Source organism: Lolium rigidum, chromosome 7 (assembly GCF_022539505.1).
Source record: "Lolium rigidum isolate FL_2022 chromosome 7, APGP_CSIRO_Lrig_0.1, whole genome shotgun sequence".
NCBI classification, from domain to species: Eukaryota; Viridiplantae; Streptophyta; class Magnoliopsida; order Poales; family Poaceae; genus Lolium; species Lolium rigidum.
Genome location: NC_061514.1, coordinates 154,234,573 through 154,296,632, shown reverse-complemented (window position 1 = coordinate 154,296,632; position 62,060 = coordinate 154,234,573). Strand labels below are relative to the sequence as shown.

At 44.5% G+C, this 62,060-nt stretch overlaps 5 protein-coding genes across 6 annotated transcripts; 4 read left to right on the top strand and 1 right to left on the bottom strand.

Annotated features, from left to right (window-relative positions):
• The first annotated feature begins 7,102 nt into the window (after positions 1 to 7,102).
• On the top strand, positions 7,103 to 12,230 carry LOC124675216 (probable metal-nicotianamine transporter YSL5). 2 transcript variants are annotated; one of them, XM_047211285.1, is made up of 8 exons: positions 7,103 to 7,170; positions 7,249 to 7,605; positions 7,747 to 7,919; positions 8,087 to 8,184; positions 8,506 to 8,643; positions 9,218 to 9,407; positions 9,696 to 9,825; positions 10,788 to 12,230. In XM_047211285.1, the coding sequence occupies exons 1-8, from the start codon at positions 7,128 to 7,130 to the stop codon at positions 11,726 to 11,728; spliced, it is 2,070 nt and encodes a 689-aa protein (XP_047067241.1). In that variant the 5' UTR covers positions 7,103 to 7,127; the 3' UTR covers positions 11,729 to 12,230. The 2 variants fall into 2 exon arrangements, with proteins under 2 accessions (XP_047067241.1, XP_047067242.1); XM_047211286.1 differs by lacking the exon at positions 7,103 to 7,170 and having other exon boundaries at positions 7,340 to 7,406.
• A 714-nt stretch (positions 12,231 to 12,944) lies between these two features.
• On the top strand, positions 12,945 to 15,218 carry LOC124675217 (11-beta-hydroxysteroid dehydrogenase 1A-like). Its single transcript, XM_047211287.1, has 6 exons — positions 12,945 to 13,293; positions 13,391 to 13,583; positions 14,166 to 14,251; positions 14,336 to 14,467; positions 14,578 to 14,721; positions 14,837 to 15,218. The coding sequence occupies exons 1-6, from the start codon at positions 13,054 to 13,056 to the stop codon at positions 15,119 to 15,121; spliced, it is 1,080 nt and encodes a 359-aa protein (XP_047067243.1). The 5' UTR covers positions 12,945 to 13,053; the 3' UTR covers positions 15,122 to 15,218.
• Positions 15,219 to 21,977: 6,759 nt separating this feature from the next.
• LOC124672166 (cyclin-B1-5-like) lies at positions 21,978 to 25,302 on the top strand. Its single transcript, XM_047208441.1, has 8 exons — positions 21,978 to 22,170; positions 23,277 to 23,379; positions 23,477 to 23,573; positions 23,665 to 23,886; positions 24,000 to 24,125; positions 24,210 to 24,458; positions 24,597 to 24,940; positions 25,040 to 25,302. The coding sequence occupies exons 1-8, from the start codon at positions 21,978 to 21,980 to the stop codon at positions 25,173 to 25,175; spliced, it is 1,470 nt and encodes a 489-aa protein (XP_047064397.1). The 3' UTR covers positions 25,176 to 25,302.
• Positions 25,303 to 43,751: 18,449 nt separating this feature from the next.
• On the top strand, positions 43,752 to 45,722 carry LOC124672165 (11-beta-hydroxysteroid dehydrogenase 1A-like). The gene is made up of 7 exons (XM_047208440.1): positions 43,752 to 43,793; positions 43,906 to 44,160; positions 44,331 to 44,523; positions 44,783 to 44,868; positions 44,949 to 45,080; positions 45,185 to 45,349; positions 45,432 to 45,722. The coding sequence occupies exons 1-7, from the start codon at positions 43,752 to 43,754 to the stop codon at positions 45,720 to 45,722; spliced, it is 1,164 nt and encodes a 387-aa protein (XP_047064396.1).
• A 3,079-nt stretch (positions 45,723 to 48,801) lies between these two features.
• LOC124672164 (recQ-mediated genome instability protein 1) lies at positions 48,802 to 59,248 on the bottom strand. Its single transcript, XM_047208439.1, is given in 11 exon segments — positions 48,802 to 49,263; positions 50,478 to 50,606; positions 50,690 to 50,800; positions 51,000 to 51,688; positions 52,267 to 52,400; positions 52,946 to 53,091; positions 54,303 to 54,473; positions 55,462 to 55,515; positions 55,517 to 55,745; positions 55,932 to 56,734; positions 59,123 to 59,248. Coding segments are annotated over 11 exon segments (2,757 nt in total). The 3' UTR covers positions 48,802 to 49,098.
• Positions 59,249 to 62,060: the final 2,812 nt, after the last annotated feature.

Below are 62,060 nucleotides of genomic sequence, written 5' to 3'. Positions count from 1 at the left end.
CCGGCCACCCCCTCCCAAACCCTAGCTTTGCTCCTCCACTTCATATTGCCCGTTTTGCTTAGCGAAGCTCCGCCGAACTTCTACACCGCCACCGACACCACGCCGTCGTGCCGTCCGGATTCAAGAGGAGCTACTACTTCCGCTGCCCGCCGGAACGGGGAGGTGGACGTCGTCTTCATCAACAACCGAACGTGTGACCGAGCACGGAGGTGCCGCCCGTTCGTGGCGCCGAACCGATCGTGATCAAGATCTTCTACGCGCTTTTGCAAGCGGCAAGTGAACGTCTACCGCAGCAACAAGAGCCTCATCTTGTAGGCTTTGGAATCTCTTCAAGGGTGAGACTCGATACCCCCTCGTTGCTACCGTCTTCTAGATTGCATCTTGGCTTGGATTGCGTGTTCGCGGTAGGAAAATTTTTGTTTTCTATGCAACGTTATCCTACAATTGCATCAAAGAAACCAAAATCAAATCAAAGCAAAACTCAAAATCAACATACATGTGATAATGGTCATTTGGCCATTTTATAAAATGTTCCTCACTTTACCCCTCTGGCTTTGACTTTTCTTCAACCAAACTTGCTCAACTATTGCCATGTCATCCAATACCATGTCAAGGTGAACAACTTTCATGTTGACCACCATACCTAATGTTGACCAGGTTGACCAGAATGAAGTTGACAACTGGAGACTTTGAAACTATGTGAAGATGACCCACTTTTTGAATTGTTGCAAATCTTCACCAAATGGACCACCACCATTCTTTCTCTTTAATTATATGTTTGAGCTCCACCAAAAATATTTCCAAAATTCCAACTTTTTCTTCATGCGGCCATTCTGTCGAGCACCTTGCAGGCATGATTCTGAAATTGTAATACCCCTCTTTGTCCAGCAGATTTTAGCCTAAACTACTTTTATTTCTGGATGATCATTGCCTCTCTACCTCTCCTACACCAAGCCAGGTACTTGCAAGGGTCGATTAAAGTGGAGAGATGCCAGAACTTGGCCATGTCGTACCCATGCCGGCCACCTTTGCACTCGAGCGACCTGAGCCCCTCCTCTCCCCTACACCATGTCTACAAGCATCCCTGTAGCACGAGGACGAAGCCCATGCCCTGCCAAAACTCGCCAAGCCACGGCATTGGCCAGCCCAAACACGCACAGCACCCTGCCAGGACGTGCCAGGCACGCGGTGAGCGTGCTCTGGAGCGCGCCAGAGCATCTCGCGACCCGTCGCCCTCGTCCTCCTCCTGCATCCCTACGCCTGTGTCGAGCCCCACCTCCCTCGCCTCTACCCCGTAGACAAGCTCCCTAGCCCGCAGAGGAACCCTCTCCCTCGTCATGATCAAAACCTTCCGCCACGGTACTGCGAGGACGCCACCATCGCTAGCACGCCACAGACCATCTTTTGACGTGCCATCACGCGCGCTAGCTCCGCCTAGCCGTCGCCTACACGACGCGCATCATAGCTTGCCCCTTCACGCCTCCGACCGCCAGCGCCATGGCCGCCCCTTCGCAGCACCCACGGCACCCTCGCCCTCCTATAAAAGGAGCACCCCCTCGACCCCATCTCTCACACCATCTTGCTCCCCTCTCACCACTGAGTCTCCCTGCACCACTAGCTCCTCCAATTAACGTCGGAGCCGCCGCAATTTGACGCTCAGAGCCGCCGCAATTTGACGCTCAGAGCCGCCGGAGTCCGCAGATCATCGCCATCGATCCGCGCCACCCCACGCCTCGCCGACGGTACCAGGAGCTTCCTCGTCCTCGACAACGACGCCCAGCACCCAGCAGAACACCGCGGGAACCTTGGTACACCCTCCGACCCCCTAGGCACGCCGCGAGCTCGTCGGAATCCCGCCGGAGACGACGACCTCTGTGAGCCGTTGATCTCCCCTCTAATCTAACGGATCACAGCGCCCATACCGTTTCGCCCCTTTAAGGGTCACTGACGGGTGGAGCCCGCAACGTCAGGCGGCCCGCGTGTGCTAGTCACACTGCTGGGCCGGCCCAGTCCGTTTAGTCTGTTTAGCCCGTTTCGTTTTCCCGCGCGGCCCAAGGAATTCAAATTCGATTTAATTATTTCAGCTCAATTCAAATACTGGTGCCCCCCTTCAAATTTGAATAACTTTCAAACTACTCCATCAAATTTAGCAAATTTTATATATTCGGAAAGCCCATGAAATTATCTATCAAATGCCACTGGTCCCATATCCAATTTTAAAGTAGAATTAATCTGATAAAAATAACAAGACAGGGGCTTTTGCAAATTGAAACTTTATTTAAAATTTAACCATAATTGTTTTTGAATTGATTCCAACTCTAATAAATCACAATTGTTGTCCTCTAATTGATTATGCAATAATATAGACAGGTTGTTTTTATGATCATGGACTAGATCAAAATATTGGCTATGTAGTCAATACTAGTCCATTTAAACTATAGCAAATTTTAGGAATTTAAATCTATGAGGTGTAGCACCTCATTTAAATCATTTTCTCAAGTAAGATGAAGTAATATGATGACCTCTACTGCATAGGTCATACTTGCTCACTTGTAGAATTTAAATCAAAATAGTATTGAATGGTTGTTTAAATCACATGAGATGATGAATCTCAATTAAATCACTTTTCTCAAATAATAAATGTGAAGTGTTGACCTTGGTCAACATGTGATCATCCCTGGTTATTTGAGAAGATTAAGTCTTAAGGAGAATTCAATGAGAGGAAATTATTTCTCCCAAACCAAAGAGAAATCCTAATTCCAATTTTTAATGAGAGGAAGTTATTTTTCCTAATATTAAATAAGGAAACCCTAGAGTAATTTTTGGATAAATGTTAAGTAGTGATGCTAGATCAATTGTGTGAGCCATTAAGGCTAATTTAAGAATACCAGACAATGGGATGAGGAGTTGATTAGAGACATCTTTTGGCAAATTGACGCTGAGAGGATTCTTCAGATTCCTTTGGCTGTAGGTATGATGGAGGATTTTGTGGCCTGGCATTATAACAGGAATGGCTTGTTCTCCGTCAAATCCGCTTACCACTTGGAATGGAAGTATCAACATGGCAGGAAACTGGCCAGAACAAATTTGATGGGCACGTCTGAAGCTCCTATCTGGAAGATTGTCTGGGGACTCAAAGTTCCTTCGAAAATTAAAATTCATATTTGGAGATCTCTTCATGGAGCTATCCCATGCAATGGTGTCCTGGCCAACAGACATGTCCCTCTCTCGGCTCAATGTCCCTTGTGCTCCACTGACTGTGAGAGCATCAGACATGCTTTCTTTCAATGCCCGCGAGTTCAGCAAATTTGGCATGCTCTGGGGCTCTCTGATGTTGTCAACGAGGCATGTTTCGTTGATCGACAGGGTTCTTGTGTCCTTGGCTCACTTCTCCTTGATAAAACCTCCCGCGCCCCTCTCTTTCAAGACATTTTTAGAAAGGATTTGATTGCAACTGCATGCTGGTACATCTGGTGGGAGCGACGCAAGGCAACGCATGGGGAAGCTGTCCAAAACCCATCTCGCTCGGCGCAGAGTTTTCTGGCTCTTGCATCCAACTATGCACGAGCAAAAAATCATGGGCGTGGTGGTATTGCCCGTGGAGGCTGGACGAAACCTCCAGAAAGTAAGGTGAAATTAAACGTTGATGCTAGTTTTGATCCTATTTCAGGTTTGGGAGGTACTGGTGCTATCATCCGCGACAGTCATGGTTCTTTTATCGCGGGTTGCAATCGATCTCTACCGCACATTGCTGATGCTCCTACAGCGGAGGCCATGGCCTTGCGTGATGGTCTCCTGCTTGCTGGACAGATTGGGTGTAACAAATTGATCGTCGAGTCTGACTGCATGGAGGTGGTGCAAACCATGCAAGAAGGAGGCTTCTCTAGTGGAGCAGCTGCGGCCATTTTTGAGGAGTGCGGATTTCTTTGTCGTAGCTTTGCTTCTGTTATTTTCTGTCACTGTGCTAGGGAGGCCAATGAGGCAGCGGAGCGGAGGGGTTAGATAGTCTGGTCTGGCATGAGGACCCCCCTGATTTTCTCCTTTCTGTAATCACCATGGATGTAACTATTGTGTGACTGCGGCAGCAGGTTTCTGACGCACTCTTTTCCTTCCAGGGTACCTAAGGGGGCTGGAAGGTTTTTAATGAGGCGGCCTGCTGTTTTCTTAATAAAGTGGAGATTACAGTTCAAAAAAAAAGTGTTGTTTGGTGATTGTATCCTCGTATTCGTTTATAGACGCTAGTACCGGAGACTATCAAGAGGAGGAGGTATTCTACCAAGAGGAAGAGCAAGAGAACTTTGATCATATCACCAATCAAGGCAAGCTAGACTAATGCAAGCTATTTTGTTTGCAAGCTAACACTCTTGCAAGGTTCCCATGTGCAAAGCTCTACAAGAGCAAGGCACCATTACTTTTACTTTATGCTTAATGCTCCTATCCCAAATTTTTACTTTACAAGCTTTACTAAATTTTGTTTATCAAAGTACTTTCTGATTCATGATTCACTTAGTTTAGTTATGGAGTAGTGCAAGAGTAGCAAACTTAGCCTAGAACAATCCAAGTTGCTTAGCACCCCTCATGACTAGTTGCTAGTGCGCAATAATCAAAGTGACTATTCTAGATGGGAACTTGTGAAAACCAATAACTTTGAAAACCTTGGAATGATGAGTCATTCTATTGAAAGATTTTGAAGGTGAATGTGACTTGTGAATGACTTGGTGAATTTTACAAAACTGATGGTTGGGTTCGGATGCGATACCATTCCAATTTTACAAGTACCCCCACAATACCTGAATATGGGTAAGGCTTAGCTGGAAATTTATGTGTCTTAGTATGGGTTCCCTCTAAAACAAGCGTCATCGGGGTTATGCCGGAGGCTGCCTCTACAACAAAAGGAATGATGTGAAATGACGTGAAATGAGGTGAATGTCCGGCCCAAGCCCTGTGCAGTTCCCGAGGCTGACTGTCTGTCTTCACCTGGGAGGCCAAGCTCATGGGGAGAGGTGCCTATACTAGGGTATGTAAATGAAAGGTTAGGATTGATAGTTCGCGTACTTGCGTACGATAAATCGGGGCCGATTACCCCTGACGAACTATTGCAATTGTTATGGCACAAGTGTACAACCTCTGCAGAGTGTAAACCTATTCGAATAGCCGCGTCCGCGGTCATGGACAGTTGGAAAGGCTATACTGTTCCGTCATCAGAACTTTTCTAAAAATATGAAGGGTGACTTGTGATTTGAGTTGAAAGGTGACTTTGACTTTTAATCACAACTGAGTTGTGGGAATGACACTAATGTTCCCACTTGAGTTAAGTTAGGCAAATAAGGAGTTTTTTTGATTATTACAGTGTTTATGAAATAAAACTGGCTTTCTGCAAATGAAACTAGGGCTTAGAACCCCTTTACTATAGTTGATGGTATTTACATTAGTATTAGTTTGCGAGTACTTTAAAGTACTCATGGCTGTGTCCCTGGCTATTCAAATGGCCAGACTATGAAGACGAGTACCAGAACCCGGAAGAAGGACAGCAGGACGTCTACGACAACTAGGATCACTCCTGACGTCAAACAGTTGCCTGTGGAATAGATGGACTACTACTACGCTATTTCGCTTCCGCTATGTGTTATGTAATGGATCAATAGAACTTCTATTGTTGTAATAAAGACTTGGTCATGTGATCATTTATTTTATTTGTAAGACGATTACGTGTTGTAATGAATGATGTGTTGTGATATCAATCTATTATGTCTCGCAAAAACAATATTCCTGGGATTGCGAGGAATGGCATAATAGGCATCTGGACTTAAAAATCCGGGTGTTGACAGCTACACCCTGAGAGTTGAGCCAGTTTCATCCAAAATAACATTTAACATGGTATCAGAGCGTTGTTACATACATGTACATGTTATAGTTTACAGGATATATAGAGTCTAACAAGGATATATATATATAAAACAACAATTACTCATCTCAACCTCTGTTTTGCTTGGTTGGATTGTCTAGTCGTTTGTGTTGACAAAAATCATCCAACAAGGATTTCTTTGCGTTGACTTTGAAGGAAAATTTTACATCTACTGAAGCTTCTATTTATAATTCCTCTTCTTGTGGTGTGCTAAACATGTTTTATGCTAATTGTATTGTTTTAATCTCAAAAAATCTATGGTTTTAATTGTACAGGTTCAAAAGTATAACATTCGGATACTACATTTTCATATTCCTATAAAAATCTTGTGTTGATGATGTCCAGCTCCGTAGGCTACTTGTTTAGTTCATCTATCTTTGGAAAACCAAAACTGATCCCGGGTGCATATGCACCCGGTATGTATAAAACATGTTTTAAAAAGTTAAAAAATTAGGAATTCTTTTTTGCCATGTAGAGGGACATGTTCTACGTGCGTACATAAAGTTTCACATAAAACCGATATTTTTTATACCCTGTGTAAAAAGGATAAAAAAAATGTCTCGTGAAATAGACTATTTTAGCACCAAAATTTGAATTTTTTACAGAGGGCACCAAACATGTCGGTTTTTTCTCGAACAACTTTGTGAGCATATAACATGTCAAGATATACAACCGATTTATTTTTGTATTTGTTTGACATTCTTAAATATATTTAAAATGCATTTCATATAAAGGGTGCATATGCACCCGGGTGCAAAAGCACCCTATCCATATATCTTTATGTTCTTTTGTTTTTACATGTTGGTTCATCTATCTTTGCCTGCTTGGCAGCTTGCCACCATGAAACAGTTGGCTCTTCAGGTTCATTGAACCTTGTCTGCTTGGAGAAACAAGTGTACCTTTATATTCTACTACCAAAAACCTATGCTGGGCTAAGCAGGAGTATGTACAACTAATCTCTCTCAGAATCCAAACACACCAAGATGAACAATGCTGCAATCATTTTAGGATAATATATTCTGTACGAGATACCGATGCTTTCAAATGATTTTGATGGTTTTTAACAGTGTGGATCCTTGTTCCGTTGCAAACTTGCAATAGTCTCCACGTTTTCTTGTAATGAGATGCTTCTGCAGTTGATTGCTTCGTGGTGGTAAGCATACAAATCACGAGCCTACTTTGTTGATCCTCATTTCTCTCCTAACAGCAAAAATAAATAAACATGCGAACAGTAGACGACACTGAAATCGAAACACCAGAGACGACGGCGTCGGATTGTGCTTCAGTGACTTTGTCAGCCCACAAAGTCACTGACTTTGTGTCACTTACAAGTGGGGCCATGTCGGCGTCATCCCCCTTCCTCCGCACCGGAGACCTCGCCGCCGGCGCCGCAACTTCCCAGCTCCTTCTGCCCGGGCCTGCACGCGTTCCCCCATGGAGGGAGCAGCTCACCCTCCGGGGCGTCGCCGTGGCCGCGGCGCTGGGGACGCTGCTGTGCGTGGTGATCCACCGCCTCAACCTCACCGTCGGGGTCATCCCGGCCCTCAACGTCGCCTCCGGCCTCCTCTCCTACTTCCTCACCACGGCGTGGCGGGCCGCCGCCGGGAGGCTGGGGTTCGGCCGCGGGAGCCCGTTCACCAGGCAGGAGAACACCGTCATCCAGACCTGCGCCATCGCCTGCGCCGGCCTCGCGTTTAGCGGTACGTACGCGGCTCACTCGCCATGCTCCGAGTCAGGAGACAGCATCTCTCACTCCAGCAGCTTATATTCCAGTGTTAATTTGCAACATTTCGCAGTCAATTTCTCAAATGTTCAGTTTAGTGAATATTCATTGTTCGTAGGGTGCTCGGCATCGTATATCTTCGCGATGGACAGAAAGACCTATGAGCTCGTCGGACCTGACTATCCGGGTAACCGAGTGGAAGATGTTAAAGATCCTTCGCTTGGTTGGATGATTGGGTTCCTGTTTCTCATTGCTCTCCTCGGGCCATTTGCTATTGTCATCCTGCGAAAGGTTTATTTTCTTCTCATGAGGTGTCGCGCAATGGCTGCTGCAAATTTTGTCAAGCTGTAGACAAGTTTGTATTTTGTTGTATGAAAATGCCAAGTAGGCTGATAGTTTTCTACCCTTAGCTATAAAGTACACGGTTATGGTGTTGTTTCTCAACTGAAGTACTGCAGGTATTGGTGATTGATTACAAGCTTGCATTTCCTGGTGGGACAGCTACCGCTCTGATGATTAATAGCTTGCATGGAGAAAAAGAAGCTGATCTTACAGGGTATGGCAATTGCCAATTACTCCGACTTAGCTAACTTTGTAAAATAGGATACTATCTTTTTCTGATGCATGCTTTAGACATGGATGAGCGATGTAAATAATTCATCTTTATAATTTGGAGTAGACAACATATGCATGATAAAACATCTGAGTTTTGGGACATAATTCTTAGCATAGGTGCCACTACAAAACTACAAACGGCTTGCTAACTTGTTAAAATTCGTGCATGTTTGTTGTATTTGTATGTCAAGTAACTTATGCAGTTATTTGTCCTATTTCACATGTTTTTGGGTTCTTGTTAAGTTGTTATATTGTTTTACAGAAAGAAAGTCCATTGCCTTGTAAAGTACATGGGCCTTAGTTTTGGCTGGAGCTTCTTTAAGTGGTTCTTCAGTGGAGTTGGTGATTCTTGTGGCTTTGACAATTTTCCAACATTTGGACCTGAAGCTTTTAAGAACACGTAAGCTCTCAATGTATTTCTCCCCCTGCACCCTCTTTTTCTCTACACGCGCTTAGCATTGTGATTGCAATGGAAGTGGACCGATATGTATAATGATTGTGGACTTCATTTGTTACTGCCAGCTCTTATACTCACCATTTTATTTGTATTGATATTTCTTTCTTTCGTTATAGCTACGGATTATTTTGTGCTAAATTTCATGATCAATTGGGGTTATCTGAGATCTAAGAGAACTAAACATACAGTATAATCAACGAGTTTATTTTCGTTCTTCCCAGTATCACAACTGAAGGTTCCTATCTTCAGTGGCATACCTTACAACTTACTGTGCTAGTGACATTAATTTTCAAATGCAGAAGAAAAGAAGTTATGCTGCTAATGACTAGTTTGCCACATGTATGCTTTTGTGTCTCAAATGTCAAATTCATGTTATAGGAAGTATATATGATTATTTGGGTAGCAACATGTACTAGTTTACCTATTCAAGCTTGAAAACAAGTTGCATGATACGTATAATGTGTTAAGAATGACCATTTATCTGAACTCTGAAGTTATGTTTATCTCATTCCTGCAGGTTCTATTTTGACTTCAATCCTAGTTATGTTGGGTATGGTCTTATTTCTCCCCACATTGTTAACTGCTCAGTGTTTCTTGGGTCAGTCATATCCTGGGGCTTTCTTTGGCCATTTATCACTACGCAAGCTGGTGATTGGTACCCAGATAACCTTAGTAGCAGTGACTTCAGAGGCCTTTATGGTTATAAGGTATATATATGCAATTCTGTATTCCTTATAGTCATTTGGTTGATGACAGTTTCAATTTGGATGCAATTGCACTAAGTCTGCAATTATCTGTGAAATTCATCCCAAGCATTTCTTTTCAAGAGATTTATTCTGCGAACACCTTTCATGTTATCTGTAGTCAATGCCATGCGAGTAAAATGGGCTAAATGTGGATTTGTTTCTTCAGTTTTTGGTAGCTATTTCGTAGTAGGTAACATAATGTAACATGGCCATGCTTGATTTTCTTCATAATGATGCTTATTCCTGTAGGTTTTTGTAGCAATTTCGATCATACTTGGAGATGGCCTCTACAACTTGGTAAAAATCTTTGTTATCATTGCAAGAGAAATCTGCATTGCGCAATCAAAACAATGTGATCAGCTTGTTCAAGCTCTTCAAGGTAACATCAATAAGTCGATTGCGGATTTTTGGAGCACAGGCTACATGGAGCTTGTTTTTTCAACGATTCAAAAATGGTGTTTCAGAGTTTTAAAAAAATCTGAGCAAAAATTTAGGAAATAATGTAATCTACCAGCACGAAAAAATCTCACCTTGCAATACCCAAATTTGGTCATTTTTGTTAATCCCGGACTATAAGGTATTTGGGGTTGAGATTTCGTATGTTGGTAGAGTTCATCATTATCTATGTCTACATTTTTTTTAAAACAAACTTCGAAATCATGTTAATTTCGAAAAACAAAGAGCTCCATGACACCTGAGCTCCAAAGCGAATTTCCGCAATAAGTCACGGTATATAATTTTGTGCCTTTGTAGTCATTCAACATGTCTGCCATTTTATGACTTGAATTTGTGGCCAGAGGGCATTAATTGTACAGTATATAGGACGTTGTGTTTTGGCTCATATGTCTAGATGCACCCATTATGAAAAATATATTTTAAATGCATTTCAAAATGTCAGTAAATTCTGGAAAAGTTTTGTTCACACACAAAGTATTGCGGAAAAAATACATTTTTATGGCCTGTGTAAAAATACAAAAACATGTCTCGTGAAAAGCTATTTTGGAGCACCAAATTTTCTTTTTTACACAGGCCACAAAAAAACCATTTTATACGAAACTTTGTGTGTGAACATAGAATGTCTGGATGTACAGCTGGATATTTTTTTCGAAATTTTTACACATTTTGATATATGTTTTTTTAGATAATGAGTGCATATACACCTATGAGGCAAAGTGGACTTCCGCAATATATAATCCATTTCTTCTTCTTCACTGATTCATAAAATCTTACCTTTTTGTTTCTTGTAGTACAGTTGTGTCAAATATTTGCTTGCAGGATATCATCTTCCTGAATGATTTGTTCAACTTTTTTGCATTCAGCTTATTTCTTTGTATTTTTCAGACCATGAGAGCTCTAAACCATTAATGGATGATAAGCTTCAAACCGAGATGTTCTTCAAAGATAGCATACCCACAAGCTTTGCTGTTTCTGGTTACATTTTACTCGCTGCAATATCCACAGCAGCTGTGCCCTCCATATTTCCCCAGCTGAAGTGGTATCTTGTGCTTGCCTGCTACTTCCTTGCTCCTGCCGTTGCCTTCTGCAACTCTTACGGGATGGGCCTGACGAACCTGAACCTTGCGCCCACCTATGGCAAGATTGCCCTCTTTTTATTTGCCTCCCTCGTCGGCAGCAGCGATGGTGGCGTCATCGCCGGCCTTGCAGCATGTGGCATCATCATGTCAATTGCCTGCTCTGCGGCAGATCTCATGCAGGACTTCAAGTGTGGCTACCTCACCCTCTCCTCGCCGCGGTCAATGTTCGTCTCCCAGCTAACTGGGGTTGCGCTCGGATGCATCATTGCTCCGCTCACGCTGTGGCTCTTCTGGACAGCCTTCGATATCGGCGACCCTGATGGGGAGTACAAGGCCCCGTTTGCCATCATCTTCAGGGAGATGGCCATTCTTGGGGTCGAAGGTTTTGGCTCACTGCCCAAGCACTGTCTCCAGATCTGCTGCACATTCTTTTTGGCGTCATTGGCCGTCAATCTCCTGAGGGATCTGTCGCCCGCCAGTGCATCGAGGTTTATCCCCATACCGATGGCGATGGCTGTGCCGTTCTACATCGGTGCGTTCTTCGGGGTGGACATGTTCGTTGGGACGGTGATCTTGTTCGTGTGGCAGAAGGTGAACCGGAGGGACGCCGATGATTACGCGGTAGCAGCGGCGTCCGGGCTGATCTGTGGGGATGGAATATGGAGCATTCCTTCTGCTGTTTTGTCCATCCTTAAAATTGATCCACCAGTCTGCATGTCCTTCAGGCCGTCTTCTGCTTCCAGGTGAGAAGATGGCTCCGAAAGTCTCTGTCTATCACATGAATTTGTGCTCTTCAGTAATGAATCTTTGTAATTACATATACGTACATACTAAGATGTGTTTTGTCTGTGTAACATCGATCTATTCTTCTGTGTAGAGTTTTAGAAAATAGAAAGAGAACAAAAAGAATGATACCAGGCACTAAATGATACCATGGTACCAGTTGTGAACTTGTGATACATCTGCTTAACACTCACAATTATTTTCATATATTTTAGAAACTTGAAAGTTTGACTTTGAGAACTGGTGATATCTAGTGATATCAGGCTTATCAGCCACTAAATGATAGTGCTAGCATGGTACCAGTTGTGAAAATTAAAATTTGAAGTTTCTAAAAAATCCAAAATTAATTGTGAGTGTTCACAAGATGTGCGTTTACAACGTCTAGAATTTTTAGAACCAAGTTTGAAACACCAAGGGAGAAACAAAAATGGAAAATTGACATGTGAATAGTGTCATTTGTGGTTTTGTCTTTTTTTTAAACACTATTCATGTTGGATTTGTCATTTTTGTGCGTGTGTTTCGAATATTATGGAGTATGAAAATTTCAGGGGTTGTAAACACACACCTGGTTAACACTCACAATTATTTTCATATTTTTTAGAAACTTGAAAGTTTGATTTTGAGAACTGGTAATATGGTATCATTTTGGTATGTAAACACACACCTGGTTAACACTCACAATTATTTTCATATTTTTTAGAAACTTGAAAGTTTGATTTTGAGAATTGGTAATATGGTATCATTTAGTGCCTGGTATGTTCCTTCTATCTGCCATTCGGACCTTCTGTGTTTTCCTTGCACAAATCTCAATATACTGAGAGCAGACGACTCCAGTTGATGACTTGGAAAATTGTTATTTGTCGGTTAGTCGGAGGATAACAGAACCATACACCGTGTCAGTGCCCAAAACTCTTCCATTTCTCAAGATTTCACTTGCTTTGGCACTACCATCGAGCGTCGCTTCCACACTTTCCTTCAGTGTGTCCAGAATCGATCAGATCGGACTTGACATGCTTTTGGCCACCTGGTATGCCTAGAAACGCACACGTACCTCCGCCTCTCCTACATGACAGCGCGCCACGTACCCCGCCATACGCCACGTGTCACGGCGGCCTGCGAATCCGGCTGCATGCAGTGAAGCTTCTCGGTCGCCTCTCTCCTGGTCTCATCTCGTGCAAGCAGACGCTCGGCAGCAATCGCCATTCGCAACACAGAAGTGGAGCAGAGGAGCCCTGAGAGGAATCAAGGAAGGAAGGAAGGAAGGAAGGAGGAGGTGGGTGCCATCGATCATGGAGATGCTGAGCATGCTGAAGGTGGGGTACACGGTGCTGCGCAGCGAGACGCCGGCGACGGACCTCGTCAACACCTTCATGGACTGGGCGGCGCGGCGGTCGCTCCTCCTGCTGGCGGTCTTCATGCCCCCCTACTACGTCTACAAGCTCACCTCCTCGGCGCTCGCCACCGTCGCGCCGGAGGACGTCGCCGGCAAGGTCGTGCTCATCACCGGCGCATCCTCCGGCATCGGCGAGGTACTAGTTGACGATTACACTTGCTCTTACTTGATGGTCTCGTTATGCTCTGAGCTGCTTTCTCTGGTTCCATTCCATTTGAATTGCGTTCGTGCAGCAAATAGCGTACCAGTACGCGAAGAAGGGGGCGAGGCTGGCCCTGGTGGCGAGGAGGGAGGGAAGCCTGCACGAGGTCGCCGCCAAGGCCATGGATCTCGGCTCGCCGGACGTGCTCGTCGTTCCGGGTGACGTCGCGAGGCCCGAGGATTGCAAGGCGTTCGTCCAGGCCACGGTCGAGCGCTTTGGCCGACGTAAGTTGTGATGAACTCCCCTACTCATCATGGTGTTCTGTATACTTTTATCTGAATCCACACTCTGAAGCCATAACTGACCTCGTGTTTGGAACGTCTGTTTTCTCTGGTTGCATTTGAATCGCCTTCGTGCAGCAAATAGCATACCAGTACGCGAAGAAGGGGGCGAGGCTGGCCCTGGTGGCGAGGAGGGAGGGGAGCCTGAACGAGGTCGCCGCGAAGGCCGTGGATCTCGGCTCGCCGGACGTGCTCGTCGTTCCGGGTGACGTCGCGAGGCCCGAGGATTGCAAGGCGTTCGTCCAGGCCACGGTCGAGCGCTTTGGCCGACGTAAGTTGTGATGAATTCCCCTAGTCATCATGTGCGTCTACATGGTGTTCTGTATGCTCTATCTGAATCCACATGCTGAAGCCATAACTGACATCGTGTTTAGTTTTTTTTTCCAAGCGACCCAACTTGGGGCCGATTTTCATTACCACGAAGATAACGAAAAACATCACAGCATACTTCTCCCGGCTTGTAGTGGACATCGTGTTTAGTACTGTACTACTTTTGATCTTCCCTAATAATCCTCTGGTTTCTAGTGGATCATCTTGTCAACAATGCCGGTTTGGCCAACGTATGCTGGTTCGAGGAAGTGCCCAATGTCGCCGATCTCAAGCAAGTCTTGGTACTGTACATTCACCAATCTCTGCTCTTAATGCTCATCTGTTCCTCCTATTCCTCTGTTTTGCCTGATATGTTTGTGCTGCAGGATGTGAACTTCTGGGGCACCGTGCATCCAACGCACGCTGCTCTCCCGCACCTGAAGAATAGCGGCGGGAAGATCTTCGTCAATTCTTCGGCAGCGGCGTTGCTGGCAATGCCAAGAATGAGCTTCTACAATGTACATTTCCCTCGACAGTTCACTTCCTTTCCCCTTCTTAGCAGTGTGCAGACATGCCTGTATTTTAAGGTACGTCCACTGATGCATGTTGGTTCATGGCATCGCTGCAGGCTAGCAAGGCTGCTGTGCTGAACTTCGCCGAGACACTGCGGATGGAGCTCGGAGGCGAGGTCGGCGTCACGGTGGCGACTCCCGGGTGGATCGAGTCGGAGATGACCATGGGGAAGCACCTCTCCAGGGAAGGGAGGATGGAGGTCGATCAAGACACTAGAGATGTAAGTTGCACGGTCGACACAACACGTAGTTAGCTTCTGAGATGTTGTAACGTCAACCTCATCTGTGAATTCGCATCGTGCAATGCAGGCTCAGGTTGGGCTGCTCCCGGTGGTCCGCGCCGAGCGGTGCGCCGAGGCCATCGTCGACGCCGTCTGCCGCGGCCGGCGCAGCGTCACGGTGCCGGTGTGGTACCGGGCGCTGTTCCTCTGGCGGGCGTTCGCGCCGGAGGTTGGGGACATGTTCCAGCGCGTGTTCTACCGCCGCCCCGCCGGCGACGGGGGCAGCCAGATGAGGGCCAGGAGGGTCATGGAGCTCACCGGCGCCAAGCGCGTGCTGCAGCCGCCGTCGCTGTACACATCGGAGATCAAACGGGAGTAGATGCTAGGTGATGCTACAGTGTTTGGTGCTGCTGTAACGGAAACAGAATAAAATGGCGAAAATGTAACTCTAGTGTAAGAAATGAAGTAAAATGATAAAATGGCGAAAATGTAACTCTAGTGTAAGAAATGAAGTAAAATGCATGGGTGGTACCGGAACTTGGAGATCCAAATCAATACGGTCACCTACCTACGGGTAACTACATATGGTGAAGTGTTCATCTAGATCACTAGGCTAAGAGCATCTCCAGTCGCGTTTCCCAAACGATGTTCGGGCAAAGCGCCGGATTAGTCGTTTGGGGGACGTCCGGACAAAATTTTCGTTTGGAGAAGGTCCCTTTTCTAGCCACGTCCCCCAAACGTGACCTCCAAACAAAAAGTAAGTGTAAAAGTCGTGTCCGGCGTCCCCGGTAGAGGGGATGGGCTAGGGACGCCGGACAACATTTGGAGCACGTCCGGACCGAAGCGGCCTTTGGGGCACGCGACTAGGACGTTTTCTTGGCCGGCGTTCCCAAATCTCTTTGGGGGACGCTTTGGGGGACGCGACTGGAGATGCTCTAAGGTATAGCTATGTATTCTACGAGTAACTAAATATGGTGAAGTGTTCATTAGATCACTAGGCTAAGGTATAGCTATGTATTTTCTGACGTGACAGGTGTTAACTGGTCCGAACAGGTCGATTTTTTTTTTCAAAAAGATTCTTGACAAAAGATTATCCGACTGATGCCCCAAGCCCACCTCTCAGAGGTTAGGAGTTAAAACAGGTTAATTCTAAAAAATAAAACAAGAGGGAATTACCACCCCCTTCATGAACCATAGGAGCCCCGCGTTGCCCACCTTGCCACCGGAGTGATTCCTCTTCCGATTCCTCCTCCGCCGTCGTCCACCTCCACTACAAGAAATATGCTAACTCACGACCCTCCATATTGGTCACGGAATGGTCATTGTGCGTAATTTGTGACCACGTCGTGACCAAAAATTGTTGGTCGGCAGTTGAGCGTCACTGACGGCTCACAACGACCTTTATTTTGTATTGGTCGTAGAGAACTATGACTAAAATAGATGGTCGTGAACACTACGACCAAAATTTTGGTCATGGGCAATCTGGTATGTCCACGTCAGATCCTACTTGGCAAATCCTACGTGGCAAATATGTGACCAAACCAAATGGTCGTGGATCAAAATCAACCCAGCCCAGTTCCAGCATCCACATGGGCCAGATCAAATATTTCAGCCCATTTACATTTTTTTCCTATCAATTTGATCCTATCAATTTTTGTGAGTTACATGGGCCAAGCCCAACATGCCAGACTTTTTATCCTTTTGGGCCGTAGCTCAACAATTTCAGATTTTCTCATTTTTAAATAATTGGCCCGCTCATCAGATGGGTCCCAATTGTAAGTTTCTAAAAGTGGGTCACAGTTGTCAGGTTCATGTTGTTCAGCTTTCAGTTTACCAATATAAAAATATTTAAACTTGAACAGATAGAAAACACACATAATACTTCAAATAACAGCTACAAAACCACACGTGATGCTTCAAATAACAGCAAGACAAGTTTCCCGTTACATCATATCATGTAAATACTAATACTGTTTTTGCTGAGCAGGATTTCACGTATCATATCTTGCGGCTGAGTGCAAGCCCATAGATGGGAAGAATGATGCAGCTGGGCTGCCCTTCTGTGATGTTGCTCGCAGAAGATAGCAACACGTCCATTGTCCTGTATTTATCTCCCCTCCCAACAACCAACGCCTCTTCAGAATCTGGTCCTGTATTCATCACTAGTTCGGTGTTCAACTTCATCTAGATGGCATTCTACATGATGCCAAATTTGGGCAGCACCATTGTCACCTGCAAAATAATCTTCATCATTATATTGTATAGAGAAAATATATGCAATTCATCTTGAATGGAAAATGACAGTTTCAACAACCGCAGATCTGAAAAATGGAGTTATGAATTCCGTTGACACTCATGTCCGATCAAGACAGAAAGTAGTGGAAACGAATACATGACCCACAAAATAGACAATAAAACATGATGTTAATTGCATACAACACATACCATTTGAGCAGCCTCTGACCTCATGTCCTGCACTCATTGACCATGTCCAAAACTCTGTAAGCAGCAACACTGTCCACATGTAGGCTTCCTCCCGCACAAGCTATAGGACCTCAAGCAATTCACCATTTCCCGGAGACCATCGGCTGCTTTGGATCTGAGCTTTGCGCATGCTCTCTCAACAATGTTTCAGTAATGGTTATGCAACACTCATTAGACAACAATAGACAGGACTAGGCCGTGCCATTTGGTACACTCGGCTAACAAAATAACAATATGAACAGTCCACTATCGCCCTGTTACATGAAGCAGCGGAGAAAAATCAGAAAAAACTGAAGACAATATATTATGAACAGACCATTCAGAATAGTGAATGCAGCTTTTATTATATTAACACCCAGCAACCTTGTGAGACAGAGTGTTGAATGCAGTTATTTGTATTAAATACTTAATAGTAAGCAAACTAAAACCAAAGAAATGAATCCACACAAGGTCTACTATACAAAGTTTTGAGACCATATTACACAGTATCAAACCTTCCAGTAGTTTCACAGGAGACATAGGATTACATCAGTACACACATTCCAACCTTTTAAAATATTACTAGGCACTGAATGACGAGGAGAAACTATTAAACTTAACACTGCTGTCAATAAGTTCTAAAGGGAAATGCTGAGGAGAAAGTATTAACCATCATGGCATGTTACCTAAGCTGATACAAGAAGCATATCAAAATGGGAAATGACGAATAACTTGTAATGGCTAAAGATGACAGGCTTTCTCAAAAAAAAGAGCACTGTAAATGTTATTTATTCGAAGCAGAATGGTGCTTATATCAATACATTGTATAAATTTATGCCCATATAAATAGACAAACAAATTCACAGGGCATGTGTGAAATGGATATGGCCAAAATTTTATGCTGATAAATTACCAATGCAATGTATACGGCATACAATTCCTTGCTAACGATGAGCATATAAAATGCAGTTAAGTGAGCCCATATGGTTCATTGAGCACACATTAAAAGCTACGATGACATTTTAATTAGCACATGATTGATACTATGATAACCTGTCTCTCGGTTGGTGGTGTAAGGGCTATTCTATGTTCAAGAGAAGTTTTAACAACCAAAAGTAAACCCAGAACCTTCAGCCATCTTTACAAAAGAGCATACAGAGCAGTTGACCTCATTATTACTACCTTGATGAAACCTAGATCAATGCAACAAGACAACATCTATTAGCATCATTTTATTAGCATCAGTATAGGCAAAATAATTTATCAAAACTTCTCTTGAACATAATTCATCCTCATATATAGTTAAGTATCTCAAAGAGGCAGTTGTATAAAACAATACCAAGCAAATGATGCATTCAAACTGAATATTACTAGGATTTAGGAGTGCTGACTCATGACCAGAATACAATCAAGATTTTTCATGCTATATCTTTAGCATTCATAGGAACATTCATTTTAAGCATCTAAAACTGCAGCTAGATCTGTAGTTTATTACAACCTTGGATTATCAGGCATACAAATTTAAAAATCATGATAGCATGATGATCCTAACTTGACAAATGGATACTGAACATACCCAGTCAGCAGATAAATAGCTAGACCTAGTAAATACACCTGAGCTGTGAGCCACAATAGTGAACAGTAGATCTGTGGTCAGGTCTTCATGATCCCGATTCCCGAGCTGTAGCACAACTTGTCAAGAAACAAATGATGTTAGCGGGCGAGTCAGATACTGCAACTGGGGATATACAAGTTAATACAGATGGACTGGTGTGTTCAGCTCAGTCACTATTATTACGGCTGACCAAGGCCAAGCATATAAACTATCCGTCGTGAAACTAGGTGCTACACCATGCACAAAAATCAACTATATGAGCAGCAAAACAATCAAAGTAGATAAATAATTAGTTAGTACTTGCAGAATCTGGTGAACGGAAGACCACATAAGTAAATACATGAGACAGCAAGGGAAATAACACAAAGGTATTTTTCTAAAGACAGTAACTAGCAGTATTTAATCTACCAAACTTAAGTCAGTAGCTACTACCAGCATAGTTAAATGTAAATCCTGCTACTACCAGCATAGCATAATCCTAACCAATTTGTTATTAAATTGATCAATCAGTCAGTATTCCAGCATTAGGATTATACAGTGATATTGGCGCAGCAATGCTTGTTCCTAACCAGGGAGCCTCTTGATCCAATAACCACTGATAGATACACCAAATACAGGAGCAACAAAAGAACTTGAAAATTCAATATACACCACGGATATGGAGCAAATTAATGTGAGAGCTGCTGCACATTTTTAGAGCAAAATGAGACCATTGGCTTCCTATGCATCCACTGCCTATGCACATACCGATTTCCATTATACATGCACGATTCCGGTACTACTACATCACAAAAATGGAAGAACAAATTCCAGGAAATATACTTCTAGGAGTAGTAGAGACCATCACCGGGAGCATGAGGTTGGTGAGGTGCGCTCCAGCAGCATGTCGTGGTCGTGAACGCCGCCGGCAGCATGACAACACCTCGCCGTGCCTCGGCCTGCCACAGGACGCCAACGAGGGTAACCACCGGCGGGTCGACCTTGTGGTGCAGGGAAGAGGACGCCAGCGTCGATCTCCTGCGGGGGCTCGTTCAGAAGGGGATGGTGGAAGGCGGCCTTGATGGGGAACAAGGAGGAGGAGGGGTCGCCGGTGCCGGAGCAGTCTGTGGCGCCTGGACGCGGTCGACCGCGCGCTGCAGTCCCTTAGGTTGCCCGCGTCAGTGAAGGCCGGGGCTTGATGTGAGGCTGCATCTGGCCCTCGCGGTGCAGCCGATCGCCGAGCCGGGACACCACCGCGCGCTGCCGGGGAGCCGCCGTCACCATGGACCTCCTATAGATCTTCCCAGATCCCGTGCTAGGGTTTGCGTTGGGGCCGATGATTTGGAGGTTCGATGGGGTGGAATAGAGAGAGGGTGAGGAGAGGATTCAGGGGCGGGTCAGCGTGGCAATGAGTCGCTGGAGTTAGAGGGATCTTGGCCGGCGGCGGAGGTGGGGGAAAGGGGAGGAGGGAGGAGGCGCTGGGAGGGGGTTAGGTTGTGGGGAGTGGTTCTTCTTTCCTTTGACCTCCCGCATGGGCTCGAATTTTGCTCTGGCGCCTCGGCCCAGTTTTAGACTTATTTGGCGCGTGAACAAAAATCCAGCGCGCGGGATACACGTAGGCGGTTGATATTTCGGGTGTTGGATGGAAGTTTCTGGACGGCTCACATCGTGTCCTCGAGCTGATCCGTGGGTAGCTGCTTCATGTCTTTCGATTGGCTATAGAGAAGCGCCCACAAAAAAAGACAATTTTATGTTGATTCAGCACGAAATGAGTTAAATTTGAGCTACATATGCTAGTTTGCTTATGTTTTTTTACAAAAATAATTATTATTAGGTTCACAAGTAGCTATTTCATCAGAGATCCTCAAAACGTTGTGCAATATTCAACCCCTAGCAAAGGATGGTTTGTCCGCCATTTTGTCCACATTTGAGGGGCCACGGACGTCTCGGTTTGAATCACTGTGGAAATGACTTTTGGTTCACTTTATTGGTCGGTTCTTTTGACCTTGGCACCACCTATAAATTTGTATCAGCTTGGTGGGGTCATGTGTTTGTCTGTCACTTGTCCAGAGGCTCAGCCTGTCGGGGTCGCGTGTCAGACTGCAAAGCCATTAGTCGATCCTGCACCTCTAGATCAGTATGTGGTCTCACATATAGTGGAAGGTCTAAAAATAACCACCTTAGTGGAAGTTAATATGTGGACACAACACGTAGGCGGTGTTGGTGAGGTGGTTGACCAGTCATATTAAACCATTCGAATTAGAAGCCATGACCATTTAAATTGGTCTTTATCAGCTAACAATAAGGCACTGGGCCATATCATTTTCTCTATGACCAATTCAAGTAACGGAAGTATGACCTTTGTGACTGGAATGGTCGTAATCATCTAGGGTTTGCACCCTCGAAAATGCCTTAGGACCATTTAGCGCCAAATGGTCATAGATTTATAACCAATTCATCCACGGTCACTATGAGAAGGTCACTAGTAAACACATTTCTTGTAGTGCTCCTCACCTGGCCTCGAAGCCCGACTCTTTCGTCATCGCCCATCTCCTCACTTGGCAGCGTTGTCCACCTAACTGTCGACGGATTCCTCTTCCTAGTTAGCGTGTGTGACGCGCCGACGGATTCCTCTTCCTGGTTAGCGTGTGTGACGCGTCGGGCCTAACCGGACCGTGTGGCCGCGCTGCCCACCTTGTCGCCGACGCGATTCCTCTACCGTCGTCGTCCCTCTCCTGGCCGTTGACGTCAGCAGAGAGCAAGCAAGAGCTCAGCCGGGAGATTCCATGTGCACGTGTGGCCGCCTTCGTTACTGAGGCGTCTGCGTCCCCTGTCTCACTTGGCCGACCTGGATTAATATATGGTTGTCTATCCCCATCCCCTACCTTGCTTTCCCCGAGGCCTCCCCCGTGCGCCCTTCAACTTTGCTGCCGATCCATGGCCGTCGCCCTTCCTCTGTCCAGGGCACATCCTTCTTGGCGCTCCCGGTCGAACATGTAGGAGGAGCGCTGGAACGCCAGGTCATCATCGTCACCATCCACCGACGAGGCTCCTCCAGCTGGCAAGCGCGGCCTCGAAGAGATAGAGCAGCGCAGCACGGTGGTGGGAGAGCCACGTGACAGCTAGCCGGGCGAGATCACCGAGATGCAGGGATGGATCCCCATGGCAGCTAGGCAAGATGCAGGGAGCCCCCCGGCAGCACAACGCCCTTACTCCTTTGTGCCAGCATAGGGAGGCTAGCAGCGCCACGCAGTGGTCCTTCCTTGAGAGAGATGGCGACGTGCAGAGCCCTGAGCGGCAAGGACGGTCGTCGCTGACCTCCGGGCTCATGGTCAACTCCACCCGCTCTGCTCCCAAGCAGTGCGACTGGAGTAACTTTTGTCATTTTTCAGTTTAGCCTAGTTTTTCGTATTATTTGAAAAAGTCCACGTGGACGCTGGTATGAGGCTAGGAGACGGAGTCCACACACTGCCACATCAGCAGATACACCATTGTACAATGAGCTAGTGACCTAGATAAACACCCCGCCGTATTTAGTTACCGTATGTTGCGTATTCGAAAGGACGATGACCGTATTGATTTAGGTTTCCAAGTTTCGGTACCAGTACCACCATGCATTTTACTCTAAAGAAATGTGTGTTTGTAAGTTGCATTTGGAGAAATATTCTACGGAGCACTGTTCTCTTGCTCAGGATTTGGGATGAAACCGTGTTGAGCCTTGAGTGAAGCTGCAACAGAATATCGTGACCAAAAACATCACACAACCTTGGGACTCTCCGTCACCGTCAAGGCACCCAAAACGGTGACTTTCCATGTACGAGGAAACTTTCCATCTATAACCCACACCGCCAACGGCTAGTTTCCGTGTCCTCCATCCCAGCTCTCGTCTCCCCATCGCTGGAGCCGCCGGCTCGTACATAAAGCTCCGGCCCTCCCACCCCGTCCCTCCCGTGACCCAGTCCCCGCAATCCAATCCCCCACCGAGAGCAAGAAGATCAGAGGTAGGAGTGGAATCAATCGGAGGAGGAGGAAGAGAGGCTCCACTCCGCTCGCTGCCTCGCCGGACCTTCGGGAGGAGGCAGGAGAAACCCATGGCGACGAGGCATCACCAGGCCGCGGCTGCCGCTCCGCAGCCGGCGAACCGAGGTGCGAATCTTTCCTTCTTTCGTTCTTGCGCTTTCTTGGCCGCTTCTTCCTGTTCGTGGAGAAAGATCGCTCGTTCTTTCTTGATTTGCTCCCGGCTGAAGTATCTTTGGGATGGGAGCCTAGTGGGGAATTCGATTCGCGGCCATCTTGATCTGTTCGTCGTTCTGCTTTTCTTCGTGCGATTCTTGATGGGGAAAGTTCTCCGTCGATCTGGTGGAGAAAGATTGGGGTTTTGATGTTTACAGGGCTGTCTAATTGCGGTTTCTTGCCCCTTCTTGCCCGATTCGTTCATCGGCAATTCTTGACCTGTTTCTCTTCTGGCGATGGTCAGGTGCCGTGGTCCCGACAGGAAAGCAGAAGGCCGCCGCCGGCCGAACTCGGCAGCCGCTTGGAGACATCGGCAACCTCGTCCACGCCCCCCATGTCTTGGACGGGTAAGAGTAGAAATCAGCGCAGGAATTAATCCCCTCTTGCTTCTTCCTTTCTTGCGTTCCATGTCCTGATTCCTGAATCCCCGTCGATCTGTAACAGGAAAACCAAGCTGCCGGTGCCGGAGGGGATCAATCGCCGGGTCACCCGGAGCTTCGGCTCCCAGCTCTTGAAGAACAACTGCGCTGTGACGAACAAGGTACGGACGCGCACGCGCCCTTTTCTCGCTCCCCTCCATCGGTTCCCATCTTTGTCCTTGCGATTTCTTGATTCCAAATTGGTCCTTGCAGAACGCAACAGCTCCTGCTCCTGCTCCTCCCGCCGCCCTGAAGCCGGCGGTGGCCAGGAAGGTTCTCAAGCCCGCCCCTCGTCCTGAGCAGGCCGCCGCCAAGGCCATCAACACTGGCTCCGACGAGAACAGGAAGCCGTCAGAGGGCGCCACCGCCGGCTTAGTGCTCCCCAGAAAGAAGTTGGTGGACACGCTCAGCTTAGTGCTCTCCCATCGCTCCAAGGTGAGCTTTCAGCGACCTGATCGATCCAGCGCCTCTGTGCTGCACTGCTCCTTTCCACTGTATGCATCCAGTGCTGTCTCTGACATCTGCTTGCCTGTTTCCTTCAATGGCAGGAAGCGTGTGGCCTCAATCGCAAGCCAAAGGACGTCGTGGAAGACATCGACAGGCTCGACGGCGACAACGAGCTGGCCGTCGTCGACTACATCGACGACATTTACAGTTACTACAAGACAGCGCAGGTTGCTACGATCTTCCTTCCTCTTCAGCATGTTGTATGTTCAAGTGACCTTCTGAATTGCTCACCAATATGTATTGTGTTGCAGCACGAGAACCTGCCGGTCCAGTACATTGACAGCCAGCCCGAGATCAACCCCAAGATGAGGGCCATCCTCGTGGACTGGCTCGCCGAAGTGGCGCATAAGTTTGAGCTCATGCCGGAAAGCTTCTACCTCACCATCTATATAGTGGACCGGTTCCTCTCCATGAAGGCGGTGCCTCGACGGGAGCTGCAGCTCGTCGGGGTCGCAGCTATGCTCATCGCCTGCAAGTACGAGGAAATGTGGGCTCCCGAGGTATGGCCCTTTCATCCCCTTTCGTTTCGCGAGCAGCTCATGTCTGAATGAACTCTGAATCCTGAATCTTTCGTTTCGCGTAGCAGCTCATGTCTGAATGAACTCTGAATCCTGAAGTTGGTTGTGTTTGCTTTGCAGGTCACTGACTTCATTCACATCTCAGACAACTCGTACTCGCGGCAGCAGATCCTCGGCATGGAGAAGAACATCCTGAACAAAATGTCATGGAACCTCACTGTTCCCACGATGTACGTCTTCCTGGTGCGGTTCGCCAAGGCCGCTGGGACCGGGAGCGACAAGGAGCTGGAGCACATGGTGTTCTTCTTCGCCGAGTTGGCGCTGATGGAGTACGGGATGGTCTCGCTCTGCCCGTCGCTGGTGGCAGCCTCCGCTGTGTACGCTGCTCGGTGCACGCTGAACAAGAGTCCCATTTGGACGGAGACCCTGAAGCACCACACCGGCTTCAACGAGCTACAGCTCATGTAAGTTCTTCTTCTTCAGTTGGATGAGTAGTGCCTACCTGAATGAACAACTTGTTTGAGCTGGAAATTCATGTCTGTTTGCATCTGCTGTTGTTTCAGGGAGCATGCCAAGGCCCTTGTCGCCTCGCACGCCGCCGCCCCTCAGAGCAAGCTGAAGGCGGTGTACAAGAAGTATTCCGGCTCGCAGTTTGCGCGTGTGGCGCTGCACCCTCCTGCAGTAGCCTACTCATCTTAGGTTCTTTCGAATCAAGAAAGCTTGGTTTACTTTACTTACTCTGCTAATCGACAGATACACCGTGGTGTAACAGCTTATTCTTTTACATGTGTTCCTCTGTTACTGTTCTGCTCTACTCTTTGGATACACCGGGGTGTATTGTAATAACAACTATTAATGATACTCTTAGTTATCAAGTGTTTCTCCAGTTCCTGTCATTGTATATTTGTTCTCACGAGTATACTCTGTTTTCTACTTTGGTAGTTGTCACCGTTTTACTTGTACATGTGATACTGATGGCCTTTCATGCGATCAATTCGGTTTGTTCCAGTACTTTTGAACAAAATAGTAATGTAGTTGCTACTGGTACTGTTTTGTACAGTACTTTTGATAGTTATCACTTGTCACCACAACTGTACTTGTTTGTAAAAATGATAAGTTTTCCCACACTCATACATGGACTCAAATTTTAAAATGGCCCTTCTTGGTGGTCTCTGAACTTATTGTTGAACAAAATAGCAATGTACTTGCCACCGTTGGACAATGAAAGTAAAGAGCAACAGGGGAGCAGTCGTAATTCAGAGGAAAGAAGTTAAAACACAGCAAAAAGCCCTCAGGAAAAACAATAACAAGGAGGGCAGTGGAGAGACAATGAAAGTGATTAGAATCATTTAAAATCTGCCACCAGTGGGATTTTTTCCATTCCAATAAAATTCAATTCGTTTCTAAATTTAGTATAAGCTATAAAGCTAATAAAGTTTAAATACATTGCGCAAGTGAAGTACGGATCACACGGTTTACTTCAGCAATAATTACCCTCTTAAACTATAAAATGTAATACAAGTAAATGAAACATGTGAATCGTTATACGAGGAATAACCCCTACTTCAGTTGGACAATAGCTAATTGGGCTTGTAAAATCTAAAATGGTCGCTCAATATCTTTTTTAGTCGCGGCTTGAGTATTGTGGAATTAGAGTTCTTTCTTACCGTGGGAGGCTTTAATTGGTTTCACAAATGTTGTTATACATGTGTCCGTTTGCTTGAAACGACACAAACCGTAACTCACCATTGACAAGTTTTGCAAAAAGAGGTGACAGTTGAAGAACATTAATGTCATTGCAAGAATTGGCAATCCAAAAAAATGTCATATCTATGTTTGTTCAAGGTCCATGGTCTCAGGAATGATGGTAGAATCCTTCTTGTGCCCTCTAAACTATTTGTGACATGTTACCTGATAGTCACTACTAGGGAAATGCTTACCACCGGCGAGTTGAAAAGGCTTACCGCCGGCACTTTCGGATTCGCCGGCGATCACCTCGCCGGTGGTAAGGGGTTACCCCCGGCGCTTTCGTATTCGCCGGCGGTAATATGAGATTACCCCCGGCACTTTCCCATACTCGCCGGCGGTAATAGGATACCACCAGCGCCTATCCTATTCGCCGGGGATAACATGGATTACCGCTGGCGAATCACGAATATGCCAGTGGTAAGTAAATCAGGAAACAAAAAAAGGCAGGTATCAAACGTATGAATAGTGCTTTAGATTTCATTCGAACACATGAAAACACAAATAGTCACGTCAGCCATTCTGTATGTTCATTTTACAAACAAAAAATCGATATGTCCCCAACAGCTCCTCCGCCCACAGATCCATGGCCGTCCCAGCAGCTCCTCAACCCACAGATCCATCACTGACCCCAGCAGCTCCTTCGCCCCCAGTCAGCACCGCCCTGATCTCCTCCGGCAAGCACCGCGGTAGATCATCCCAGGATCTCGTTGACGATCGTCCCAGTATCTCGCACCCCCAGCTCCTCGCCTCCTTTGCCTGGCACCTCGCCGCCCCAAGACCAACAGCAGTAGCAACGCCTCCCTAGCAGCAGGAAATCTGTGTAAGCAACAAAACAACATCAGCGAGAATGAAACCACCAAGTTTGGATCGAAATTGCACTCCTCCACCGGAACGACGCAATACTAAATTTTTATTAAGCAAGTTCAGCTAACTGCATTTTTTTACAGTGTACACAAGCACTAAATTTATTGCAGTTACTCCAACACAAAGCAATAAAAAGATTGACACTAGCAAGCAATATTGTACCATTACCAATTTAACATTAGAGAATCAATGATTATATATCTCACAATCATATTCTTAGCAAATCGATCACACGAAAGGGGTGGAAATTATATTTAGTGGCTTTCAAAACAATAGATGGAACTTAAAAACCAAGCACATCATACTCATGACACATTTCAATAACAACAAAACCTTGTTCCAGTTAAGTCACAGGGCCACCGTCAAGTTTTTTCAGCGTTCCATCAGACACTTAAAAGGTTGTCGTCATTTGAAGGTTAGGAGATGGGACCTGATGTACCAGCCACCCACACCTAGCACTGACAGATGCATAACCTTTTCTCAAAATACTAGATCAACCATATGATTTCACTACACCATAGTTTCGAATACCACAGAGAACCACACTATCATACAGTGCTTTAACGAATGAATATAATTCTATGTTATATCAGCATTTCCAGTACCAGCTCATTACTTGAGAATGGTATAATTGTCGAACGAACCAATGCGGTTGTGTTATAAGAAAACTTCGAGTAATATAATTCCTTTAATAACAAGTACAAACACAAATATAGCGCCAATGAAGTTGAACAATGGAAAACTAGATAAAAGAAGGCCATATATTGTAACTTGTAACATGTAAGGTAAAAGAAGATCGTATGGTCGTAAATTTGTTGTCTTGACATGCTATCAGTAGCAATTAATTAATCAGAACATTGCTCACAGTTCCCAATTTAACAGAACTTGTGCAAGAATGCAAAACTTGTGCTGCTAGTAACAAAGGAGGAGATGGGTCTCACCAGCAGCCAAAGATACAATTCAATCACGCTTGGAGCTCGGCACTGCCCTTGGATACAACTCCCACCCCATGGCCACATAGCCTGCAGGTGATACAATTCAATCATTCAAACAAGGGGTGAAGCTAGAAGTAATACAAGTAACGTAAAACTGGTTAAGTATTCTGCAACATTTTCGGAGTACATACAATGCATGTGTTGTAGGCATTTAGCAAATTAAACTCAACCTCAAAAGAGGGAAATTAACCAAGTTTGAGCAATAAATGTAATGGTAACAAATCAAAGTGGTAATAGAACGAAGTGGGAGTACTAGTGTTCACTATCTGCTATAAACATGTATACAAAGAAAAAATAGCTGCATGCTAGTAAGGAAGTAGCGGAAGAGAGTTCACCATATCGCCTTAGTAATTTCACTTGGTATGTTGTTCTCTGTTACTTCAAGAGAGTTCACCATTACTAAGGCGATATGTATGTAAAATCTCTTGAAGTAACCAAGCATGGCGTGTGCCAAAAGCGATAAATGAAGTGATAACCAAGTTTAATGTTGCAGAAATTCTATAGTACATAAAGTTGAGTTCTACACACAAGACAACACATGTCCTACATAACCAAATGCATTTTCGTTCTAGAAGTGCTTCTGAATTTCATCTCACTTCTTGTCCAACTATGATGCTAGTTAATATTTTTTGTAAGAATTTTCTTTTGTAATCACATTTGCTCTCTTTTGTTAACTAAAGTCGGCAAGTTGTTATTCTGGCTTACATATATCTTGTCTGAATATTCATTTACAGATCCCTTTACATATCGATCATAAAATAGACCAGCACTTCATCTGACCTATACACATTTATCTAAAGAAAGATAAAATATAGCATCGCGGTAAGCACATACCAGATTGGAGGACGTAGAGGCCCAGAAGGAGGAAGGCCGGCGGCGGGGACTCGCGGGCGGGAGGCTTCAGGTCGAGGACGCGGTCGCGGATGAAGGGAGGTGGCCGGAGGCGTGCCTGGGTCTTGGCCGGAGGCGTGCCTGGGTCTTGGCCACCATCGCTGGGAACTTGGCCGCCATCTCGTGCTCCCTGCGGGTGGCTCGCCGTTGCTGACGCCGTGATTCCTGGGGCCGCCGCCGGGGCCCTGGTGTGGAGCGGAGAGGGAGAGGGAGGTGGAGGTCCGAGCCGAGGCGGGCGGCGAGGAGAGGGGAGGCGAGGGGGAGGCCAGCGGAGGGGCCTCGGCCAGGGCGACGCGGAGCCAGTAGGGGAGTCGCTCGGAGGGGAAGACGAAGCGGATGAGGGCGATGGCGGCCGGGGGCGTGGCGGCGGCGAGGACGGCGGCGGCTAGGGCGGAGGCGTAGGTCATTCTCCAGTGGGGAGCAAGGCGGGGCTAGGGTTTTGGATTTGGCAATGACGATGCAGAAGGAGGGGCGTGGGAGTGGACCGAGTGGGGGGTGGGGAGCAAGCGACGGGCTGGACGCGTGCTAGGCAAAAGGAAAAGGGTGGTCCGCGGGGTTAGCCCCGGCGAAATCCATCTGGCACTGGCCGCGATTGCCAGCGGTAGGGCCTATTACCGCCGGCACCTATGGTCCACAAACGCCGGCGGTAAGTGCGGGCTGGGTGGCCTACCCTGACACTCGTTACCCCTGGCATGTTCGGTTCGTGTTCGCCGGCGGTAGAGCCCGCTACCACCGGAGCTTCTGGGCCAAATCTCCGGCGGTAAGGCCAGGTCCAATTGAAACCCCCTAGAAGGCATTACGGCTGGCATCTTTAAATCGTATTTGCCGGCGGTAAGGAGTGCGGCTATAAGCCTTTCTCTAGTAGTGAGTTCTTCGAAATCCAGTGTCGGCAATCAATGAACCCGAGCATACGTGGGAACCCACATGTTGTGTTTTTCTCTAACTGCCAAGCTGTATCTTGAGCATTGGGTGCTCTCAAGAACTTAGGCCCGAACACCTCAACCATCGCCACTATAAAGTTCTTGACACACTTGATGCTCTAGCTCTCACTCATTGCCAAATGATCATCGACCAGATCTGCAATAATAATATACTCCCTCCGTTCCTTTCTATAGTGCCTATAGATTTTTGGCACGAAATTAGTGCAAAAGTATTTTTTTACACAAGACCCTCTGGCTGAACGATTTGAGATCAGACTAAAATTAGGGAAATCGATAACTTCCTAACTTACCGTAACAAATCCCACAAATCTGTCTGGTTGACCCTCCATATATGTGCAGCCAGGTTTAATTAAGGAAAGAAAAATATTGCTTCCTAAATCTAAGCAATCTTTGGGGCCATGCATTAGGAATCTCAATTAATTATTTCCTATTTTGTATGGATTTTTTTCATGCATGTCGTGTGGGAGTTGACCGGTGGAGGTGGTAATTGAAAAAGCCAAGCTACAGCCTTATATTGTGAAACAAATGCCAAAAATCTATAGACACTATAGAAAGGAACGGAGGGAGTATATCATCATGCGCAATGCGGCAGTCACCTTTTGGAAGGTGCTATGCACATGATCTTCGGCGTAACTCCTCCTATGCTCGAAGAACTTATTGTGTAGCTTGACACACTTCACAATATGCTTGAACAAATCAAGAGACAAAAGAAACCGGTGGCAAAAATACTACTCTTGAAACACCGGATTGTCAACAAAGTAGTTGATCATGAGCTTGTGATCCGCATCAGTTCGGAGTCTTTGAATGTACTCACGGCCAAATCCCAAACCATCATGCTTCAACCTCTTGTTCTTGCTCCTCTTCATCTATGTCAAACTCTTCACCGGAGGTGTAGTTGAGCAAAACCATCTACAAAAACAAAAAATCTCTATTACCAATTACTTCTTCATTGCAACTTCAATTTTAGAAAAATAAAAAAATCATGAAATTACCTTTGGTAGGTTTTTTCAAACGCCTTGTGTCCGCCGAGTCAGGAATCGGCCAGTGGTGGTGGGCCGGTCGCATCTCTTCGGTCGACGACAGTGAGCGTTCACGTCGTCGGTGGATAGCTTATCCTCCTTCGCAGCAGCCTGGTGGAGTAAATTGGCCAGAGATCGTGCAGCGGTACCCTCCCTCTTCACGAGTGATAGTGCCGCCATACCCCACAGCCTGCAAAATGGATGGATTGTTCCTCGGGGACCCCCAATCATCTGTTGATCGGATGACAAAGTGCAAAATCGACTGGCAGAGCATGCGGGTCCATGGGGGAGCGGCGGAGGAGTGGCAGGGGAGCCAGAGGCAGACGGCTTTTATTTTGTTCGCCAACGGCTTGATTTGGGGGCCAGCGATGATCGGTGGTAGGTGATGGGTATAGGCGGGCAAGATGTGGGACAGAAATGAAAACTTCAGATCAGCGGTTGGTTCGTGTGCGTTACCCAAATTTGTTTTACAATCACCTCACAATAAATCACCTGGGTCCAAAATATACAACACCTCCCAAAACTATACATCACCATATAGGTTTAATCACCTATTGGAGACCCGTATTTTGGCAAGTGTGATGTAAAAGTTAGTTTTTACATCATCATTTTTTTTCTACACAATCACCATGCCTATTATAGGTCACATGTTAGAAGTTCCCTTAGGAGACTGAATTTAAAATGTTTGCTCGTAATAAAATAGGGTTTTTATCTGTCTATATTTGAGTCCATGCATGATGATGAATTTTTCAAAACAAGATCAATATTTGAGAAGCATCAAAAAAGTGAAATTTGAATTTCGAAAGTATATTGTATCGTGAATGGAACTAATTTATTATATTTTACTTGTTCAATATCGGTATGACATAGTCCCTCCATTCCATATTTATCTACATGATGGATAGGGTCGGCCATTGGATTTTTTGGGCCTGGGGAAAACTCAACCATAGCCCTTATGACAATTATCATCATAATAATTAATATATATATATACATATTGATAAGAAACAATTTATACATATTTGTTAAAAAAAACTTCAAACATAGATGCAAACTCAATGATGTTGATATATCAATATTACTTCAATAAGATCTCCTCTCGGCAATTAGGTCATGTCGACTCTGCTTGTAATAGATTAAGTCATGTCGACTCTGCTTGTAATAATCTTGTCGTCATGGTGGATGGTGGGCTCAATAAGATCTCCTCTCGGCAATTAGGCCTCTTTTCACTTGGTGTGCCCGCGTGAGGGTCGACGGTTGGTCTTCTCTAGCTCTTGTCTTTATTTTTTTGAACAGCTCTAGCTCTTGTCTAGGTAACGAACGAATGACACACAACAGATAGAGAATTAGATTTGTACGTAGCCATGGTCTTGCATTTCTTCTTCGTTTTCTGAGCTATTATCTAAATTAAATTTATTATTTTTGGTGTCAAGCAGTCATCTTTTGGCACCGTATGATGGGCACTCAACCATCTTGCACACCACCCAGACCCTTTTGATCCGACACGCTTTGCCACAGTGAAAGGGTTGGCTGTTAAAACTTTGATAATGATTAGAGCAATTTATAAAGAGGAAAACGGTTAGATCAAAATCTACGTGCAAGATGAAACCGATTTTATGCATTCTATATCTCAAGATAAAATAAAGTGTATGCATTCTCTAAACTCTTGAGTCCATGGTCTATCCCACATGCCAGGCTGCCCCCACTTAATCATCTCTATCTAATGGTAGGAGAAAAGGCTAAGATAATCAAAGCAAATAGAGGGCCAAGCAACAAAGGGTAAAAAAAGACCACGGTTTCAGTAACAAAGTTAAAAGGCCTAAGTAGCTAAGATAATGAAATGTTTTTCGTCTCACTGAAATCTAGGAGAGAAAAGTTCTCAAGATCCTATAATGATAACACCGCCTGAACTCTCCCCGATGCATATGTTCTACCTACCAGGGCCTGATGTGGTTGTCACTCTTACCCCATCAGGGTCGGTCCTGATCGTGGTTGGATAATTTAGCATAGGGGCGAAACACAGAATACAATAGTTTAGGGAGGCAAAAAAGTAAAAATTCTAAATCTTACCATCTTTTTTACTTTCAAAGGGGGGAGGGGGTAGGTAAGGAGATGATGTTTTAAAATTGGTAAGAATCACATGACTCGGTCCATGCAGTTGTGTAGCTAGCCCCATTCAGTTAAGAATTTGGTAAGGATATGATTCTTTTAAATTGGTACCTACCTTTGTGTTAAACGAGTTGTATCCTAGAAAATAGTACTCCCTCCATTCAATAAATAAAATGTTCTTGTTTTTCATGTTTTTTTTCTTTGATTAAGAATTAGTTGAAATATATAAATATTGTTGGTACTTCCTCCGTCCCATAAAATATGTGTGAGATTTGTTAAAATTTAGATGTATCTAAATTCAATTTATTTATTTAGTGTCTAGATAAATCTAAATTGTAATACATCTTAGATAATTTTTATGTGACGGAGGATCATAAAATTAGCATCATTAGAAAAATGATGTAATACACATCCAGCGATACTAATTGCGTATAATATAATCAAGATTTTATTGCTCAATTTTCGGTTCACAGTTTGTCTTAAAATACATGTGCAACTTTATTCATTGAAACAGTCTTATATATCCTCACTTATGTGATTTAATGCCCTGGCTTAATTACCGAGACGAGGATGACTACTACTACCTCATACCAATTTACAAGATAATTACGCATTTCGAGAAAGAAGTTTGACTGCAAATTTGATCAACGAAATATAAGATATATGCCATAAAAATTATACCATTGGATTCATATTCAAAGGAAGTTTCCAATATTAGTTAAAGTTTTTTTATCGAAATACGTAATAATCCTGTAAACCGGTACGAGGGAGCACTATCTTTTCAGACCTTAAAATATCGATTAAATCGGTACGAAAGAATGATTTATGATTTAGATTTAAATGTAGTGGAGGGAGTATGTCTAAGTCCCAGTAGAGGTTTTATTGAATATTTCGTTATGGTTTCATGTGATATCATATATAGTTCAAAAACTTTAACACATGTGAAGAGCTTCAACATGCTTTAAATGTTCCAAAATATATCATGACACTAATTTAAGTTTATCCAATTTTATAAGAAAACAACAACTTTTATGACACTAATTTAGTATCACCGGATTCGTTTTAAAATTTAGTTTCATAGTAAACCAATTTAGTGTGATATTGAAAGGATCGTATGACACCAAGAGGGGGGTGAATAGGTGTAAATTCAAATTTTAATTCTTTTTCAAATTAGGCTTGACACAAAGGTAAATTCTCTAGATATGCAACTAAGTGAATTCACCTATATGACAAGATAGCAAGCAACAATACAAGATACAAATAGTAAAGGCGGTGAGGGGATAGGGGTAACCGAGGTGGAGCACACGGAGAGACGACGATATGATTCCTGTAATTCCTTCCTTGTAAAAGGAAGTACGTCTACGTTTGGAGGGGTGTGGTGCCACGAAGGCCAACCAACGCCACGAATGATCACCCTATTCTCCGGTGAGCAACACCACAAAGGCCTAGCCCACGCTCCACTAAGCGGTTGCCTTGAGGTCGCAACCGGCACCTTTACACAAAGCTTGGGGCACACATCCACAACCAAATTGGAGGCTCCCAAGATGTAACCACGAAGCTTTACACAAAGAGTAGCTTCGAGGTGACCTCACAAAGATCCACTAAGAATGTTGATGAAACACAAATACCTTTGGTAAAAGAGTAGATCTAGGTCATCTCTACCAAATCCCCAAGTATGGTGGAGTTTAACTGGAGGAGTAGAGAGATCTAGGCGTTTTGAGCTCAGCAATGATGGTCTCAGATTTGGTCAAATTCGTTGGGAAGAACCATTGGAGAAGAAGACCTATTTATACCCTGAAGGGGATATTGCCGTTGGAGAGGTGGTGACCGGTAGTACCGGCTAGGTTGGGCCGGTACTACCGGCCGTGGTCAACGCGGCGCCCTGGGAGGGTGGCCACGTGGCGAGGCGGCCGTGTGAGCTGCGGGCTAGGGAGGGAGACCAGAGGCTCCGGCTGTGGTACCGGCCCGGGTACCGCTGAGCCTCCCTATCTCACCGGTTCATCTCTGTGAGGAAATGCCCATAAGCGGTACCGCGGGCGGTACCGAGCACGGAGGCTCCGGCCGTAGGGAGGCCAGTGGTACCGCCCGCGCCTCCGGTGGCTGCCCCCTCCTCTCCTTTTCTTCTCTTCTTTTCTTCTTCTTTTCTTCCTTTCTCTTCTTTCTTCTTTCTTCTTTTTTTTCTTTATTTTCTCTCTTCCATTCTTTCTTCCAACTAAGTCTAAACAAGAATATCATTCCATTTCCCGAAATAATCTCTTCATGCTCTTCAACTTTTGGGCACAAAGATCATCGCTATATCCTTCAATTCTTATACAAAATAATTAGTCGAATATAATTATTGTCATCAACACCAAAACCACTTACTTAAGGAGATATGTTCTTTCAGATATGTTACTACTTTATTCTACAAAATTGGTCAAATCTTGAAATGTTTGGTTGAAGATGAACCTAGATGTACATTTATTTGTGAACAAAGTGAGTAAATGTTTAGGAAATATATACTGTATTTGAAAACTTTCTCAGAGCAATGGCATTTCATCGACAATAATCAAAAAATATTTAATAGATATATGTGGATACTTTTATTTTGGAACATATGTTTGGATGATTGTGTGGAAATCTATTACAAAAATAACTAAAAATTTCCAAAATTATCATGCACAAAATAAATACGAGGCCAGCCATAGTGATTGTGGGAGAATGGCGACGCTAACGAATTTTTCGATCCTTACATACTAGGCGGATTTTTTTAATAATACGGATTTTTTTATCATTTCCAAAAAAATAATTTGCGTTTCAAATCATTTTCGAATTTGTGACCCGGTCAGCCTTCTATCGGCCGACTGGCCTCCTGGCTTCCCATTTGGCCGTCGGCCGGTCAGTGTGCACGTTGTGTGTCAGGGAGATAGCGAAATCGGCCGACTGTCGGTCGATCGGCTTCCGGCAGGCCGAGCAGGAGAAATCAGCCGAGGGTTGGCCGATCGACGTATAGAAGGCTGAGCGTCTCCCTAATGGCTGATGATCTGCATTATCACTACATCACCATACTTACGCTGGCTAATACTTAGGGTTTATGCGTTTTCGTCTTTATCTCCCGCCTCCTGGCCAAAAAAATTCCCGCCCATGTCTCCCTCCAACGCTCTCCTGCCATATTTTCCCGCTATGTTTCCCGCCAGCGCTCTCCCACCATATCTTCCAGCCATGCTCTCAGAATTTTTCTATAAAAGCAGGCATCAACACTCTTCGCTGCACAAGTGCTTCTACGTTCATTTTTCATGCCGGCTCACCCTTAGCTACCATGAATGTGTCGTGCTGTGACCAGGATTTTAGGCCGATGGAGGCGAAGGATGCAAATTTTCTCCCGGGTGTGACAGCGGAGCGGTATTGGTACGGCCGTCTTACAAATGTTAAGAAGGTGGAGGATTTATCAGATTGGTTTGGCATGAAATTTTTCATGTGTGCGAACTACGATCATGATCCACCCCCAAGTTCAGCTTCGTCGTCCACGAGGTCGCCGTATGTTTTAACATAATTTTTTAAGCATATTTGTACGTCTTTATTTTTCTAGTTTACTGTTATTGTTTGTGTTACAGTCTCTCCCCCTCCTGTGCAAATAGTTTCACTGGATAACTGGATAGTCAAGGAGCCGCCGGATTGGGCGCGCCGGGAGGTTGAGGAGAAAGACCGGCGTGCATGGGCAAGGTTCTTTGAGGCTACTGCTAATGATAAAAGGATCGAGTGAGGCAGATCCAAAAACTAAGGGTGGAGCAAGAGGGTGGATGATGAGGCTGGGCGTGCTTAGGAAGAGGTGCGCAGGGAGGCCCGTGAAATCGGAAAGGAAGATATTAAGAGAAAGAGCCGCCGAGATGCAGGCGCCATAAGAACGCGGCGACATGGCCGGAAAATAACCACACTGAACGCAGGGCAAGTATAGTGATGTGTCGTAGTAGCTATGCATCTTAATTTCACTTATAGTTTGCCGTTGTATCTTAAATTCCACTGTACTGATTAGTCGTATTTTAATTTTAGTTTTATTGTATTTTAATGTCATGAGATGTCTTAATAAATTAATGTTGATTTCCTGGATAAAGTTTGCGCCTAATTTTTTCCACCAAAAGTTCCCACCTCAATTTCCCCCACGAAATTTTCCGCCAAGATTTCCCCCCTTTTCTATTTATCGTGTGCTATAAAACCCCTCCCTGGGCGTTCATTTGTTCAAGGCAAGAATAATCACTCCAAGATGCCTCCTCCTGGTGATCCTAGTTTTAAATCGTATATGGCTGGTCCTCTTCTCTCCTCTACTTGTTCAGTTATGAGTGTCAATAACGTAGGCAATGTACATGATCTCGTCACGTACGTGACCCTCCTCGTCGAGGTAGGTACGTGCTTGTGACGGTAAAGCACACGTCCGTTGGGAACCCCAAGAGGAAGGTATGATGTGTACAGCAGCGAGTTTTCCCTCAGTAAGAAACCAAGGTTATCGAACCAGTAGGAGATGAAGATCATGTGAAGGTTGTTGGTGAAGGAGTGTAGTGCGGCGCAACACCAGGGATTTCGGTGCCAATGTGGAACCTGCACAACACAATCAAACTACTTTGCCTCAACTTAACAGCGAGGTTGTCAATCTCACCGGCTTGCTGAAAACAAAGGATTAAACGTATGGTGTGGAAAATTATGTTTGCTTGCAGAAAACAAAAGAGAACAATGATTGCAGTAGGTTGTATTTCAGATGTAAAAGAATGGACCGGGGTCCATAGTTCACTAGTGGTGTCTCTCCAATAAGATAAATAACATGTTGGGTAAACAAATTACAGTTTGGGCAATTGACAAATAGAGAGGGCATAACAATGCACATACATATCATGATGACTACTATGAGATTTACTTAGGGCATTACGACAAAGAACATAGACCGCCATCCAGCATGCATCTATGCCTAAAAAGTCCACCTTCGGGTTAGCATCCGCACCGTTTCCAGTATTAAGTTGCAAGCAACAGACAATTGCATTAAGTATTGTGCGTAATGTAAACAATACAAATATCCTTAGACAAAGCATTGATATTTTATCCCTAGTGGCAACAAAGACATCCACAACCTTAGAACTTTCTGTCACTGTCCCAGATTCAATGGAGGCATGAACCCACTATCTAGCATAAATACCCCCTCTTGGAGTTACAAGTATCAACTTGGCCAGAGCCTCTACTAGCAACGGAGAGCATGCAAGATCATAAACAACATATATATGATAGATCAATAATCAACTTGATATAGTATTCCATATTCATCGGATCCCAACAAACACAACATGTAGCATTACAAATAGATGATCTTGATCATGATAGGCAGCTCACAAGATCTAAACATGATGGCATAATAGGAGAAGACAACCATCTAGCTACTGCTATGGACCCATAGTCTAAGGATGAACTACTCACGCATCAGTCCGGAGGCGGGCATGGTGATGTAGAGCCCTCCGGTGATGATTCCCCTCTCCGGCAGGGTGCCGGAGGAGATCTTCTGAACCCCCCGAGATATGGTTGACGGCGGCGGCGTCTCTGGAACTGTTCTCGTATTTTGGCTCTCGGTGCTAGGATTTTCGGAGACGAAGGAATAAATAGGCGAAGGGGCAGCGTCGGGGGAGCCAGGGGCTCCCTCCCCACATGTCGGCGCGGCAGTGGGCCCCCCGCGCCGCCCTATGGTGTGGGTTCCCTGCTGGCCTTCCTCGGCTCTTCTTCGGTCTTCTGGAAAACTCCGTGGAAAATAGGGCCGTGTGCTTTTGTTTCGTCCAATTCCGAGAATATTTGTAAACCAACTTTTCTGAAATCAAAAACAGCAGAAAACAGGAACTGACACTGTGGCATCTTGTTAATAGGTTAGTCCCATAAAATGCATAAAAACATTATAAAGTGTGAATAAAACATGTAGGTATTGTCATAAAACTAGCATGAAACATAAGAAATTATAGATACGTTGGAGACGTATCAGTAGGATTTTTTCTGGGCAAGCAGTTAGGCCTGGTCGAACTCCAATGGAAATACGACAAGAGCTTCTTATGTTGCAATCCAGGATTCACAAGAAGAAACCCAAGGAAGAGAATGGAAAAGAATTCTTTGCAAGGTATCCTCATTACTGGGCTTCGTCGAGCGAGGAGAACGAAGAAGTTTTCACGCCGAGTAGCCTGGCCAGGAGCGATGCATTTTTCAAGGGGAAGAGCGTCGCATCCGCTAGCATTGACTCGAACGACGATTTTATGCCACCGAGCAATAAGTGCAAGGATACTTCATCGTCGAAGGGCAAGAACAAGGGAGTGTAATGTTCGTATCGTTCATTATATGTTGTATCTTAACCATTCTTAGTGATGTTGTATCTTAATTTCAGTTGTATCTTAATTTCAGCTATATATTAATTGTTACAGTTAATTTGGGAGTTAAACATAATGCAAAATTAATATACGTCTCATCATAGGTCATAAATAGATAAATGTGTGATACATAGGTTGCAATCAAGGCATATGTGATACATAGATAAATGTGTGATACATAGGTGATACAGATGTCATACATCAGGCGCCACGGTGTTTGGGGATTTGTGCAGGTGGTGTAGGATGCGGTGTCCATCTGTACCTCTCTAGGGGCCTGATCTGGCGAGCATGGATCCAGGACCTGGACTTGGGGTCAAACTGCGTCTCCTGTGAAGGGTCTGATGGAGGATTCTGCATATTGTTCCAGTTCTGCTGCGACATGTAATCTTCCATGTTCTCAGCATCATGATCACTTACTCCCCACATCGTAGGTCCTGACGCAGTGTGCTGCATGTAGACTATGGCATGAAACATAAGTCAGGTCGAATTACCATGCTAGTGAGATGCAACACAGTAGATAGAACAGTACATACAATGTTGCTTAGATGGGCCTTCTCCGAGGCTGGAAGAAGGTGAAGCAACCTTGGTTTGTTGCATGTGAACTCGCACGTTGGCCATTCTTCATTACCAATTTTCACATCGTGCATTCTAAGTTCATTTCCACACCCGAACTTGTCTATAGGTAAGCGCACTTCGAACCTCCTTTCTTGATTCCCGATAGGGACGAGTGAGATGCCTCCCTTTCTCCATCTTATCATCCATGTAATTCATAACCTTCGAACAATAAGGTGTGTTTGGGTTGTTCATCATATGCATCTCATCCATTTGGCGTCTATCTCTTAAATATGTCATCGTGCCAAGGAAAATCCCTTCTACAATGGTTGTAAGAGGCAAAGCCTTGTTTCCTCTGAGCACAAAGTTATACGATTCTGCGAGGTTGGTTGTCATGACTCCGTATCTAGCTCCATGTGTGTCGTGTAACAAAGGCCACCTCTCCACGGGCTTGTGCTATATCCACTGCTCAAAGTTTTTTATATGTCTTTACCCCTTCTCCTTGTACCGAGAGAGTCAAATCCTGGCAAGTCGCAAAGACCTTGAGGTTCCTTTTCTATGGGTGGTGGTCATGTTGTTGTTTGTATAGCAAGTGCATGCATATGTGCTGCTACAGTTGCATCTCGCGAAGCTTTTCTTTGCACAACTTGCTGCTTAGTGAACTCCTGAACTTTGCGCCGCAGGAAACTATACTTCCACTCCTGGTTCTGGACGCATAGTTTTTTGAATAGATTCATAAGATTCTTACTCCTGAATTGGGTGTAAAAATTTGCTCCCAGGTGGCGCATGCACCAACGGCCCTGAATGTCCAACCACGACGCTTCTTCCCCGGGCTGCTTCAGTGTCTTAATTGCATTGAGTATGCGAGCATGCATGTCATGAATGATGCAAACGTTGGGCTTGTCCTTCAAAATTGCTATTTTTGGCTGCCTGAAAACCATAACCAGCTTTCGGTGTTCTCGCTCTCCATGAAAGCAAAAGCGAGTGGCACGATACGATTGTTGTCGTCCATTCCAATGGCGGTCAAGATCTGACCCTTGTATTGCCTAGTGAGAAACGTGCCATATACACATAGCACGGGTCAACGGTGCCTGAAAGATTCGATGCACACACCGAAAGAGAAGAAGTCTCGATGCAAACCCCTGACATTTGGGTACTCCGGCAGGAATAGGTCTTGGATGTTTACATACGTGCTTGTATTCCTCCCCTGGAGCGTGTGAAGAAGATGGATTACATAGTCGTAGGCGTATTTGAACGAACCAAATATCATCTCCAGCGCCATCTGCTTAGCCCTCCAAGCCTTGTCATAAGAAATCTTGTAAAGATGATACTTCTTAACATTTTTATGTATAGCCTTTACTCCCATGGCTTAACCCTCCACTATTTTTGTGTACAACAACCGAGCTATAACATTGGACGAAAGGTTTTGATGATTCTAGCCGATGCTTGGAATAACATAAGTGTGTTGCACCAAGTCGCTCACTATCCATGTTGTGTCCAACTTTGGGAGATACCCATGCACCCTTTCACAACAATTAATTTCAACAAATTCCATCATCAAATATTTCTCTGATGACACGGTTGTTTTGAACTGCCTTTTCGTCTGCATTTCCCACTTAATAATTGCTCCCAGCAGATGTCTCTTGTCCAGAAACATGCCCCCTTGGCGATGGTGTTCTTGTGATACTCCCAAGAAGAATCGTGGCCATCGTTCACGTTCATGAATGATGCAAAGTCCTGATTCCAACTTGCATGAATAGGCATGTCCTCTCCGTTCCCTTCCTCATTAGACTCATCGACATCACTTTCACCATTTGTATCTTCCTCTTCCATCTACTGATGCATGTGCCCATTTTTCTCGTCACCATCAGCCTCGCCACTATAACCCTCTTCTCATGTTGCATGGCTACTCTGCCCTGATTCGTAACCATCCCCTCCACCGTGTGCATAATCGCTCTATCCAGACTCGTAACCACCACCGCCACCGTGTGCCTATCTACTCTGCCCTGATTCGTAACCACCACCGCCAGTGCCACCATAACCTCCTTCAGGAGGAGCGACCTCCTTCACCACAGGAAGCACTAATGCGACAGGGCAAACTCCTCTTTCGGCACACCCTTTCAACCAGCCAACCCACTTAGAGGTCTCATCTACTGGTCTCAGGTACCAGCAAATGTTTGAGGTTGACTTAGTCCACAATGCATGCACACCCACTGTACACTTCAGGATTAAGCCAGAACAATGTTATCAACCAATCCTTCAGCTGCTCCATTGTCCATGTTTTAGGGACAGTCAAATACATCTCTACAAACTTAAAATCACTGAGATCAACTCACATCTCATTTCATCGGAAATTACCCATACCATAGTAAAAAAACAAACTTCACTATATCCGACATCTCTGCTGACCTAAAAAAATTTTGGTAGGCATCAACAACAAACAGATCAACAACAAATTATAACTAATCCACCGCACAAATATACACAAACCTAACTAACCATGTATGCATCTCCTATAAGCATACACAATTAACACTAATGAGCGAGGATTCGGGTTTACCCTTGAAGCGTGAGGAACCTCTCCGTGAAAGAGCTTGGAATCACCCGAACAGCAGCAGCACCACAACCATCACTACCACCACCACCACCTAGTTAACCTTACACCAACACCAAGCTCCACCACTTCACCACCATTGCTGCAAAACAGCACCATCAAATCACCTCCAAACACTAGCCCATCTGTAGATCGGGGTTCCCATAGCTCATAGCAGCAAAATGGTGAAGTTTTGGTGAAAATACGGCTTGAATCTGAGAAAAACGAGTGTGGCCGACGAGCTCGTTGCCACCTGCACTCGGCAAACGGGCTGCCGATCGGCGTGCCGAAACGACACATGTTCGACCGGGTCACAGATTCGAAAATATTTTGAAACGCATATTACTTTTAGAAATGATTAACAATTCGTATTTTCTATAAAAAAATGGCACATACTGGTAGCAAGCAGTGCAGTTAGATATGCATCTTCGGAGAATGGACTTTTGTTGCTCGAGCTACATGTAGGGAACTTTTTGAATCTATGAAAATTTCATTTTAAATATGTAAAAATATTCGAAAAAAATACTGTGATGTAGACAATAGTGTAATCTTCAAGTTTGTAAATTTTCAGATTGAAATATGTTGTGCTTTAGGCTCAGCAAAAAATAATAAATTTTGATTTCAGCATTGGTGAATAGTAATGAACAGTACACTAAAATCTAGATTTTGTCATTTTGTGAGACTTTGTTATTTTTATTGAAGGCAATATATGATGTATTTTAATCTAAAAATTTACACACTGATAAATTTTAACATTCTCCACTTCTACATATTTTTCTCAAAAAAACTTAAAACTTTAAAATCAAAAGTTGTGTAGTTTGGAAAAGGAAATACAAAATCAGGGCTACATTTAGCCGGGGTTACATTTGAGGTTTTCCTGCATCTTCGATAATAAAACGGTAATGCTGGACTTATGGATGGATTGGTTACGGAATTGGCTTAGGGCATGAACAATGGTTGATAAGACCGTTTTATCTTAACTCCGCCACATAGTCTAGATATAATAACAAAAACATGATATACAATGGGTTATTTTTTAGTCTTATCTCTAGTAATGAGACATCCCTAAATATGTGGTGAGAGAGATTGTTGCTAAGAGATCATTCTTAGCTAAGAGAAGACAAACCTCTTTTTTCTATTTCTCTCTCCTCCATGTCATCAATTATCCTATGTGGCATCTCTAAGATATAACCATTGTACATGCCCTTACGGACTGATGTGGCGATCAGTGGTGCAAAACAGGTGAGAAAAAATCGGACGGGGCTGCTGCACAGGCACGTAGCAGCTGAGATGGCCATCCGCATGCGCTAAGGTCTTTCCACGCGTCTCATGCGCCGCTGAAAGCTCATGCCAGCATATAGGCACCGCTCTCCGCGGGTCCAGAGCATACTTCAGCAGTGTCAATCTGCAAGCTAGGGCGCCGACGACGATGCTGATGAGCAAGCTCGGTGGACTGGCTATGGAGGTGGCGCTCGCCGCGCCGCTCGTGCTCTTCCTCCCGGCCTACTACGTTTACAAGCTCACCACCTCCCTCCTCAGCTCTGTCTTCCCCGAGGACGTCTCCGGCAAGGTCGTCCTCATCACCGGCGCCTCCTCCGGGATAGGCGAGGTATACATCTCTGGCTCTGCAACACCAAGACGCCTCAGCTTATAGACTTGGATCATCGTTCCGTTGGGTAGTTAATTACATTGAGCAACTTAACTGAAACTCCACGCGTTCAATTTTAGCTTGTTTTCAGTTGTACTTCTGCGTAGTTATATACCAGCTTGTGATTGTAGCACCTGGCTTATGAGTATGCGAAGAGAGGGGCCTACCTGGCGCTGGTGGCGAGAAGGGAGGCGAGCCTAGGGGAGGTCGCCGACAACGCATCGGCGCTCGGAGCACCGGGCGTCCTCGTCTTGCCGGCTGACGTCTCCAAGCCTGATGACTGCCAAAAGTTCGTCGACGACACAGTTGCCTACTTTGGGAGATGTAAGTCTGAGCTGAATGACACAAGTGCGGCATTTTCATGGAAAATTTGAAATTCGTATTTTGAAGTACTCTACAAAGTGAGTTTTCGTGAATGACACACATAAGTTATACAATATGCGGCTAAATATCGTTACATGAAGTTTTCTGAAGAATGGGTTAACTGAACCAGACGTAGTTCAATTATCTTTGACATTTTTTGTGGACCATGCCAAGATTGTCAAGCGTGCAATAAGATCACCCGATCTGTTTATGTTTGCAGTGGACCACCTGGTGAACAACGCGTCGATTTGGCAGGTCTGCAGGTTCGAAGAGATGGATGACGTGAACAACTTCAGAACACTGATGGTACGCAACTACAAGCCGTTTTCAGTTGTTCACACAAATTTAGGCCAAAATCAGTCATCTCATGTTTATGTTGCATGTAGGACATCAACTTCTGGGGCCATGTGTACCCAACTCGCCATGCCATTCCTCACTTGAAGAAGACCCATGGCCGGATCGTCGGTGTCACCTCAAACTCCTCCTACATATTCATTGGAAGGAACAGCTTCTACAATGTCGTTACTCAAATCCTTTACCCATGCTAGCTAAAATTCTGGATCAGATGCACAAGTACAGGCGAACATGTTTCTAATGCAAATGACCGGTTTATGAATGGCAGGCTAGCAAAGCAGCAGTGCTGAATTTCTACAACACGCTCCGGATGGAGCTTGGCGGGGATGTCCGCATAACAGAGATTATCCCCGGGGTGGTTGAATCAGAGATCACAAAGGGGAAAATGCTCACCAAGGAGGGAAAGATGAAAGTTGACCAAGACCAAAGAGATGTACACAATTGTCACACTCACACCGTTGATTCATGGTAGCACTAGCATTTCATCTTGTTGACTTAGCTAATTGTGATCGCAGGCAGTCCTCGGGCCAACACCGGCGGAACCGGTCGCCCTTTTCGCCAAGAGAGTGGTGAGGGAAGTGTGCCGAGGAGCAAGGTACGTGTTCGAGCCGAGGTGGTACCTGGCAGTGTACATGTTCAGGGTCTGCTTCCCGGATATCCTGGCCTGGAGCTCCCAGCTCCTGACCGTGAATTCTGTTGGCCCTGCGAAGACCGACACGCTGGGGAAAACGATCCTTGACATGCCAGGTGTCCGCTGGTTCACCCAACCAGCGTCACTGCAGACACCAGATGTCAGGGCCGGATGAAATCAGGTAGCTTGAATCTTTGGCTGGACCTAGGAGCCGCTAGGAGTGGCCCGATGTGTTGTCCACTCTACTGTGTTGTAGTATGATGTTGCATCATCGAACTGTATCGTGCGTGCTTGCCCATGGCATGAGTCCTGCGATGAGACTTGTAAGCTTTAATAATTTGCTTAGTGCTTCGTTTATAATGTGAGTGTTCTATATCCTTATCTCAGATATACAGAAGGTTAACGACAGGAGCGCCAAGCTGACATATAGAAGAGGAAGCCTAGATATTCCACAGGACATTTTCCTACATCATCTTACTCCATGAGACATCACACTTTCAAAAATATACACGCAATATGCACTTCTGAATCTTCTACAGAAACTACATAATGCAAATTTTGACGCAGCTTTTCATATGCTCGTGCGCTATCTTTTTTTTCTTTGTCAGATAGTCGACCTAGTCTGCACAATAGCCAATATAACCTGCACAATCGGGAATTCAGTGGAAGTATTTTAGACAAAGCATCCATATCTGACGGGCATTCAATTAAGACAAACAAAACTGAGAAAAAATGTACATATGGAAACTGAGTTACAAGTAAAAGATATGAGCAAGCTGCCTCTCAAACTGAAGAAGAATTTAAATGTGACAAGGACGCTCTTATGCAATTTCCTGCAACCTAGCCGTTTTGGGCAGTAATGTTGGTGGGTGAACAGGCTACACTACAGCTTCCGTGATACATTTGTTTGTCTTCCTTGCAAAGGTCATAATTAGCAGGAACATTCAGTCTTAGTTAGAGAGAAAATTATATCTGGTGTCACAATCCATCATATATCTTTGCAGATCAAAAAAAATTTTACACCTATTGCAGATCAAATTTCACTAAAAAGTGCATGCCCTTTTTAGTGAAATTTGATATGCAATAGGTGCATGGCCCACCATGATGCGACACAAGTGCAGGGCACCCACGGTGACCCAGTTTCAGAGACCTGGATACGATGAAGTATGCAAATAAGGTCATCAGAATGGTCGAAGAGGACCACATGCATTTTGCACTTGGTAAGGAAAGGACATGGCCATCGAACCAACCGCTAGTATCTATATAAGTGGAAGAGGCTAAACCAATTACGGGGTACTAAACATAACTCACATGAATCGAGCACCGGCATGTGAAAATGAGGTGAGCGGCAATCTCTTGGTCCTGTTTGCACAGGGGACATGTCCCGCAACTAAGCCCCCACTAGCAAATCACACAAATCACTGGAAAAAAACGCACCAGAAGGAATTCAGCACATCCAGAATTTCTTACACTGAAACATGTTACCAAGTTTAAAACACTACAAAACACCAGTTACTAAGGTGACAATGATGGCACAGAAAAGTTGGCACGGCACCTGAAATTTCAAATTTGAAAAGGTTGTGGCATCAACCGACTGTTCGCCCAATTTGCATAGCTCCCGTGCCAATTCCAACCACAATTAGAACAGGGAAGATTCATACTTTCAAAATAATTTTCTTCTATTAATTTGCCACTTAGATCTCTTACGAGATTTCTGACAAGTAATCTCATTTTACGAGATTTCTGTGACTTTGTGATTTGTGATGTATTTTCTTCACAACCAAACGTTTCTGCAATTCTATATTTAGCAACAGAAGGCAAAACAGCAATACTTTATGCAGTTGTAAATTGTCAAACTTGTTGACGTTATCACAGTTGCAATAAAAAGAGAAAATACCCGTACATATCATCAACCTATTTGCCATGAACTGTCTATTGCTGCAATTAAATATAACTTTACAAATAGAATTTCTTTTAGAAGTTGTTTGGTATCGATCATTTGGGCCTGGAATCCTAGAATTCATTTTGGAATTCCGTAGGTGGGCTGTTTGGTTGCCATAAAATTGGGCCGTCATTTCATTTAGGAAATCCAGCAAAATGACGCCATGGATAAACACGATTCCGAGTTGAGACCTACCATTTGCGTTTCTCTATGGAAGCCATTTACAAATTCAATATTGAATTCTACTATCATTTGCAATTCCTGTGACAACCAAACAAGTGTCCATTTCTGGAATTACAATGTAAATGAAATGAATACATGTATTCATTTCAAAATGCTACAAACGAAATGAAAGCCGGGCTTCCAAACGAGTTCTTAATGTTTTAAATAATGTGCTGGGGAAAAATAGCAGTCTGGAAAGAAAGGTCATTTTTTGTCAGGTCAACAAGTTTGTCTCTTGACAAATAGTAAAAGAAGCAATATATTCCTTTTCAGTAGCAAATACAAAAATATATTTGAAACAAAAGTGATGTACGCGAGGATTTTGCTTCAATTTACCTAGACCTTGTCAACTATTGCGTCATCGATGGTTGGGGACATTGAGAAAAGGGTAACATTTCAACAAAGAGACATCACATGGCAGAAAGAAATTGTACAGTAGAAAACAACACTGTGCTGCATGCGTTTTTCTAGGCACTAGCAGTGGTCACTACTGTATAATGTCTTTCCAAACCCAAATGAGTTTTAGGCCTGACTCTGACACACCACCAACAGGTGCTTGGCAGTTGGCACCAGTGCACCACCCACCGTCACAAGAAAAGCAACCACCTAATCCTCACTACATGAGAAAGGAAAATCTATTAGGGTAGGGGCTCCAATCTCTCCTGGGACATTACTAGGGAGGTCAGAAATCTTTTGAAAAAGCTGAAGATATAATGTCCACTAATGCATTACAGGACATGCTAAAATGCAAATTTATGAGGCAAAATATGATCATATGCAGGATAAAGAAAAAAATAGACCAACATAATACAAAAAAAAATGCTGCAACCATTATGTTTTAGCTTCGTCCCAAATGCTCTATGATCATGTAACTGAAAAGGCACACAAAACAAAATATCCCACATCTCAGATGTTCTCAAATTTTTGAAGATCTCATGTCCTGGCAGTGGAGGGAGAGAGACCACCCCAAATAGTGGAAACCTGAGCGCGTGATGCATTCTACTCTAGTGCTTGCACACCCCATCTTTCCGTTCAGTGATTAATTTTAAAAAGCATGATGCTTATTTCTCGCTTTTTAATAATTTTACTTACTAGAAACATCAGCAGTCATCCTCAATAATTGGACAGTTTCTATTATCCTTGCAAGAACAGTTTTTACTTCCTACTTAGTTCCAGCTCCCCGATGAGAAAAGGATGAAAAAAGATAGCAACTGATGTGAAGCTGGGATAAGGAACACAGTAGCTTATACATAGAAGAAACAGAGATGTAAGATACCTACAAAGGAGGAACTGAATGCTTCTTAAGCCTTGAGCTGAATACTTTCACATATGTACTTGGTCTGTGAATATCAAAACCACGATGATGCAGCTTTGCATTGGCCATGCATCATGGAGTGGTATCCATAAAGTCCAAACTTCGGATGTGCCTTTGAGCAGAATATGTTTTCATCCTCTGAAGTAGGAGCCATGCATCGGAAGCCGAACAACCTTCATTCATCTCACGCACAATAGGTGCAGAAGATTTTCTGTTGAACTCAATAAGCATTGTACCCTACAAAGGAGAGATGAAAAGATATACACCTTCATGATTTAAGATGCTGTACAATTAAATATGAAACTAAAATCCTATGAAATGAGTTTGGTTTTAATGGTTCTTTGACATAATTCGAATTAATAATTCATGCAGCTACGGAAGAAGCAGATCAATGTCTCGTGAATACAAGTAGCAGCACACAATTAGAGTTGTTTGCCACCAAAATACATACATCAATAGCTTCAGATAAAACCTGCAAGGACTACCAGTACAATATGAAGAGCAAGCCTTGATGAAGAGACAACTGAGATCAAATGGCTGGTTATTTGCTGATGCAGTAACTGCATCACGCGCAAAATGCTCCAAGACATTAATCAAAGTCTATCTACAAATATGAATGGTAGGCGTGCGGATATTATATAGGAGAGCATGCAAGCTAAAATGTTATGTATTAATCTGAACATGTTTAGACTAACATGAGTTATGGGGGCTTAGAGCCTAACTGTGCACATGTCCAAAAAAAAAACTGCCAATTTTTTTTTTGGGTAAACTAGTAATGATGCAAAGGTTTATCAGCTAAAATTATCAAAATAGCTAGGGCTTATTTAAAGAAAGCTCGATTAATTTATAAACTACAAGCCCAGCTAACTTGCTTATATAACAAGCGTTTCCAAAAAGGCTCTCTGTTGGCATTTCACTACCCTTGTAGCTGACTTGGATGCAGGAATGGGCTTAGGTGCACTACACTTGTAGTTCAGGGTTTAAAGGTCAGGAAAGATGATTTTTTATAACACTCACACAATATGCATCCAGCATGCATTAAAATTTCAGTTTCAAATTTTATCAACACATCAAGTAACAACAAATATAAATTCAGCTGCAAATAGCAATAAGTCCAAAGGAACAGTGTTTTGATGTTATTTAATTTTCTTATACGTATAGAATTTTCACCTGAAACTTTATGGCATTTCATGCTAGAAGTTAGATGCATGAAGTGTCAATGTTGTCAAACTAGGAGCTTTGTGCAGTGTGCACCTACAGCCCTTTGCACCTGCAAGAACTCCCCCTCACCCTTTCTAGACATTGTGAAATATTCTTCAAAAGTCTCAGAGAGACTTTAAAATATTTGTAGTATATATGCTCTTGCATATTTTATAGCAATTGATAGTCAGAAGGAACAAAAGTCAAAAGAACTAACAAAAATATACATACAATTTTAGGAAAGAACAAACCTCAAATTTTGTCAAATAGTGCTTGAATCCATTCATAATTTCTTTCATGGCAAGGGCTGATGCTGGGTTTGGGTCAGAAACAGCAGCATTCATCTCCTCACACGAGTGACCAATTATATTCTGTATAACCTGTGCAATGTTATATGGTAAGGTTGTGCTCATGCTAAAAAAATATTACTCTTTCCATAACTGAATTAAATAGATATACTCACATCACTGTGAAGAAAGGCCTCTGAAATGTGACTTCCATCATCTATCCAAATTTGAAGCTCATACTCTTTCCGTTGCTTATATTGAAATCGCTTGACTGCGGTGATCAGACCCTGTAGCAGATACATCACCAGTCACAGAAATATACATGTGAGAGAATCTTCCAGCACTCTTGAACCATGGACAAATATTTTGCCAAAACCACAAATATGGAATGGACACAGTTTTTATGTCAAAAGTTGTTGACAGAAAGGCTAGAAGGATAGCGATCTGCAATTAAAATGTAGAGTCTTAAGAAGCAAAGCAATGAACCTTAATTTTTCCTTGAATATAGGGTCGTGTATCCTTTTCTATGGTCCAATCTGACATCATGTGGAAAAGGTATGTAAATGGTTTTTCATTTTCACCACTTAGAAGGACAGGATGTTCAATCTGATTAATCTTATCTTCAACAGTTGAAGACTGTGCAATCTCGACACCATTAGCACTAGTTCCACCAATGTCTCGTGGCCCTTGCTGGGTATCATGTCCACAAGTAGTAGATGCAGAAGGTTCTCCTTGGTTCCTAGTAGCTTGGTCCTGCATAGTGATTTCCTGGACACGCTGTGTTTGTTGATGGACATTGTTCGCCACAATAGGGTGGTCAACATATTCTTCAACCGTCCGTGTAGTTCTGCTAGTGCTTTGTTGGGGTTCATATCTATAGGTAGCAAGTGCAGAAGCTTCTGCATTGTTCCTAGTATGAGAAGCAGATCGATCTTGCATGGTGAATTCTTGGGAATGTTGACTTTGTTGTTGGACACCATTTACTACAACAGGAGGGTTAATACGCTCTTCTACCATGGTTTGTGTAGTTCTAACAACTTGAGAAGCAGATCGATCTTGCATGGCGAATTCTCGGGAATGCTGACTTTGCTGTTGGACACCATTTACTACGACAGGAGGGTTAATACGCTCTTCTACCATGGTTTCTGTAGTTCTAACAACTTGAGAGGCATTACCTGTGAATGGAATAACCACACATGAATAAATCATATCATAAAAACTTGCAAGGTTAAAATCTTAGGTGATGAAAAGCTGAAACAGGTTGGGCTATGCGCTTGATAAACCAACTTCCTTTGGCACAGAATGGTACGGAGTATGTCACAAGAATAACAGAAATGCAGGAAAAGCATTTTGTCTACAACAGGATTGCCTCTAAGAAAGTGTGGTAAGGCAAAAAAAAATAACAAGTTTGGCATGGCAACTATGGGCACACACAAGATATTTGCAACAAGAAGCCAAGCTTAAGTAGCCAGTAATATCTATATAATGGAGGTTCACAGCAGAGAGGGAACATATTGAGTCGATTGTATCGCCACTTGAATACAAAAACGTATATACTGTCTTTCTGCAACATAGATTCAACAATCATGTCAGGTAACCAATTACAGGAAAAATGTTCAACAAAATGGTGTTGAGTTATTCATTCCTAGCAGGACAGACATTAATTGGTTGTAAATCAGTTGCCTCCCTAATCTCTATAGCTCCATCTAAGAAAAGTATCCCCAAGGCTAAGCGATGAAGTAGAAATTAGTACCTAATCCAATTGGATGAGAGGAGTTTACTGCTCTTGGTATTGAGATACCTTGCTCACCACCATTTGTAACGCTTACATTACCTGGCCAGGCAGCTACAGTGGCTCTGGAGGACAAAGGTAATCCACCTTGCTTCCTGCAGCATGAACAGGTGAACATACATGTGATATCTAGAACAATACGTACCAAGACATGAACGAATTACCAGCAGCTTATAAAGAAATGCGATGGACACAACATTAAAATGCAAAACTGCAAAAAGAAGATATGTTGCTGACTGGAAACATATAAGCATTTATAATTCAGTTTACAGAACTTGGAAGTTCTAGTACGAGGGAATGAAAGATAATGAAGTCTGCTATGTACTAATATACACAAGATCGTGTGCTGGTTAGTTGTGTCTCTTGCCGATCAAGAAGAGACGCATCAATCAATCCTAAGCTGAAGTGTGTGCATTTTAAATGATCTAATTTATTTATTTATTTGCCAACCAAGGGTAGGGAGTTCCCGCATTGCATTATAAGAAGAAAGCAGAAATAATCTTATTCATCCATCTAACTGGACACTGCGGAAATAACTGTTGATTTCTTGCTTAAATCCAATGTGAAGCATTATACCTTGCAATGAGATGGCATATACGTAAAATCTGATGTGTTCACCAATGGGAGGGGCAATACATACCTTTTGCCACGGGGTGGTTTATTTACTTCAGAAACAAGTCTGACACGTGCTGCTTCCAATTCATCAACCACCCCACCAAGAATCTCAATAACCTCAGGGACTAGCATAAGAAGCCCTCTCTTTATGTGCACATTTCTTATAACAATCTGAAATATGTAAAGAAAGCTACAAGCTGTTGATACAAAATTAGGAAAGGAATAAAATATGCCTTTGATCTGATGCTGCATTATGATTATCATTTACTTGATATGTTTTCTGTCATCATATCGCTACCATATATGATACCGGTGCATAAAAAGTGCATCTACCATTTCATTCTCTCTCAGGAACAAACATTATTTCATAGTAGAAAGCCAGTTATAAAATGCAGACAATGGTGATGGACAAAAAAAGAGTTCCTGAGAACACCTCGCTTCCAATTGATTTCTATTTTTTCATGATTACAATCATTTTTTTGCCAGGAGCCCAGGACCAACCAACAATTCACATACAGATTATGTATGTAATTCTATGTTTCCCAAGCAAATAGCTTTAAAAATGTGTGCACTGGAATCATGTCAAGCGCTATGCGGAAAGCAGAGAAACAAACTTACTGAGTGCACGTCGAGTATCTAGTCCTATTCTTTCACAGCCATTCGGTTCCAGATGTAGACGTTCATGTTAAAATCCAGGTAGTTTAGATGTTTAATAGCCCAATGAGATGGTTATTGCCTATTGCTGCACATACTCCCTCCGTTCTGAAATAGTATACATTCTAGCCTCAAAATTTGTTCTAAAATACTTTACATTCTAGCTTTTAGTCAACAACAACACTGAAAACGATGTGGTTTTGCTCTTTTTATTGGAGGTTCTTATGTTCAATGTAGCTTGGATTGGTTGTTCACATATCTAAGTAATAGTAATAAATGCAATACTAAATTTGTCTTATTTTTTCTAGAATGTAGACTAAATCAGAACAGAGGGAGTACTAGTTATCTAGTGGGTAGAACAGATAAAAGAGTGATGGATATATTCAACTGCTACAAAACGTACATATATGAATTAATTTAACATGGGAACAACACATAACAGTCAAAATGGCACCTGGAGCGTAGGTACCACAATGTTGGCTACTATGATATTTATCTCTAATCTTATCTATTTCCTATTTAAGTAATATTCTATATTAGGCCACTACAACCTAATACTATTGACATGCACAAAAGTGTGCAAACAGTATATTCCCATGCCAAATGCAACTGGGAGCATTTAAGTACATTCTGTGGACAGGTGCCACTTAGGTACAAAGTAAGGAAACAACATAAAACTCAAAGGTATGATAACCTTCTTAACAAAAAAGAGCAGATCAAAAAATGACCTTAAAACCAACAGGAGCAAGAACTTGCAGGTCTTTGATAGGCCTGTACTCCATTCCATATATGCGTTGAATGCCATCTGTCATTGATAGCTTTAAACATCTTTTGGGCCCCGCCTGTGCATCACGATATCTTTCCCTCAAAGGATTTGACATGTTGACAATTTCATCAACCTACAATTCACAGAGCTAGTTAGAAGGTTTGCTCAGGAAAAAGGGAACAAAAAGAAAATCATGAAAACATTACCTGATTTAAAAGATAACAGAGACAAATAAGTGTATGTTGAAGTTAAACAGCTAACATTAACCAAAAATGGAACATGAGCTGGGATATAAACAATACGTACTGAGTAATCAGTGCAACTAAGCAATACATAATGAGTAATGAACTAATGACAACCATCTTTCATAAAGCAATGCGCAACTAGAAATTTAGACTATACTAAAACCAAAAGGTAAGTAAAGTGGCAGGCTTATGGAACATGGATGAAACCGACAGTGATAACAGTAATTTTAGTTCCACAAGTTTGGAGACAAATTTAGGGTCATACATTAGTTCTGTTGTGCTTCGTTCTCACATCTCTTATTTCGTTGTTCTCATTTAGTTGAGAAACCTAAAAATTAACATCTTATGCACCTAATAGAGCAAAACTAACATACTTCACTGGGCAATTGTGCAGCTGCATAAGATGGAGATCTTCTATATTTGGGTAATAAATTTTCGTTCATAATTTTAATAACTGATATTACGGTTTGCATTCATGATACAATACTGACCATTCTTTATGGCAGGAAGTCACCTTCAAGGATAAGAGAACAACACTAGCAACTGATGAATTGTGTATTTTGGGTGCACTAGGTAAGTTGAAGTAAAGCAAGTGAAGTGAAGGTTTAGCATCCAGTTTGAACGCCCTATTTCAGATGAATCTTGAATCACCTAACCTACCTTTGAGCAGGTAACAGCACAATGCTCAAACATGATGGCAAATTGCAGATATTTTTCAGTCACGAACCTGAATCATCTACATGACCACAAACCATTCCATATATTGCATAAGTAATCTACACTAGAAGGGGCACCAAAGTATTACTGACAAGCACAACACAGTAAGCAAAGCATAACCAACTATTCAGAAGTTGAATTTTATAGAGGATCCCCAACCTGTAGCACAAATGGGCCGTCGAGGACGGCGGCATCCATGCCTCCAACACCCTGCCGGGAGCACACCGGCGCCGCACACATTCATGTCAGCAAAGAGGAACTGCTCGAAGCAGCGTCTGCCCTGCGCCTCCGTGCCACCGTCGCTGAACCCAGGCAGCTCCGCGGCACAAAATTCGAGCCACTCTGGGCGCACGCGCACCCTGAGCCGCCGCAGGAACGCGTCCACCGGACGCAGCCGCATGCTCAGCGCAGACGGCGAGGCCGTGGGCGGGGTCGAGGTTGGGGTCCAGGCCCAGATTGGGGTTGAAGCTGGGGTTCGGGCCGGGGTGGGCGCGGCGGCAGCGGGCGGTGGCGTTGGCGTTGGGGTTCGGGCCGGAGGAGTGGGGGCGGGAGCAGGAGGTGGGGTTGGTGTTGGGGTTCGGAATAGAGGAGCGGGAGGTGGGGTTGGTGTTGGGAACAGAGGAGCGGATGTGGGAGCCGGTGGTGGAGTTGGGGTTGGGGTTCGGAACAGAGGAGCCTGCGGTGGAGTTGGGGTTGGGGTTCGTGAAGGTGGCGTGGGTGCGTTGGCCGGCGATGGAACTGGGATTGGGGTTCGCGCTGGAGGTGGAGTTGGTGTTGGGGTTCGGGACAGAGGAGCCGGTGCCGGAGCGGGAGCGGGAGGTGGGCATGGGATTTGGGGCGGAGCGGGGAATGGTGGGGAGAGGTCGTCGGCGACATCGGTGAAGAGGGAGTCCCCGTCGGAGTCCCGAATCTCGTCGGGGGCGTCGTCGAAGGGACAGTCCTCGTCGGGGTCCTGGATCTCCTCGACCTCCTCCTCCTCGTCGGGGTCCTGGATCTCCTCCGCCTCGTCGTCGTCATCGGAGATCTCGACGGGAGGGGAGGGGGGAGGCGAGGACGGGATTGCGTATGGGAAGGGGCTAGGGTTTTGGGACGAGGGCCGGCCGGCGCTCCCGCCGCCGCCGCCGCCGCTGGCAACGGAAAGAGAGGTGGTGGCGGAAGCAGGAGTTGCCGCGTCGTCTTCCTCGTCGGAGTCGGGGGCGATGATTAGGCTCCGGCGGCGCATTTTTTGAAGAAATTTTGATGGGAGAAAGGTTTTGGTGGGGTTTTGACGGCGGTTTCCCTCCAAACTTTGGAATGGTGGAGCAGGGGAGAGAAGGGTTTGGAATGGACTTGGGAGGAGGATGGAGGCCGGGTTCGCGAGGATGACAAATGGGTCCGCAATGCTGTTGACGGGCACATCACGTACCACTGAAAGCATAGCGCCGGTTAAATCCTTGAATAAATCCAGTTAAATGCAAACATCCATGCTAAGTCTAGGACTTGAACCTGGGTGGGCTGGTTCCACCACAAGGAACCAAACCACCAGAGCCAAGCTCTGTTTGCAAATGGATTCCTTTCTCTCTTACTACCTTTGTCACAAAAAAAATGTATTTCTTTCTCTCTTATGCACATATACATTATACTAGCTAAATACCCGTGCGTTGCTACGGAAAATAGAAAAAAAAATCTAATCACAGCTACAAATCAAATGGTAAAATAAATTGTACCATTCTTTTGCTCCAATCAAAGAATGATATGCCTTCTGTTCGCCGAAACTTTTCAGTGGACTCACAAATTGCCTTTCTTCTGCCCCACATAAGGGCTGAATAATCCTATAGTTTCGTGAAAGGCAACCCTGCTCTTTGGTATACATGACTAATCTTGCGGCCCATGCTGCCCATTTTGGAAAACTATAAAAATATGAAGATCATTGTAAATAACTATTCGTCAAAACTTTGCTCGCTAGCATCCATCATGGTTATGCTACTAAAGATGTAATCTAAATTTCCTTTGAACACATTAGAAACTGAAGAACTCACATGGAATCATCAGGATTTTCCTTTAGGTTTGTTGTGGCAGAGAAATGGCATGCCTGTTTTTCATGCTTCTTATACCCATGATAATTCATTCCTTGCAATAGGTAATCTGAATTTAGGACGTTTGTACTACCCTCAGTTCACCTGAATAAACATGGTAACATCGATAAAAAAAATTAGTAGAGAAACTTACATAAAATGGAATGAGAGACGAGGGCCTTGAGGTAGACATGTTGATTGAGCATGTAGTGCCTTTTTTTGGAGACCACTGTTTTGGTTTGATATAAGAGCAAGTCTAACAGGCCCCGTATAATTTCGCCCCGTATAACGCGAGTAGAGGGCCCTGTATCGGGTTTTCGCCGGCCGAAAACTCGGACGAGCTAGCAGACCCCGTATACCCACCCCGTAAAACAGAATATTCTGCTAGCTCGTCCGAGTTTTCAACCCCTCAAAACAGGGTTTTTTGACAAATTGCATATTAGAACCAACACACCATTCACATAAAATAAATGTTTTACATCACACAATAATCGTCATAATTATTACAATAATGTTTTTCGGAAATGTCAACAAGAATTAAACAAATAAAAAACAAATGTTTCACACATACAACAATAGGAAATGAATGTTTAACACATACAACAATAGGAAATAAATCATTGGCCATGCAACTGCCAATGGTGATCAATCAAATCTTGGGTGAGCTGGTGATGAGTCTCGGCATTTTCAATGCCTCGATGAGCTGCAAGAAAAGCTTCAATCCGATCAGGGTTCCTCTCGGGCTGCACTCGGGTGCCAACATTGTCATAGAAACACGGCAAGTTCAAACCGCGTTCATCTTCAATGATCATGTTGTGAAGAATCACACAACATGTCATGACATCAACAAGAGTTTCCTTGTCCCAAAACCTAGCAGGACCCCGGACAATTGCAAACCTTGCTTGCAAGACACCAAAAGCTCTCTCAATATCCTTGCGGCATGCCTCTTGATTTTTGGTGAAGCAAGCTTCCTTTCTTGTCAAAGCCCTGTCCTTTTTCTCTTTTATGGACTTGACAAGGGTTGCATAGTTAGGGTAAGTACCATCTCGTGAGATAGTACCCCATGGTGTACTCATTGTTCATAACTTTGTAGTTACAAGGTGGAGATTCACCCCTAACTAGTCTTGCAAACAAAGGGGATCTATTCAAGATGTTGATGTCGTTGAGTGTCCCCGGCAATCCAAAAAAGCATGCCAAATCCATAAGTCTTGAGAGGCCACAGCTTCAAGAACAATGGTAGCATCGCGGCTTTTGCCACAATACATTCCATGCCATGCTTTTGGACAATTTTTCCATGTCCAATGCATGCAATCCAAACTACCAAGCATCCCCGGCCACCCCTCTTTTCATTGATCTCCATGAGCCTTTTTGTATCATCCTCATTTGGAGCTCGGAGATACTTCTCTCCATACAACTTGATCACCATCTTGGCAAACATACGCACGCAATCCGTGGTTGTTTGCACACCAATGCGCAGGTACTCGTCGGTATAATCTCGCTGGTATGCCGTATGCAATAACCCTCATGGCGGCAGAAATTTTTTGATATGGGCTAAATCCCATGACTTGGGCAGCATTTCTTCTTTGCTTGAAATAATCGCAATTTGCCTCGCAATCTTTGACGATTCTCTCGAACAAAGACCTACGCATTCGGTACCGTCTACGGAAGAGGCGGGGAGGATAGGTCGGTACCTCGGCGAAGTAATCTTGCATCAGCTGTTCGTGGCCGAGCGCGCGGTTCCGCGGAATGCACATACGCCCCATCACGGATCCTTTCCGCTGATCCAGCAGCTTCAAGCGGTCCTCCGTTTGCTTCAAGCCGAACAGGAGCACCATCATCTCCGTCTCGGCGTCGTTGAGCAACTCGGTCGACGTCGCCTCCAAATCCGCCATGTGCACATCCTCCGAAGCCATCTACCACGGGGAACCATAGATCAGCCCGAAATCCGACCAATTTACCGGCGGCAACAAGCAAGAACGCGGCGGAATACTCACCGGCGACAAACGGCGGAGAAGACCACGGGCCGGACGGCGGCGGCGCGCGCGGAGGGACGCGGAACTTCGGCCGGGGTGCGGCGGAGGTGCGGCGGGCGTCGGCGCAGCTCGGCGCGGCTCGGCGGACGGCGGAGGGCCGCGGATCCGACGGATTCCGGCGGCGGCGCGCGGGTGGCCGCGGCGGCGCGCGGGGAAGAAGGATGGGGACAACTGAAATGTCCGCGCGCGCTTTCGGAATTGGGATAGTGGTTTCGCCCACTATCCCCGCTCCCACCCCGCACAAGTAGGGGGCGACGACCCGCCCCGTAGTCGAAAACAGGAAAAATCGATGCGGGGGCCGTTTTTACGGGGCGTGCTAGACGGCCGGGTAGACGCGAAACCCTCAAATCGGCGGTTATTATACGGGTTTGCCCCTTTTACGGGATCTGTTAGACCTGCTCTAAGGCTGTCAAAATTCATGTGAATGTATGTCTCAAACTGAGGTGGATACGCAGACGATGCAGAATACCAAATCTCCATGTAATTTCATCCTTTACAGTTGTCAGCTGTACGCTGTCAGTAGGTTGAGCGATCATAGTTAGCTGAGGAAAATGATGGAAAAGCAGCCCCTTGCTCAGGGCTTGAATCCATCTGAGAAGTACGTAGTTCTCTTGTTTTGTCCTAGACCTACCTGTATAACAGTATAAGTGTGGTTTTCTGATTCTCCACAAGTGCGCACGCAGCGGCAGCGCGCATCGCACAACTGGGCACACAGCAGGCATTACATAACTGTACACACAGCACGGGTAGGCAATAGGCATAGCACCATTGATCCCCTTTCTCTCTCTCCACTTCGTGTCCAAAGACGCCGCTGCCTCAAATTTGGCCGTCGCCACCGTCAATCGACCCAGGTGACGAACTAAAAGACCGGAGACGGCTAACACGGAGATGACGCGAGCGTCCTTCAAGTAGCAGACTCTTGCGGGCCAGGGCCGTCGGCGTTCTGCTCCCATCCGGGGCGCGCGAGGTGGTAGATGACCCCGCCATCGCGGTGGTCGGATAGAGCCCTGAAGTAGTGGCCTCGTGGGGAAGGCTGGTGGTTGTCTTTTGCGGCGGCCGGACTCCGCCATGCCCCCTGCCTCACCTGCTTCACCACCATCCCGCTGCCCCCGGCTCCACGAGGAGGATGAGGACAGAAGCCGTGAGGAGGTTTCTGGGCGGCGGCGCGCCATCGAGGAGATGGTCGGGCTTGATTTGGTACTACCTAGGAGAATAGGAGATGAGGATCGGGGATCTGGGTCCAGCTCGTCTGAAAAAATCGTAGAAGATCGGAGAGGACGGAGGACTGCGGGTTGTTTTCTAGAATTGCGAGGGGCCAAAATGAAAAAGCGTCGACGACGTACGAAACACCAGACCGATACGAATTTAATAGTAAAGATATATTGGTCGTAAAAGGTTAATAACATTTTGTATTATGGAACAGAGTAAGTATTAGACAGATCATCAGAAAAGAAAGGTATCGTGATTCACGATACTCTCAAGAATGGACTTTGCAGGTGTTGACGAACACTATGTCATTGTTGTGTAAGTGTTCACTAACGGAGTTGTTCGATCAGTTACTCCAACCTCCATGCGATGGTGCTCCCTTGCTCCTGTCTGGCTTGTGATGTTGTTGTTGCACGACTACAACTGTTGTTTTTTATGTCGCTTCTTCCTAGGGACGGAGCTAGCAGGGGCCGGGGCTTTACATGGACCGTCCTCATTATGGAAATATTTCTGAATACCTCTTAATTAATACATAGATTTGATTTGTAAATTTATCGAAATTTACCTACAACTTTTGGCTTCATGTTTGCTTCTCATTGTCTAATACCATCCTTGAGACCAGCAATACGACTCCTGGCTCCGTGGTTGCTAATATTTCAAAAACAAATTTAAAAGTACAAAGAATCTTTTTAAAAATCTCTTTTTAACAAATACTCCCTCGTTTCTTGATATAATGTGTATAGTTTTTCTAAAAAAAAAACTCTAAAATATAAGGTGTATTGCGTAGAACCACTCATTTGGACATCTTTTTACGGATTCGGTTGCATTTTCTGAGCTCATGCAAACTCCTCTATTTGCTCAAAGCAATAATTTAGGGGTAATCTTTCGTAAAACGCATGTAACTTGCTTTCAATGTGCATTTTTTACTTTCCGTGCCAAAAACTATACACTCTATATCTAGAAATAGAGGGAGTATATACTTTTTTCATGTAAATATGTAAATTCTTAGTTCCCCGCAAAAAAATGTAAATTTTTATTAAAAGAAACGTTCATTTGTAGGCTATGTAAGAAGGAACTTGTGATTCCAAAACCACAAAGGTGGTTTAATTTTTCTTTAATTAGACACGTATATTTCTTGTGAAAATACTTCTTTTAAGCAATACTCTTGGAGCATGAACATGCTCCATTACCAGAGACAACGGTACGACATAGTAAGTTCAAAGGATCCATGTGCAACTACTAGATGAGCGCTGCTATACATACGACACATTTCGTCCGATATGCGTACGAGGCTAGGTAAAAGCGAGCTTTCCACACGCGAGGCAACGGAAGACAAAATAACTGATTGGGTTTGTGCTTGGGCCGGAGCTAGGACTTGGAATCAGATCCGGTAATCATTTCTTTCTTTAGGGCATCTCATCGTTTGCGTCCGTGCGGAATGCGCTGCACCGTGCTTCAGCGGGGC

Bases quoted from the DNA above. Each gene is read 5' to 3' on its own strand.
- LOC124675216 (XM_047211285.1), top strand. From the start codon at position 7,128: ATGCGAACAGTAGACGACACTGAAATCGAAACACCAGAGACGA. The intron at 7,920-8,086 runs GTTTATTTTCTT...GAAGTACTGCAG, and splicing joins CTATTGTCATCCTGCGAAAG to GTATTGGTGATTGATTACAA. The intron at 8,644-9,217 runs GTAAGCTCTCAA...TCATTCCTGCAG, and splicing joins CCTGAAGCTTTTAAGAACAC to GTTCTATTTTGACTTCAATC.
- LOC124675217 (XM_047211287.1), top strand. From the start codon at position 13,054: ATGGAGATGCTGAGCATGCTGAAGGTGGGGTACACGGTGCTGCGCAGC. The intron at 13,584-14,165 runs GTAAGTTGTGAT...TCTGGTTTCTAG, and splicing joins GGTCGAGCGCTTTGGCCGAC to TGGATCATCTTGTCAACAAT. The intron at 14,252-14,335 runs GTACTGTACATT...TTTGTGCTGCAG, and splicing joins CCGATCTCAAGCAAGTCTTG to GATGTGAACTTCTGGGGCAC.
- LOC124672166 (XM_047208441.1), top strand. From the start codon at position 21,978: ATGCAGGGAGCCCCCCGGCAGCACAACGCCCTTACTCCTTTGTGCCAG. The intron at 22,171-23,276 runs GTAACTTTTGTC...GGCGATGGTCAG, and splicing joins TCCCAAGCAGTGCGACTGGA to GTGCCGTGGTCCCGACAGGA. The intron at 24,459-24,596 runs GTATGGCCCTTT...TTTGCTTTGCAG, and splicing joins AGGAAATGTGGGCTCCCGAG to GTCACTGACTTCATTCACAT.
- LOC124672165 (XM_047208440.1), top strand. From the start codon at position 43,752: ATGCCCTTACGGACTGATGTGGCGATCAGTGGTGCAAAACAG. The intron at 43,794-43,905 runs GTGAGAAAAAAT...AGCTCATGCCAG, and splicing joins CGATCAGTGGTGCAAAACAG to CATATAGGCACCGCTCTCCG. The intron at 44,524-44,782 runs GTAAGTCTGAGC...TTATGTTTGCAG, and splicing joins AGTTGCCTACTTTGGGAGAT to TGGACCACCTGGTGAACAAC.